This window comes from Hemicordylus capensis, chromosome 6 (genome assembly GCF_027244095.1).
Source record: "Hemicordylus capensis ecotype Gifberg chromosome 6, rHemCap1.1.pri, whole genome shotgun sequence".
NCBI classification, from domain to species: Eukaryota; Metazoa; Chordata; class Lepidosauria; order Squamata; family Cordylidae; genus Hemicordylus; species Hemicordylus capensis.
The window spans coordinates 150,619,017-150,691,105 of NC_069662.1; the positions used below are offsets into that span (position 1 = coordinate 150,619,017).

The following is a 72,089-nucleotide window of genomic DNA, read 5'->3' on the forward strand; positions in this document are numbered from 1 at the left end:
GATTGATTAAGAGCCATCAAGTCAATGTCAACTCTTAACGACCGCATAGATAGATTCTCTCCAGGATGATCTGTCTTCAACTTGGCCTTTAAGGTCTCAGTGGTGCATTCATTGTTGTCGTAATCAAGTCCATTACCTTGCTGCTGGTTGTCCTCTTCTTATCTTTCCTTCAACTTTTCCCAGCATTATAGACTTCTCAAGGGAGCTGGGTTTTCACATAATATGTCTGAAGTATGATAGTTTGAGCCTGGTCATTTGTGCCTCGAGTGAACGTTCTGGATTGGTTTGTTCTATGATCCATTTGTTTGTTTTCCTGGGTGTCCATGGTATCTTCAAAAGTCTTCTTCAGCACCAAAGTTCCAAAGCGTCAATGCTTTTTCAGTCTTGCTTCTTCAAAGCCCAGCTTTCGCATCCATTGAGTGTCATGGGAAAAACCATTGTCTGAATGATTCTAATATTTGTAGCTGCTTAGGCATTCTTTTATCTGAGGGTGAGGTATAAAGAGATCCTTCTGGGGACTCATACAGAAGGGTCCATAACAGTTTGGCAGGCAAATGTATTTTTCTCGTGATACACCTTTAAGGACTCTGTATCCTGTTCTCAGCTGAACTGGGGTCTCGGCCAAAAGTCAGGGTTCCAGGAGGGACATGGACATTGGATGGCTCTGAGGGGAGAGGGATCAGGATTCAGGGTTTGGGATGTGCATTAGCTGTTTGTGCCCTCCCTTGTGGGGCGGGGTGACTTTAACAAACAGGTAAGGAGCTCCATACCTGCTCGCCTCCTCCCCGCCTCTTTCCCTCTGCCGGTACTTCATTTAGAAACAGCCGTGCAGTGCTGCAACCTTCTTTCCTGCAGCTCCGATTGGCACCAGCATGCAAATGACCAGAGCGTGTGCTCCCCAGTCATTTGCATGCTGACACTTATCAGGGCTGCAGGAAGGAAGGCTACATCCCTGCATGGTTGTTTCTAAATGAAGAGCCAGCAGGAGAAAAGTGGTGGGGAGTGCGGCGAGCAGGTATGGAGCTCCTTACCTGTTTGTTAAAGGCCCCCACCACCCATTGAGCTGGCTCAAACGTCAGCGTTTGAACAGGTTCGGCACTCCTGGAAGGGAGCACCAAACTTGTTTGTACACATCCCTAATCAGGGTCGCTTCAAGCAGAAACCCACAGGAGCTGGGTCTAGCAATTTAGGAGAGATGTTGCTCCAGCGGCTGCTTGGAGCAGACCGCTGGTTTTTATGGCAGTTGCCCAGGCAGACTCTGATGGCCCTGTCCCTTCTCTAGGGAAGTCTCTGTTGCTAAAAGGGACCTCCTTGTACAGTTTTCTAAGCACTGACTCTTGTGGCATTGGGGGGGCCTCTGCTAAAGCTGGCAGGTCCTCAGGGGACTCCTCTGAGCCAGCAGATGAGGGCAGGGCTGTGTTTTTGGCTCATAGTGGACATGCTGGTTGGGATTCTCCTGGTGTGGAGGGTCCTGGCGGCCTGGATGGTAGCTTCAACAAGAAGGGAAAATACTGGGGCTTAAGAGAGGGAGCAGGGTGCTTTCCAGATAAGACACTGCAACAGCGTCATGATGTATCTGCAAAGTGTGCTTCCGCACTTCCTGTGTTGTGAAATCGCAGTCCCTACACTGTCAGCAGGGTGCCATTCACATTTGGGATGCTTTGTTTCAGATTTAATCGCTGCAATTTATTGCTATAATGTTGTATGTCCGGCGTTAAAAGGTTACTTTATTTTCTGGTTGTTAGTTTTCGCGAGACTGCTCCCCCTGCTGGGCACTTTGATATTTATGTTTTGAATGCGATTTCTCTGAACCGAAGCATTTTGCTGCAGTTGAGCGGGTAATCTGGAAAGCGGCCAGGAGGAGAATCTGTGAACCGTGCTGAGAAGTGCAAGATCAGCAGAACCTGGGAGAAAATTGCTGTTGTGGATGGGGAGTTGGCAGTTTCACCTTCTGCCGCAGATACCAGTTAGGTTTGGGCCAGGCCTGTTCCCTCTCAGACCTTTTCCTTTTGCTAACGTCTGTCTGGACTTCTCCCTCTTCCAGCCTTCTTTCTCATTAATTCCCATGGCCTTGCTGCCTTCTCAGGGAGGAGCCTTCTCCTTTCCAAGCTCTGTACTGCTATCACTGTCCTTAGACACGTCTACATGCCTCACCTTTTCCTAGGATCTGCCAGTGGTAGAAGCCCTTAGGATCAGCGCAGGTCAGCCAATGACAGCCAGATGCCCCTTTGCTTGCCCTAACCCTTCTGTAACATTAAGAGAACACAGTCAATCACAGTCAGAGATTTTCTGACTCTTCCTTCCCCTCCATCACAAAATCCCTTAGTCGTTTACAGTATAGATACTTCAATAGCTCCTTGTTTGTCTTTCCATAAATTCCTACAAGAACAATGACTACCTTGCAGGTGACTCCCTACAAGAATTAGCCACAGGTATATGAATTTGCACAGAACCATTCAGTACAGTTCTGACTTATTCCCAGTAGTTATGGGGACTCTTGTAGCTGGCTATCCTGTTATCAATCTAATTTCTCCTTTGTCTGTTTTCCTCTCCACTGTGGTCTCTTGTGGCTCTGCTAAGTATCTGTTAGTTAAATGAAGGCTGAAACCATCACTTTGAGTCTTTCCGGGGAAGAGCCTCCTTTAATAGTGTCTGAAAGATGCTGATATACTGTTCCCCCCCATTCATGTTCTCTTTCCCCTGAGGATGAAATTTCTAAGCCATTGCATTCCCTCAGCTATAGCCTGACCCCGATGCAAATGACCTCTTCCTCGGCGAATTTCGCAGCAATGATTACTTTCCCAATTCAAGTACAGGAATGTTTCCGCTATCAGGGCTTGAGTTCAGACCTGTTCAGTCAACAAAAGTCTTTCCCAGCTCAACGCGGAACGAGCATCTAGTTCAACTTAACTCATATCCTGGCTTTGTCACACTAAATTGTTTCCCTGGCCAATGCTCTAGAGAAAACACTTCATGTAATCCAAAGGAACAGGAGGGTATTACCTTTTAGGAGCAATAAGAAGGCACGAGACAGCTTTTGCGTTTCCTGAAAACTGCTTTTCAGACTAGATGTTAAGCAAGCTGCCCCACCCTTGCCAAACACACACATAACAAAGGGACAAAGAGAAAAAACGAGGCATAATGAGAAAGCACCAAACACTTAATCAGTACCTGGGTAGGAGAGGGGTCCTACCCAAGTATGGGAGCTGTGTGCACTTCTGTGGTTTGATCAACTGTGAGTGTAAACCAAGGTAGGAGGAGACCTACCCCAACTATGTAGAATAAACAAACACAACAGCAGCAACAACAACAACAACAATCCTTATATACCACTTTTCAACAAAAGTTTTCAAAGCGGTTTACATAGAGAAATAATAAATAAGATGAATCCCAAAGGATAATAAGATGGATCCCAAAGGGCTTACATTCTAAAAAGAAACATAAGAGACACCAGCAATGGGCACCAGCAACAGCCACTGGAGGGATGCTGTGCTGGGGATGGATAGGGCCAGTTGCTCTCCCCCTGCTAAATAAAGAGAATCACCTCGTTAAAAAGGTGCCTCTTTGCCCAGTTATCAGGGGCAAAGAGGTTATCAGGGCACACCCTACCCAAATTCTGTTCCTAGCTAAAGAATGAGGTAGGATGAAATAACATCCTATCCAGCTAGGGATTAGCAAGTGATCAAGCTTCCTGCCTTCTACCTTATTTTACACTCACAAGCTCGATTCAGACATTATGCTGTATGAGTGTGATTGATTGATTGATTGATGGAGTGCCATCAAGTCGGTGTCAACTCTTAGTGACCACATAACATAGGTAGATTCTCTCCAGGATGATCTGTCTTCAACTTGGCCATTAAGGTCTCTCAGTGGTGCACTAGGTGGCCAGATTTGGCTTTTAAAAAGCCAAATTCTGGCTTACGGCCCATTTGACCCACGAGTATACCCCTTAGGTTCTGGCAACCCTGGGCCACTGCATTCATTGTTGTCGTAATCGAGTCCATCCTCCTTGCTGCTGGTCATCCTCTTCTTCTCTTTCCTTCAAGTTTTCCCAGCATTATGAACGACTCAAGGGAGGTGGATTTTCACATAATGTATCCGAAGTATGATAGTTTGAGCCTGGTCACTTGTGCCTCGAGTGAAAATTCTGCATTGATTTGTTCTATGATCTATTAGTTTGTTTTCCTGGTTGTCCATGGTATCCTCAAAAGTCTTCTCCAGCACCAAAGTTCAAAAGCATCAATGCTTTTTTCTATCTTGCTTCTTCAAAGTCCAGCTTTTGCATGCGCTGTTGAGTCAGTGTCGACTCCTGGCAACCACAGAGCCCTGTGGTTGTCTTTGGTAGAATACAGGAGGGGTTTACCATTGCCTCCTCCCACGCAGTATGAGATGATGCCTTTCAGCATCTTCCTATATCGCTGAGGCCCAATATATGTACCAGCGGAGATTCGAATCAGCAACTTCTTGCTCCCTTGGCAAGTCACTTCCCCGCTGCGCTCACTAATAAATCAACGTAGTATTTAGATTGTACAACAATCTCCATGCGTGTTCTTTAAATAACCGCAACAACTTAACTCAGCACTGTACTCTGTAACTGAAGTGGGTAGCTTCTTTTGACGCTTGGCTAAATAATCACAACATAGGGAGACACCTTATACTGAGTCAGACCACTGGTCCATTTAGCTCAGTATTGTCTGCACTGACTGGCAGCAGCTCTCCAAGGTTTCAGGCAGGGGTCTCTCCCAGCCCTACCTGGAGATGCCAGGGATTGAATCTGGGACCTTCTTCATGCAAAGAAGATGCTTCACCCCTGCACTACGGCAAGAAGAATCAACTGTGGTGAATCTTGCTCTGAATCAGAGCAAAGATTCAACGGAAGTACTTTTTCACACGACGCATAATCCACTTGTGCAATTCTCTGCCACAAGATGTGGTGACAGCCAACAACCTGGATGGCTTTAAGAGTGGTTTGGATAACTTCATGGAGGAGAGGTCTATCATCGGCTACCAGTCGGAGGGCTATAGGCCACCTCCAGCCTCAAAGGCAGGATGCTTCTGAGTACCAGTTGCAGGGGAATAACAGCAGGAGAGAGGGCATGCCCTCAACTCCTGCCTGTGGCTTCCAGTGGCATCTGGTGGGCCACTATGTGAAACAGGATGCTGGACTAGATGGGCCTTGGGCCTGATCCAGCAGGGCTGTTCTTATATGCCTCCAAGAAGTCAAAAAACAAGGTGCTACAGCAATGGCCTTCTCAGTGATATGTCCCAGCAGCTGTTATTCAGAAACATCCTGCATCTAAATCTGGATGCTTCTTATAGTCATTGTGACTAATAGCCATGAGCAGGCCTGTGCAAGGAAATGCAGAAGCTGTTCTGCAGACCTACAGCCCAGGTTTGTAACGAAGGGAGAAATCATGCCTGAACTTTGTGGGTGGGGGTAGAAAGAGGTAGGGCTGGATCCAAAGGAACAACAATCAAATTCTAATTTAATTCAGACCCGGGCTTTCTTCAGTACCAATAACCATTCATAGTACAAATTGAGCTGCATTTATAGAATAAGTGACTACAAACACATTACCGCTCTGATCACATAGCTGTAATTCATTACAAATCAATAGGGTGCTAAATTAAAGCCTGTTCTTTTGTATCTTACAGATTACGCACGAGGAAAAGAGGCAATATTAGCCCCCGCTGGCTATAACAATCAACAACTGCTGATGCTTTTTGCTTTCCAGACCACAAATTGTGAATACAGAAACTGAAATTCCATTGAAACTATCCCATCGGTATCAGAGGAGGAAGACATTGCTAAATAAAGGTCACAATAATGTAATTAGTTAATGAATGTTAATCACGTATTTTCCTTCCAACCAAATGGAAGTTGAGGCAAGTTTCTGCAACCCAACTAAACTTGTTGAGGAGAGCTGGTCTGGTGGTAGCAAGCATGACTTGTCCCCTTAGCTAAGCAGGGTCTGCCCTGGTTGCATATGAAAGGGAGACTAGAAGTGTGAGCACTGGAAGATATTCCTCTCAGGGGGTGGCGGCACTCTGGGAAGAGAGCAGAAGCTCCCAAGTTCCCTCCCTGGCTTCTCCAAGATAGGGCTGAAAGAGACTCCTGCCTGGAACCTTGGAGAAGCCGCTGCCAGTCTGTGTAGACAATACTGAGCTAGATGGACCTATGGTCTGACTCAGTATATGGCAGCTTCCTATGTTCCTTTGTCCCTAAACAAGCCATCTCTATCAGAATGATCTCTCATCAGCTAGCCTTTCATTCCTTTAGCATGTCCTCCAACATTTCACACATGAAAATAGGGATACAGGAGTAGCTCGTTAATCGTGGGTCCAGCACTTGCAGTTTCGCATATTTGCGGTTGGGTAATAGGCACCCGACCTTGGTATATGTGAGGAAAAAAGGGGGGTGTATCTGCATATCTGTGGGTCCAGGTGGACAGAAATGACTGTGGAGGTCATTTCCAGCTGCCATTTGAGTTTGCCATAGATCGGGAGACATTTTATGGCTCATTTTTAAAAAACGCCAGAAAAACCACAATTTTCAGCTGATTTTTCCCCTCTTGGGGCATATTGCTGGAACATGGGGGACCCATGGAGCCCGGTAGGGCACTTTATTTTGCGTTTCATTGTTTTAAACACATTTTTAGCCCATTTCTCTGCCCTTTGGACCCTAGCCCCCGGATTCCTGTTGCCCCAATGCCTCGGTATTCGCGGTTCCAGTATCCACGGCACTAGCCAAGAATGGAACCCCCGCAAATACCAAGGTTTTCCTGTATAGGGCTGTGTGGTTGTGTCATTCCAACAGACATGTTGGACCTGATATGCTCTCTGTTGGGCACTATCGGAAGGAGTCCCTCAGTGACATCCGACAGTCGGACTCCAACAGAATTCCCTCCTGTCATTGTGGAACTCTGTCAGAGTTCCAACATGCCTGTTGTATCTCCCTCATAGTGCCCTCTCCCTTCACCTGCCCCACACTCTCCTTTTCCAAGCCCACATTCCCCTCCCTTCACCTGCCTTCCATTGTCCATTCCCTGACTCCCCCCAGTATTTATTCTTTGTGAGACAGGAGCCATGGGGGAGGAAGGGGTACAATCTGAATCTAGACCAGGGCTGCTCAAGTTTGGCCCTCCTGCACATGTTGGCCTACAACTCCCATAATCCCTGGCTATTGGCCACTTGCCTAGGAATTATGGGAGTTGTAGTCCAAAAATAGCTGGGTACCTGATCTAGACCATGACTTCAGGAAAAGGTTAAAGCCTCCATATACCCTGCCATAGTCCTGCTATTTTTGAATAAAAAATTAAATCCTTCAGTGTTAATGACAGGCTTAAAGTAACATGATTTGTCCATTTGTTCTAGGGGGTTCAAGCAACCCTTTGCCACTGAGATTCCTGAGAGGGCAACAACTGTGTCCTATAGGTCCTTAAGGCGCACCTTAGCAGTGACCTGGGGCAGGGCTTTTTCTGCAGTGGCCCCTAGGTTGGGGAAAACATGCTCCCTGGGAGCTTCTTGGTGGCCCTCTTTCACCAGCAAGTTAAAACATTTTTATTTAGGCCAGCATTTTCTTGCTGACGTTTCAGTGAGATGCTTCATACAGTTAGTGTGAAGCGCCGTAAGGGTTTGTCCGGGGAGAGCAGGAGTGCACAGGGCATCCTGGAGAGAAACCCCCTGGGAGGCTCCAACAAGCCTGGAACTTTGGAGCCATGACTGGAACTTTGCAGCAAAATGTCAGACAATACAGTCATAATATATTATGGCCCTATAGCTTGAATTAATTATTTTCAAAGGCCTCCATTGTTTTAAAATGCCTCATTCACTCACTACGGCAGGACAAGCAGAAGAAGCCAGTGCAGCCAGGATGGTAGGAGACTCCTCCAGCCTCCCAGGAGCCAGACCAACCCCTTCGCTCCCTTCCTGGCCAAGAACTAGGCTGGTGGAGAACGTGTGTGCAGTGGGATACATGATAATCTCTCCTTCAGGTTTCAGGCTCAGCTGCCCTGGTACTGACCTCTTCCCCCACCCCTGTCTTTCCTGCTATGTGGTCTTGGACAGAAAAAGAAAACTAACCTAGAAAGTGGACTGGAAGGTTTGGAAAAGAAGACAATAAGGTCCTGGGGGAAGGAGCCGACCTGGCTTGCCCAGACAACCAGAGCTCAATCAGTTGACTGGCATGGTGGTGAGACAAGAGGAGATTGAGAGGGGAAAGGCAGCCGGGACAGGTATCCCACAATGCACTGAGCCAGGTATCCCACAATGGCCTGCACGAGCAGTGCAATGCACTGGGAAAGCTTCGTGCTGCCTGACCGCTCCTCCCCCCCAGCTCTATGACCAAGATGGTTGTCAGCAGGAGTGGCTGTCAGCAGCGTGGAGCTCCAGAACACCGGCAAATGAGGTGGGAGGCATGCACGTGTCCTCCTACATCACTTTAAGCCTGGGCGATCAGGGCTACCCAGGGGAGGAGTGGCAGGATCTGGAGTTATCCCGAGGCTTTTCACGACCAGACCTACCTGAGCTTGCCCCATCCTACCCAGGTAGGGCTGGTTGTCAGAACGACCTTAGTATTTTCTAAGAGGAATCTTGCCCATTGCCCGAATAAGTTTGAAAATGTTAAGAAAGCTTTAATTAGGTAAATAAGCTAACAACATGAATGAGCTTACCTCTATACATATTTAATGTGCAGCAAAATCATTGCTTCCCTGGCAATGCCTTAATTGCCACCCCTTTGTGCCCCCAAACTAGTTCTTCTAGAGTCGCCCCAGCCTACCTTGCAACTAAAAACAAATTTTATGAACCATTTCACGGACAAATGGATATTAAAGAGAAAGGGGAAGTCAAGGGAAGGGATTTCCAGGTCATGAATAATAATTGCATTTTACAGCATTTTTACAAATCGGTCCTGCTGGCAATTAAGCCTTGGTTGGGAACTGATCTCGATATAATTGGGTGTCCTTTGCCTGGGCCTTGTTTCAAGGCAAACGGTGACACAACCTCAGAATTGCTGACCACAGAAAATCCGTCTGGAATTTGACCAGGGAAAAAGCATCCCCCGGTAAGGCTCCGATACATTAGTTTACGTCATTTCATTCAACAAAAGGCCTGGAGGAACTTTTCTCCCCCAAGCTTGCACAATTACAGATGACTTCATCTTTGGCCGCAGACCAGTTTAGAGATTAACTGGAGTTGAGCTTTGCTGCAGAAAGTTAGTTAGTTCCGCTGGCTGCAGATACATGGATGGCTTTTATAATGTGCTTGTCCTTGTCCAATGGGCAAGCTCTATACCAAATAAAGCAAAACCGGAGCCAAGGAAGGAGGTGGTTGTTATTCACCAAAGTAGGAGTCAGTCTGCAGAGGACAGGCATAGCAGGATGGGAAGCAAGAAAGGATTTTCCTTTTCCTTTTCTTTTTAGGGGGGAAGATTGCATGTAACCACATTTGTGGGCATCCACAGGGACTTCCCCTATCATTTGTGATGTTATCTCCATGGTGAAGGGGAGGGGTGCACCCAGTAAACATCTAAATCAGGCTTATGACTGGGAAACATCATGAGTAAATGAAAGGTTAGCAATTCACACTATCACTTTCACCAGGCTGTATGGAATTTCCCTTTCTTTTTCAGGGCAGTGGAAAATTTATTTATGATGTCTTTATTTCAGCTACTTCCAAGAAGCTCAGAGTGTGTGGCATGCATGTATGCCACCCTCAGTTTGATGCTCACAATAACTCTGTGAGGTAGGCACTGGCAGCCACAGGTAATCTGTGGCCCAAGGCTAAGCCCCACTGCTTGGTTGGTGACCTGGTGGAACTAAACACACAGGTAACGGCAGAATCAAAGAGTAATTATTTTACAAAAACAAAATCCCATATATTACACCTGAAAGCAATCTAGGTATTGCAGGTGATGAACGGACCGATAATAGGCTCATTCGCATGACCCGAAACAGGGTCAGAGGAAGCATCAGCCAGGGTCGGAGAGCTGTGTGCGCTCTCAATCTGTGGTTGTGTGACTTCAAACAGCAAGGTAGGAGGAGGGGAGAGTGATTTTGTGTAGGAGCCAGGAGCTAGGTAAGACGGCTTTTTGTCCATCCTTGGTAAAATGCTGGGGGTGGAATGTGGGTAAGGTGCACTTGCCCTACCCTACCCAGCTCCCACCTTCCACACGATCACTCCCTCTTCCTCCTACCTTGAGTTCACACAACTGCAGATCTGGAGAGCACACAGCTCTCCAACCAGGAGAGCTGGTCTTGTGGTGGCTAGCATGACTTGTCCCCTTAGCTAAGCAGGGTCCACCCTGGTTGCATATGAATGGGAGACTAGAAGAGTGAGCACTGTAAGATATTCCCCTCAGGGGATGGAGCCGCTCTGGGAAGAGTATCTAGGTTCCAAGTTCCCTCCCTGGAGTCTCCAAGATAGGACTGAGAGAAATTCCTGCCTGCAATCTTGGAGAAGCCACTGCCAGCCTGTGAAGACAATTACTGAGCTAGATAGACCAATGGTCTGACTCAGTATATGGCAGCTTCCTATATTCCTAACCCTGGCTGATAGCTCCTCTGACCCTGTTTCAGGTCTTGTGAATGATCCTATTGAATAAATGATCAGATGGTGAATACAACATATATTAAAGTTTATTACCATACCATGAGCAAATTAGAGATTTTTTCTCAATGGTGAACGTAGCTTCCCAATCTGAAAGTTCATCTTGCTATGCAAGAACATAGGAAGCTGCCTTATACTGAGTCAGACCATTGGTCTGTCTAGCTCAGTATGTCTACACAGACTGGCAGCAGCTTTTCTAAGGTTGTAGGCAGGAGTCTCTCTTAGCCCTATCTTGGAGATGCCAGGGAGCGAACTTGGAACCTTCTGCATGCAGATGCTCTTCCCAGAGCGGCCCCATCCTCTAAGGGGAATAACTTATAGTGTTCACACCTGTAGTCTCCCATTCAAATGCAAACTGGTGTGGGCCCTGCTTAGCAAAGGGGCTAATTTATGCTTGCTACCACAAGACCATTTCTCCTCCCACCTAAAGCATGCTGTTGCTAAATTCAGTAATAAGTTCTTGGAACTTTTAATCTTAAAAATCAGCCACACATTGCCAGCTTGGGCATAGATCGAGAAACTTCATCATCAGTGTGACCACATTTCCAGTGCAGCAGATTGTACGCTGTCAAAATCAGTAAAACCTGTTCTGGTTCACAGGAATGATTTCTGCAATGTTCTATATGTTTGTTCCCCTCCACCAAGTTAAACTAGAACTGAGGCAGTTGGATGGATCCCCTTATTACCTGGGGTCCTCGATGGTCTCCATCTATTCCTAAAATTACTTCTGGAGATAGACTAGACTGAGAGTGACTGACCTCAGGTTCAGTTTCTTGCCTGAGTGTACATTTGAATCTGGGTCTCCCCACTCCAAGTCTCTAACCACGGTACCATACAAGAACACAGAAACATAGGAAGCTGCTGTTTACTGAGCAAGGGCAGATGGGAAGAGGGGAGAAGTGCCCCTTTAGACAGGTAGTTTGTCCCCCCATCTGCCTCCCATTTCTGATTCAGAAATCTAATATGTGAAACACAGCTCGCCCGCCCCTAGATAACTTTATCTCTTTTGTGCCTCCTATTTTCCCCCCCTGGTACCACCACTACTACAGAGTTGGACCATTAGTTCATCAAGCTCAGTATTGTCTACTCTGACTGGCAGTAGCTGTCCAGTAGGGCTGTGCATGGAACTATACTTGTTTTACTACTGACTCCCCTCCTTCCCCTCTAGCCTGGGGAAGCCACCCTGCCTCTTTACTGGTAAAGGGGAATCCTCACTGGATTCCCCTTTACCAGTAGACCTCCCAACCGGTCCAGTTTGAACCGGGGCCAGTCCGGTTCGAACTGAGACTGGCCAAACTGTGCCTGTTAGAGTTGAACCGTGGTTTGAATTGAGCCAGATCGCACAACTCTACTCTCTCAAGCAGGGATTTTTCTCAGCCCTATCTGATGATGCTAGGGATTGAATCTGGGACCCCTGGATGCTAAGCAGATGCTCTACCATTAAGCAATGGCTCCATCCCCCAAATACTGGTACATACCAAAAACAAATTCCCCTGACATCAAGCTTAGAAATGCTGTTATTCTTATGAAAATTCCTTTCTGCCCTCCCCAGTCCTACAGAAACTTTCCAGTTTGCATCACATTTACTTTAGAGGAACAAATATTGACCCAATTAAAAAAAAAACATAAACAAGTATGACCTATAAAAAAACAAAAACTAGACATAAAAGTATGGACCCATAAAAAGGTTGTAGTATAGGGACTGTGGAAGAGGTTATATCTAATTGTGAATGTTGTGAGTTTATTTTGTGACTCTGTGTGTGTGTGCACGCACACATACATTGATCAACAGATTAATAGATTCAGTATGCAACTTTCCCCTCTGTTTTTCAAGAGAGTTCACACATATATAGTTTTTATTATGTTATGGATAGTTTTTATTATTTTATGGGGGGGGGGAGTTAATCCCATACATCAAGAGGTTAAATGTGTCAAACCCCTTTCCCCTCAGAAACATAAAGCTGTGAAGAAAACAAAAGAAAACAAAAGAATTTTACCCCCTTTCCCCCTCAGAAGCTAGGGTTGTGACTCTCTAAATGGAGTATCTTAAAGCTGATAAATTCCCTGCTCTTTTTGTTTGAGTGTTCCTCCTGCTGCTCACCAGAGTTCCATTAAGTCTGCCCACCTGTTTAACTGCACTCTGAGCCCACAAACATTCTGTCCCATTTACTAGCTTGGGGGCAGGTTTGGGGTTTTTTTGGGGGGGGGGCCTTAGATTCCACCCCCCTTCAGATTTTTGGAATGCTGACATACCTGCAGGTTGCCCTGAATGTGCCAGTACCTCTCACTTGTCCACAGACACTCTGGTTATGTCTCCATAAGGATCATAATATTTCCAGTTCGTTTGGAAACAGATTCAAGATTTGGTGGCAGCTCTAGGAAAAATAATAATTGGGGAAATCTGGACATCTAAGAATTTGCTATTTATAGTATTAGGAAACTGGCAATCACCGTATGCTGGTGCAGAGTAAGCTCTGGATATTGTGAAGTGTCTGCTACTTTAGAGTCTGGCCCATGCTTCTCAAGAGCACCTGGAGAGTTCACCTCATGTTCGTTCCCCATTTATTTCTGCCTCTCAGATGCCTTTCTTTTGAAACTGTTACTAACTGAATTAGTCCATTATTTCATCCTTGAAAATCAGTTTCCATTTCCCCAGTTCATCACTTCTTGAGACCACAGTAGCTCAAGATTGCCGGGGCCAGAGGGGAATTGTATTGTATGAGAAATATTTAATGGGCTGCACTAAATTACAAGGGTGGAATTGTGCAGAATTTAGGTTATAAATGAGGTGGAAGGGGATAATATTTCTGCACTTTGCTTTACTAATGATACAGTATTTTATTGCCTGTGGAGAAATGTATTTATCGTTGCAACGTTTAGCTGGGATGAGAATTCATAATTCAGACGGCTTGTTATACTGTATTTTGTGCATTCACATTTGTACCTGTACAGAATACCAAAGAGTTCTTTTTTTCCTTGCAGTCTTTTAGGTACAGCGGTGACTGCATGCATGGGTACAGTGTAAGGGTCTAGTTAGCCAATACAGCCATCTCTCGCCAACCACGGTTTTAAGTATCCACCAATAGGAAATTGTGACTGGACTTGCCAACCACGACCTGAGCATCCACGGTTGGCGAAGCATTTTAGTGATTTTGGAGGCATTTTAGTGATTTGGGGAAGTTCAGCAGTTCAATCTTCTCATTCCTTTTGGTGACTCTTGGTGATTTAACGTGCATTTGAGTGATGCTTGGGGATTCAAAAAAGTTTCCAGAGGTTCAATCTGCTCATTCTTTTTGGTGACTCTTGGTGATATTAAGGGGTTTGGGGTAACTTTGAGTGATTTTTGAGCATTTTCCCCTTTATTTTGAGGTGTCCTCTCTCTCTCTGCCTAACCTACCACACAGAGTTGTTTGTTTGTTTATCAAATTTGTATGCCACCCCAAACTTCCGTCTCTGGGAGGTTGTGAGGATAAACATAACCATGCCTCCCATTCTGGGCTCCTTGGAGGAAGAGCAGGATACATATTTGGGTAAACACACATAGAAGCCATTCTCACGCGCAGCGAAAACTGGGCTAGGGAAGCCCAGCCCGATTTTCAATGCACGTGAGAACCGCCAGGAGCTGCGTGGCTTCTGGCAATGGCAGTGACGCCCTCCTAAGTAGCCTGCTGTGGCGGACACACTCAGGGGGAGGGGGCTCCCAGTCCTGCACCAGTGCATTATTAGGGCTCCGAGGGAGGAGGGGGTTGTGCCGCGCGGTGGCGCTTCCCCGAGCCTGACCCCCAGAGCAGCTGAGTGAGGTGTGGGAGGCCCGCAGGAGAGACGCTGCTCGTCTGGGCAGGCGATCTGCCCACCCACCCAGGGAACTGCTTCTGATCATCTGCAGGGAAGGTAAGTAAAGCCCTCCTTCCCCATCGATGGCCCGCTAGCTTTTCACATGGATCATGTGAAGAGCTTCACTGGCGCTCTCTACAGAAGGTATGGTGAACGTATGGCGGTCAGGGCGGGTCCGGCCACTGCAATTTTGCTCCCTCTTCCGTGTGCTCATCATACTGTGTTTTCAGGTGTCATGCCTTGAAACTGATTGCCAGGAAATTTAGGACTGACAGTGCCTAATTAATTGATGGAATTAGATGCCATGATTCAGTGATGGCCACCAACTTGGATGGCTTTAAGCGGGGGTTTAGACACATTCATGGAGGACAGGTCTACCAACGGCGTCTAGTCCTGATGGCTACAGAGGCAGGATGTGTCTGAATACCAGCTGCAGGGAGCAAGAGTAGGAGAGGGGGCATGCCCTCACCTCTTGCTTGTGGGCTTCTCAGAGGGACTTGGTGGGCCATTGCGGGGGGATAAGATGCTGGACCAGAGAAGCCTGATCCATCAGGGCGGTTCTTTATGTTCTTATGATGACTAGTGCTGTGACTCAGCCAGATCCCTCGGTGTTTGGAGTAGAGGAGAGAGTCACTCACTATCCAAATAAAACCATTCTTGAACATTTTCTCAAGGGAAACCACACAGCCGAGGGAAAGAGTGGCCATTTGAGCATGGCCTTGCTATGCACAGATTCAGCTCTGATTTGGGCTGCACTCCTCCCTCACACAATGGAGCAGCTTCTCACCCCTGTAGATGGCACTGACGCCTTTGAAGATCACAAGGCTGTCCTGTCAAACTGATCTTTAACACACACATAGACATAGCCAGCCAAATGATAGAATCGGCTTGAGATAAGAGGCGAATTTATTACTTCTTTGATAAGAAAGATCCTAGAGTTTTAAAAAAGAGGTTAATGTTTCTCTGCAGGGCAAAGTCAACTGGGGGCAAATAAAAATACTTCACATGCCATCTCCCTAAATAGGGCCTACAGCTAAACACAGGGGACTGAGGTTTGCAAATAAGGGCTTCTGTAGGCCTGTTCCACTGCCTCACCCCTTCACCCAAACACAACAACTTCCTTGCACGGACACTGTTACTTTATTTAGCATTTAGCATGAAGGACAGGTCTATCAATGGCTACTAGTCTAGTGGCTATAGGCCACCTCCATCCCAGAGGCAAGATGTCTCTCAATACCAGTTGCAGAGGAGCAACAGCAACAGAGAGGGCATGCCCTCACCGCTTGCCTGTGGGCTTCTCGGAGGCATCTGGTGGGATACTTTGTGAAACAGGATTCTGGAATGGATAGGCCTCGGGCCTGATCCAGCAGAGCCAGTCTTTGGTTAGCATTCACTCTTGGATGGGTAAAGATGGGGAAAATTGAGGGAAGTCAAGAAAACTACCACTGCTTCTTTATAGTTTTTACGACGACATCGTTATTTGGTTGTGTGTGTTTCTTGTCTTGTCTTGTCTTTTCTGGAACCCAGTACACATCCTTTTCAACCTGCCCACTGTATTAAGGTAAATAACCATCATCCCCACCCAGCTTTCACAAAAGGCTAAGCACCATGAAAGGCAAAGAGTTCTATGAAGAAGATCCCAGGCTTTTGTTATCTCTTCCCCATTCGCTGTGATGTCATGGAGGGAGCATTTTCTCAAGCTGGTCAAGCAGCTTCAGGAAATGAAACCAATATTGTAGCTCAAACAGCCCTGCAGGGAAAGGGGTATCCCACTTGGGAGGCCCTCGGTTTGGCCAGCTTGTGAACTCAGCTTGCAAAGCGTTAATGCAAAGCCTTCCATCCGGTTTTCCCCTGTTTACCTTGTTTGGGAAACAGAGTTCACCTTTCTGTTTCTCTTTCTCTGCATAATCATTGATATTTCCGTAGATTCAGAGCAGGTGAAAGGCTGAGACAGGATCCTATTCTTTAGAAGCCGGTGCTTTCAGGTTTGGGTGAGGTCACCAAGGCAGAAAAGAAAGCCAGCAGGAATTCAGAGAAACATCAACAGCTGAAATATTTTGACCCCCTCAGGGGAATTGAACTCCTAACTGTTTACATGGCTTGAGAAGAGGTTATTTTTAATCCTGTAGCAATAGGACAAAGCTGTCATATACAGAGAGAAACAGGAAAGTATTGATTGCCTTGAGTGATTACTTTCAAATCTGGGGGGGGGGGAACCCAATACAGCTTGCCTTTTGAAGACCATGTGTTTTGAAGTCCAGTATTAAGCCATGTGAATCATCATCATCATCATCAATAACAACAACAGGTGATAGCAGAATAGAAGAAAAAGAAATAGAAAAAATAACAAAATACAAAGATCTACAAATTGAAATTGAAAGGCTGTGGCAGAAGAAGACCTAAATAATCCTAGTGGTATTTGGCGCCCTAACTGCAATTCCAAAAGATTTTGAAGAGCACCTCAACACCATAGGGGCCACAGAAATCACCATCAGCCAATTACAAAAAGCAACTTTACTGGGAACAGCCTATATTCTGTGACGATATCTATAATAATAACAGCAACAACACTGACAATAAAATTCAGCCATCCCAGGTCCTTGGGAAGGACTCGATTTATGGATAAAACAAACCAGTCAATAATACCTGTCTGACTGTGTAAACAACAATAATAATTATTATTTTTAAAAATAAAAAATAACCCATTTGTAAAAGCCCTGAATCAGATACAGCATCTGCAGTGGCCAAGCAGAGAGCTGAGTGTATATAGCAGGATTTTGAAGCTTGGGTCTACAGATATTGTTGGGCTACAACTCCCATCATCCCCAGTCAATGCCATCCATATTGTGGCTGGGGTTAATGGGAGCTGTAGTGCAACCACCAGTGGTGGCACCAGAAAAATACGAGGGGGCCCAGAAGGGGCAAAGTCCATTTATGTGGGGGCAAGCTGTGTCATTTCATACATGTCAGATTTCTAAAACAGAAATGGGGGGTGAGCCATTTTTCTGGAGGGCGCTTTCCCGCTTGGCCCCCTGGAGCCAGCCATGCCAACAACATCTGGGGGCCCAAAGTTGGGAACCCCCTGCCATATAGTGCTTTACAAAATAACACCAAGAAAAATGCAGAGGCTAGTGCAAGGGATGGAAAGGACGTGCAGCTGGGTTAGGAACATAGGAAGCTGCCATATACTGAATCAGGCCATTGGTCCATCTAGCTCAGTATTATCTTCACAGAATGGCAGAGGCTTCTTCAAGGTTGCAGGCAGGAATCCCTCTCAGCCCTATCTTAGAGATGCCAGGGAGGGAACTCGGAACCTAGATGCTCTTCCCAGAGCATCTTCATCCCCTGAGGGGAATATCTTGCAGTGCTCACACATCAAGTCTCCCATTCATATGCTACCACAAGACCAGCTCTCCTTGCCCTTGGTTCTTTCTATCTTTACTAGGATGTTGCCATGGAGTTCATTGTAGGGCCATGCTTCTACAATGCATGCATACATGTATTTATTTTTGCATTTGTATCTCACTCTTCCTCCAAGGAGCCCAGAGTGGTGTACATGGTTTTGTTTACCCCCACAACATATGAGTTAGTAGGCCCGGCTGAGAGATAACTGACTGACCCAAAGTCATCCAGTGAGTGTCATGGCTGGAACAGGGGCATAGAGACTATGGAGCAAGGGGGGATCATCCCCTGGCTGCTAGGGTCTGGGGGGTGCCCAGGCACCCCTTCGCTCTTGGCCAGGGTGCCCCCTTGCCCCCTCCCAAACCCAGCCAACGAATGAGCACAAGGCATGCCTCTCTCCTCCCCAGCCAGCATTTCAATGAAATGTTGACTGAGGAGGGATGGGAGAGCGTCCGAATGCGACCCTCTCTTGGGCAGAGACCCCCTGCCCCTGATGTAAGGGGGTGGGGCCAATGACAAGGATGGGGCCTATCAGCCCTGACAGAGCTTCCCTTCCCCAGCTAGGGAAAGGAGCTCCCAGTCAGGGATTCCATGAACCACCGACTGGAGAAGGGACGTTCTGCCGGGGCTGACAGGCCATGTCCTTGGCATTGGCCCCACCCCCTTGCATCTAAAGTGCGTGATTGTAAAGCCTAAGGGGGTGGGGGGGACCACGGGAGGACTTCATCCTCCGGCTGCAGCCAAGCTCCCTACACCTCTGGCTGAGAGGAATCTGAACTCCTTTTGAACCTCCAATTTTGCATCAGAGGTCAGTAAGGATTCTGCAGCTGGAGGGTTAAGTCAAAGCCTTCCTGGGAAAGGTGGCTTGTGGGGGGAGGGCTACAGGGTGTGTGAGGCAGTGTTGCATAGGTGTTCTGGGGATTCCAGAGGTCATGGCATGTGCAGTGCGGAAGCATATTCAGAACATAGGAAGCTGCCTTATACAAAATTGCCCCTTTGGTCCATCCAGCTCAGTATTGTCTGCACCGACTCACAGCAGTTCGCCAGGGTTTCTGCCAGGATTCTTGGTCAGCCCTACTTGGAGATGCCAGGGATTAAAGCTGGGACTCTCTGCATGCAGAAGCTGAGCTGCTATGCTCCAGTCCCTCCTCTAAGAGCAGATGTAAGTCTGCTGGTTCTTGTCCACGTTGTCTTTGGTATTCTTTCTCCTTTCAATGGTACTCATCTATGCACTTTTTAAAACATTGTCCACACCGCCTAACCAAAAGTGGTGGACAACCACCACCACCAAAGTGGTGGACGACACAAAAATAAGACGATGAACCAAACTAGTTTAGATCAACAAAAATCAGAATCAAAACCAAAACTCACAATGTACGTGTGTGTGTGTGTGTGTGTGTGTGTGTGTGTGTGTGTGTGTGAATACAGCAGTTTATCATGGCAGCAACTGGCACAAAAAGATAAGCCACGACCCTACACCAAACTTCAATGAAAAAGGCAGTTTAAATTACTTGTGAAAGGCAGGAAAGTACGGGAACAAACAAACTGTGGGCTCGTTCACATGCTCTTCCATTTTATGACCATGCTATCAGAAGAACAGAACAGCCCTGCTGGATCAGGCCCAAGGCCTCTCTAGTTCAGCATCCTGTTTCCCACAGCGGCCCACCAGATGCCTCTGAGAAGCCCACAGGGAGGAGCTGAGGGCACGCCCTCTCTCCTGCTGTTGCTCCCCTGTAACTGGTATTTAGAAGCCTCTGAGGCTGGAGGTGGCTTATAGGCACCAGACTAGTAGCCATTGATAGACCTGTCCTCCATGAATTTGTCTAAGCCCCCTTTAAAGCCATCCAAGCTAGTGGCCATCATCATGTCCTGTGGCAGAGAGTTCCATAGATTTTGTGCTCTTGCATGAGGGAAACATAAAGGTCAGAGGGGGAGGAAGGGGTCCCCCTGGGAAAGAGGAGCTGGGTTGGAGGTCACCTTCTTCCCCAGCTCCTGTACCCAGCACTTTACTGAGGTAGGTGGGAATTGCCATCTGACCCAGTTGTTCTCTCCCAAACAATCACTTCCTCCTCCTCTGCAGTTTCCCTCATGCACAGTCACAAAATGGGTGTGTGCCAGGTCCCAAACTAGGGTGGGCTGCTTGTCCTACCCTAATTATAATTGTGTGAACAAACCTAATAAATAGCTAAGCCCCGTTGAGCTTCGTGGTCCTACTCTCCAATTAGTGTGCACTGGAGCCTTTTTAAAACGTTCTTGATGTTTTCATTTCCTTGCAGAAAAGCCTCAAATCATTTGTGAGGGCATTTCAAAGACCACGACAATCATAGCTTAAGAGTGGCCTTGCCTAGGGTCCAGCATGAAGGACAAACAGGCTGGCTTCAGCAGTTCTGGTTGCTTGCAGTGCTAAAGGTATGGAGCTGTGCTTGTCTCCTCATTTGTGTGCAATCTATTTACCCAGCAGATAACATGATTTTAGAAACCAAATAAATGTTTGCCCATCTGTTGTGCAAGTGCTTATCAGACAGAGGATACGTGAAGCCAAGGCACTCATCATCGGTTGGCCTCAGATACTTGATATCAAACACTGAGCACATTTCAAACCAAAGGGGCTCTTGTTTTGGCTAGCTTCTGACATCACTGCCGTGCATTCCATGGTCAAGTAGTCGTCATTCTTAATTTCGTTTTTCCTAATTTAACTTAGGATTGTCAACTCCCCACCGCCACACTTGCTCTTGTGCCTTTTAACAGCAGCTTGCTCTGCAGCCTTTAGCAAGGATGTGCTTTTTAAAAAGGGCCCCCAGACAATCTTTATTGTCTCATTCAGAGCTCACCTTTCACATGCTATGTTTTCAAAACAGCAACTCTAGCCGGATTTTACAGAACTCCCTCCCATGCTGAGACTTTGAGGAGAGAGAGCAAGAGAAGGGAGGAGGAGAGGAAGCAACCCCTTGCCCCTGGAGTGTTTCTGTGTGGTGGGGGGGAGAGAGAGAGGGGGCGGCGGGTGGAAGCACCCCACACACATGGAAGCACCATGCCCAGCACAGCCAGGCCTTGCTCCACCCGCAAAGATGATATTGATTACCATACCATGAATAGCCTTTCTACACATCAGGTTGCATGAAAAGCAGAAGAACAAGGTTGGTGGGGTCAGTTGGCAACACTGCTAAAAGTAGGACCAAGATGTATATGGCAGTACTTAAACAAAACAAAACAAAAATACCAGTTACTTTTTGAAGATCTTCTAGGTGCTGGTGAGAATCAGACTTGTGAAGCCCAGATCATGTGATGTCTGCTGTATGTTTAAGAGTTGCATTGAAGAGATAATTTCTGCAGTTATTGTTGAGAGGTGTGAGGGGAAAACCTTGAAATACACTTCAAATAGTCCACTGTCTTGCAAAGTCCCTTTCATAAGTAGCTCAGCTTTATCAGTGATAAAAACAGTGTTTGCCTTTGAATTTCACCTTATAACCTTTCTCTGTAATATATGTAACCAACATCAGAATGGACTCAAGTCTGATGCACAAGTAATACATCTTCAGTAATCAGTAGGGATGTGCCTGAATAGTTTTAGTGCCTCAATAAAGACAATTAATAAGTAATTCCGGGCTGTCACCGCCAAAATGTTTTGGTGGGGGGCAGTAGCTTTAAAAGGAGGCATGGGGATCCTTACTTGCTCCCCCGCTGCCCCAGCATGGCACTGTCCATTCTCTCCATTCTAAAAAGCCCTGTGCTGCACAGCTGCTTCCCTGTTCCCAGCAGCGCATGCCCGGTGTTGGCACACACATGACATCCGCGCATGTACAGGCACCATGTGCATGGTCAGCAACATCATGCTAACCACACAATGGTGTCCGTGCATGTGAGGACACCATGTACATGCTGACACCAGTGTGCTAGGAACAGGGAGGCAGCCGCAAGGCACAGCACTTTTTAGAACAGGGAGAGTGGACAGTGCTGCAGTGGGGTGGCAGGGGGTAGCGGAGGAGCAGATAGGGACCTGAATACCTCCTTTTAAAGCTACCACTCACCTTCTCCCGGGGGATGCAGGAAACACTTTCATGCACATCCCTAATAATCAGTTTGAATGTTGCTTCTTTTTGCAGTTTGCAGTGTAGCCTTGCATAACCTCTGCCTTCAGCAAACATCTGCTTCCCATCCACTAGAAAAATGGGAACCTAATGGTTTGTGCCCAACTCAGTAAATCTTCTTTATTTTTAATAAAATTGCTGGTCGCACCTGGATCAATACAAATTCCAGCATTACATTTTGTAGAACTATCTCTTAAATTCTTCTCTGTATTAGCAACATATGTTTTATATTTGTCAGACTTATTCTCTCCTTACTTCCATGCATTTTTCAATATACGCTTAGGTTTCACCTCCTTTTTAGTTGCAAAATCTTTGTTTTGAGGACATTGAGCTTTCATATATTGGGACTCCCGTAGACAGAATAATTTTTGTTCTTTTGATAATTTTAAAAAGCATTTTCTTCACTTGACTTTAGTTGCTGCCCATTGCCTCTGCACAAATTGAAGTATTCCAAGTAGTTTACTCCAAACTCCAAACTTAAATCATCTTTGGCTTCCAAGTTCCAATACATTTGCAATAGGCTCAAAATACTCAGGAAGGCTGTTCAATAAGTCTCTGAAGACTGTTCAATCCAATCTGAATGGTATCGGGCAAAATTACTCCCTGTGCTTCCAGCTGCCATGAAGTCTCCAGCATCTCAATTACATGCTTAGACAGATCCTCTCCCTCCTTTAGTTTCTTACTGCACATCTTTATAACCTGATGCACCTTGGAGACAGCTGATATTCATACAGTTTCTTCCATGTCACCCACGTGTCCTTCGTGAATGCACCAATATAGAGCCACTCACCAATAAGCAAATTATCATGGTGTCATTATCATCCACACAGTCCCAAGCTTGTCTTTCTTCTCCTTCTCTGGCAGGGCACTCTGTGTGTAAGACCTGGATGATTCTGTGGCTTTTTAGGAGCATCTCCATTTTGAAAGATCACAGACCTTGTAAAGGCTCAAAATCTTGACCTTGTAACTTCTCAATCCTCTGTAGCATTTGTCCTGTCTCCATCTTTGAGAAAACCTTGTTTTCTTATTCAGTCTTATTACTTTCTTCACTAGTCTCAGAGCTCTGGGCCCATAACCCTGTTGAGGGGTATGAGGAGAAACATTAAAGTCCTCACACAGCAGAGTATGCTCTGGTGGTAAAGAAATTCAGTCCAAGTGATTATCTGGAGACATTAGGTTGAGTTCAAAAGACAAATACAGATTTATTAAGAAAATAAACATCACATTCTAAGAGATATAGAACAACATAGGCACTAGCTCTCAATGACTGATTAATTCTAACTGACTCTAGCTGCCTTTTGAGCCCTATTAAAATAACTCCTCATGCCTACTGGCCAGAAGAGGTTACTGCAGAGCTAAGAGTCAGTGCTGTAGAATTCTCACTCTAACCGTTACATCTTCTCCTATCACTACAGCAGAAAGTGCCCTGACCCAATTTTCTTTGGCATCATATGATACTAGTTCTGATAAGATCCTGGGAATACATATGAAGCTACCTTCTACTAAGTTGGACCGTTGGTCCATCTTGCCGCATAGTGTCTGTTCTGGCTGGCAGTGGCTCTCCAGGATCTTTAACAGAAGTCTTTCTCATCATTTGCTACCTGACCCTTGGAGATGGGGACATAAGAAGTTACCTTATACTGAGTCAGACCGTTGGTCCATCTAGCTCAGTATTGTCTACTACACAGAATGGCAGAGGCTTCTCCAGATATGCAGGCAGGAGTCTCTCTCAGCCCAATCTGTAGATGCCAGGGAGGGAACTTGGAATCTGCTGCATGCAAGCATGCAGGTGCTCTTCCCAAAGTGGCCCCATCCCATAAAATGACAATGACTGGATAATTATATACTGCTTTTCAACAAATGTTCCCAAATCCATTTACATAGAGAAATAAAAAATAAACAAAGATGGCTCCCTGTTTCCAAAGGGCTCACAATCTAAAAAGAAACATAAGATAGACACCAACAACAGCCACTGGAGGGATGCTGGGCTGGGGCTGGAGAGGGCCAGTTGCTCTCCCACTGCTCAGTAAAGAGAATCACCACTTTTTTGCACCTTTTTGCTCAGTTAGCAGGGAAAACGATATTCCCTAAGGGGAATATTTTACAGTGCTCACATATATCACAAATGCAAATCAGGATGGAACCTTCTTAGCAAAGGGGACAATTCATGCTTGTTACCACAATACCAGCTCTCCTCTCTTGCCAGGGGGAAGGACAGGGGCAGCCCTTCCATGAGGCGTGGATGCATGAACCTCCCTGCTGCCACCACCCTTCCTCACCCCATTGGAGCATGTTCTTCATTTTCCTCTCTTCACTCCATGCAGGTATAACTCTTCTTTCCCCTCTCCCCACTGTTAGGAAATGCCTCTGCCTCCACTGCCTGGCTTGGTGCCATGGTCTGAGACTTCCCACATGCCACCATTGCTGTCTTGGCAGCATAGCCTGAGAATGCGGAACATCCACCCATGGGTGGGGGGTGGGGATCATATTGTCCTTCACCTCAGGCAGCAAAAATGGCCAGGGAGTGTACCGGGGACCTTCTGTGTGCAAAATCCATACTCTGGCACTGAGCACAGAGTATCCTCCCCAAGCCAGATATCACATTATATTCAGTTTCAGTCTTGAAAAGGACGGATGCATTCCGGCTCCAAGGAGTGCTAAGTGACTAACGGCAATGCACAGCCACGGATGTCTCATCACATCATGATCTAATCAGGCCATAAATGAGACATGTCCCGGTTCCAGCCGGAACATGAGGCAAACTATCTCATCAGCATCTCTGTCTATATATTTAGAAGACTTCAGGATCTGGGGTGGGGTTAAATCCTCTACAGCACAATGTTAAAACATGAAACTCCATTACCTCTCAGCCGCTATGGAAATGAACAGAATATACTGAATGTACAGACACTACACAGCAAGACTAGTTCCCAGCCACCCCCGCCCGCAAAAAAAAAACATTTTTGGATATCAGAAATCAGGAGGTCATCTTAAATTCAGTCCTGTTTCTTTGGAGTAAATGCACGGATAACCTGTATTTAATCTCTACTTTTTAAGGGGGTTATCTTAAACCCCAGTCATGTTCAGTTTGGGTAAATACGGTGATTGATTGATGATTGATTAAAGTGCCATCAAGCTGGTGTTGACTCTTAGTGACCACATAGATAGATTCTCTCCAGGATGATCTGTCTTCAACTCGGTGGTGCGTTCATTGCTGTCGTAACTGAGTCCATCCACTTTGCTGCTGATCGTCCTCTTCTTCTCTTTCCTTTAACTTTCCCTAACATTATGGACTTCTCAAGGGAGCTGGATCTTCGCATAATGTATCCAGAGTATGATAGTTTGAGCCTGGTCATTTGTGCCTCGAGTGAAAATTCTGGATTGATTTGTTCTATACGGTAGTGAATGTGTAATGCTTAGGTCTTCCATATTTTAGGGATTGCTTCCTTGAAGGTATCATATACCCCCTTCCTGTTCCAAAGGAGAGGTTGCACTGGCATGGTTAAAAACAGGTCCATTGAGAACTGCTTGCAACAAATAGCTTCTTCTATAGAGCAGCTTACATATAGAGGTGCCACCTTCTGTGTTCATAAGGTCTGGCAACTTGAGCTGAGTGCTTGGGAGCAAATTGGGGGGGGGGGCTGCAATTCTTGCCACTACTTTGCAAAGAAGAGTAAGGTTGTGTTTTGTGATGTTTTTATTTTTTTTGAAAACAGACTTAAAGAGACTGTTCTCATGATCGAAATCCGGGTAGCAGATGCACCCAGCCAGGGTAGGAGAGCTGGGTGCGCACCTGATCGGCAGTCGTGTAAACTCCAAGATCAAGGCAGATGGATGGAAGCCTGATTATGTAGGAGGCGGGAGCTGGGTAAGACAGGTGCCTGCTACCCAGATTCTCTCCCTAGCATTTTATCAAGAATGGATGAAAAGCATTTTTTCACTTGTTCAATAACGCATATGTTATGTCCCACCATGTGTGTAACATTGTGCATTATGCCAGGCACTTCATCCTATGTCAGTGTAATAGTCCCAAATACTGATCCTTGGGTTCTATTTTAAATTTAAGTCCCCGGCTAACTGAGCAAAGAGGCACCTTTTAAAAGTGGTGATTCTCTTTATTTAGCAGGGAGAGAACAACTATCCATCCCCAGCAAAGGATCTCTCCAGTGCCTGTTGCTGGTGTCTATTTATGTTACTTTTAAAGATTGTGAACCCTCTGGGGACAGGGAGCTATTTTATTTATATCTATCTATCTATCACCTATCTACACCACTTTGGGGAACTTTTGTTGAAAAGTGGTGTATAAATATTTGTCATATTGTCGTAAGTGGTTCCCATAAGTGGCTGGAGATGATGGGGGTCGTGGTGGACAGCTCGTTGAAAGTGTCGACACAGTGTGTGGCAGCTGTGAAAAAGGCCAATTCCATGCTAGGGATTATTAGGAAGGGGATTGAAAATAAAACAGCTAATATTATAATGGCCTTATACAAAACTATGGTGCGTCCACACTTGAAGTACTACGTTCAATTCTGGCCACCACATCTAAAAAAGGACATTGTAGAACTGGAAAAGGTGCAGAAGAGGGCAGCCAAGATGATCAGGGGCCTAGAGCACCTTTCTTATAAGGCAAGGCTACAACACCTGGGGCTTTTTAGTTTAGAAAAAAGATGACTGCGGGGAGACATGATAGAGGTCTATAAAATCATGCATGGTGTGGAGAAGTGGATAGAGAGAAATTCTTCTCTCTCACACATAACAATAGAACCAGGGGTCATCCCATGAAATTGATTGCTGGGGAATCTAGGATCAACAAACGGAAGTACTTTTTCACACAACGCATAATCAACTTGTGTAATTCTCTGCCACAAGATGTGGTGACAGCCAACAACCTGGATGGCTTTAAGAAGGGTTTGGATAACTTCATGGAGGAGAGGTCTATCAATGGCTACTAGTCGGAGGGCTAAAGGCCATCTCCAGCCTCAAAGGCAGGATGCCTCTGAGTACAGTTGCAGGGCAGTAACAGCAGGAGAGAGGGCATGCCCTCAACTCCTGCCTGTGGCTTCCAGCGGCAACTGGTGGGCCACTGTGCGAAACAGGATGCTGGACTAGATGGGCCTTGGACCTGATCCAGCAGGGCTGTTCTTATGGGAGTTATAGTTCAGCAACTAGTGGTCTGGAGGACCACAGGCTGAGAACCACTGTTTTAAATTATTTGTTTTACTACCTGGAACAAAAAGGATCAATTGCTTAATTTCAAATACTGAACCATACAATTGCCACTGTCCCACACCTCACAAAAGGGCCCTGCTCACAGGCTTCCCAATACCATGATTTCTATGCTCAGCTTGGTAACCAAGATGATTTGAACCTTGTTTTAAGGAGAGAATGAGGCTGTTCTCATGAGCAGCCCTACCTGGGTTTGTGTAGCCCTACCGGGGTAGAGCTGCACATGTGAAGCTCTGGGATCATGGACGATCCTGGCTCTGACTCACCAGGTAGCCCAGGGTTTCTACCCAGGCTTTTACCTGGGTAAAAGGATGTGAGCGTGCCTTTCTGCCCAGGTCCTCGCTTGTGTGTCTGCTCAGGCTGTCTAGAGTGCCCGGCTAAAGGGGAATCGCTTAATGCACTGCACTCCTCGCAGGATTCATTGAGGGATATCTAAAGGTGGGTTGCATTTTCCTGGCCTCCAGAACACTGCTCTGCCATATCCCTCAATGCAGCACGGATCATGTTGGCACATGAGCTGCACAGCCCACAACAAAAAGAAGATAGTTTGGGGGAAAGGCAGGAGCGGTTCTGGAGAGGTGTGCATGGAACTGGTTTAGTCCAGCCCAGTTCAGGCACCAGGCCTGGTTCAGGCCCGGTTCAGCCACCAGTTCAGCTGGCTAATATCCGGCGAAAGTTCCCCTTTACAAGTAAGGCGGCATTCCTTATACTAAGGTGGTGGGGGGAGAGAAAGGGTACTTAATGCCTTGTCCTTACAAGTGGCGGTGGAGACATCTCAAACACACACACACCGCCAGCCTCCTGAAGAACAACCCAGTTCGCCTCCAGGCATGCACGGAGGTCATGAAAATAGCCTCCATGTGTGTACGGAGTCCCAAACTGGGCCACAGCTGGCCAAGGGTGTTCTTCAGGAGGCCCACAGCAGGGCTGGAGGAGCCGCTGTCCCCACCGTTGACTCCACTGCCTGCAAGGACAAGGTACTAAGTCCATTTTCTCCCCCCACACACACACATAGTATAGGGAATGCCCCTTTACTTGTAAAGGGGAATTCTCACTGGATTCCCCTTTACAATTATATCCCCCGAACTGGTTTGGACCACTTCTTTTAGAACTGGCGCTGTTCATAGTCGGACCGACACCCCCCTTTGGGGGGGCCAATCTGAGTCAAACTCGGATGGGCTGAACTGGTCCATTTTGATTCAAACCGCAGTCCAAATCAAACCAGTTTGCACATCCCTATGTTCTTGCCTCCCCCACCCCAGCCCTCACTCCCCAGCCAAAAAAGTCATTTGAATGACCTTAATGAGTCAGTAAAACCTTGGCTGCCATAGTGAACACATTGCATATTTAGCAATTCAATGATTCTGTATAAATGAGTAAAGGAGACATTCCCTGCTTCTGGGAGTGGTAGTGACCTTAGATTACCATTTGGGAGTGTTGGATGGAGACAACATCCCTGTGAACCCCCTAACCTTTCCAATGTACTTTCACCAAATAAATTTATCCTAACTGTATACAACCTCTTTCCTCGCCTATAAATAACATTTGTGATGTTTCTTGTTGTTGATATCATTGCCACCCATTCTTAACATAAATATAATGTACAATATGATGGCATTTCATACTGTGTGGCTGTTTATTACTCTTGGCTTCCAACACTTTCACCTTTGACTCAAAAGCTTTGCATTTTTACCGGATGTAGAGTTTACAGTTTAACTTCAGTGCTGACTAAACCAGAGGAACAGGTGAGCACAACAAAATGCATCCTGGATGATACCACCAGTCTCTGCGTACATTCACTGTCATTATTACTCATGTGGTGCTAATTCACTAAGTGATTTAAATAAGATTACATCTAGTGGACAAAGGGGCAGTTGTGTCAGGAAAACAAACTTGTTGCTAGGTAAAATCTTAGAGGAAATGGTGGGAGGCTTGAGAACTGGCAGTAAATCAACTGAGATTTACTCTTTCTCCGACAGAAAAAGGGCGGTTCTATCATAAGGCCATGTGAAATGGCAGCCTCAGGTGGCAAGTGTGCCATGGAGCAATGAGTGAGAGCCCCCTGGTCGCCCATGGGCATCACCCATCTCCCTGAGATCAATGGCCTGTCAGTGGGTCACAGGCGCGGGCCGTGAATGTGCCTCCGGGGGGGGGGCGGCGGCTTCTTTAAGTGTAAATGGAGCCGGTGCTCCGTGCCGCCCAGCAGCCCCTGTGGCAGGGAATTGCCTCCACCACTCACCTGGCTCCCATGGAGGCGAGCCCCCGCCAGCAGCCAGGTGAGTGGCAGAGGCGATTCCCCGCCGCAGGGGCTGCTGGGCAGCATGGAGTACACTTAGAGAAGCCGCCCGCCGTCCCCCCCTGCCCCCGGAGGCATGTTCATGGCCCGTTCCTGGTGGGTCGGTGGTGGCCGGTGTGGGTGCCACCAGTAGGGGGCAGTGGGAGGCACTGTAAATTAGTAGGTGTTTACCTCTCCTCCCGCCACACCTGAAAGCTGTTCAGAGCAGCAGCGTGGCACCCAGCATCCACTGTGGCGGAGGAGCGGCTCTGCCACTTAGTTGGCAGAAGCTATTTGTGTGTCCAGCAAATCGCCTCCACGCATGTGCAGAGACCAACTGAATGGCAGAGCTGCTCCTCCACCTCAGCGGGTGCTGGGCGGTGAGCCACAGTGCGGCGGGAGGAGAGGTAAGCACCTACCAATTTACAGTTAAAGGTGCCTCCCTCTGAGCTCCGGCGGCACTCACATCAGCCGCCACTGCAGTGGGTGTTTGTGGCAGAATAATGTTTTAACAGTTGCACAGTTGCTGTGAAGGAACCCCTGGAGTGGGGAAGGAGTGCTGGGAGGATCGGGCCACAGCCTGTGCCAGGAAGCGCCTCACCACTGCGAGGGGCAGCGTCAGCGACACACCCACCCATTCTGTATAGAGCTGGACCTTGCAGGGAGACAACGAGAATGACCCAGTTGCTGGCGAGGGCTCATGAGACCTCGGGAGCATCTCGTGAGGATTCGGAGAGGTCCCACAACATTTCACGGGAAAGCCACGAGTGTCAGGGGCATTATAAAGACCCGCAGGCCAGTAATAAGGAGCCAGACCTCGAGGTGGGCTCAGACTGGCAGGAGTTTTATGAACCGGGCTGGAGCCCTGGGCCACCACTTCTAAAAGGGCTTGTAAAAGAAACAAGCCCTTGTCATAGGAAGGAGGCCCTGCCCTGAACCAACTCTGAGGCCCGGCCAGTCAATCAAAACCCCTCCCTGAGTGTGGGCCACAAGGGGAGGCTCAACAATTGCCTACAATTGCCTTTGGCACCTCCCACAATTAGTTTATCAGTGTTGCCAAGATGTGTTGCTTGTGCAGGATTGCAGGACCTAGTAGTGTAACAGGTCCTACCCCGGCTCCCAGGCTTTCCCAGCAGTGCCCATGAAAGGGGCCTAGAACTACCTCTCAGTAATTTGCTGCCTAGCTGCCACGTGCTGACCTGTTCTGGGATCCTGCTGAGTCTCACAGCCCTTCTGCAGATTCACTGCAGATAATATCCCCAACAGATACTGACAGTGAGCCAGCAAGCTCAGTTCATGAACTCTCACAGGCCTTCTGCAGCTTCACTGCAGAGACTGCGCTCAACAAACCGTGAGCCAGCAAGCTCAGCTTGGTGCCCCTTTGACATAGGCACCCTGGGTAACTGTGGAGCTCGCCCACTCCTCAACCAGTCCTGTCTGTAAATAAAACGAATCTTAGAAGGCCACCATTACGTCTCTCTCTCATTCAAAGGAAACAAAACCTTTTAGCCCTGCCCCCAAACAACTCATCACTCAGGGAAATGAAGAGCACATAGCAATCTCCTTGAACAATTGGTGGAAGCTTCACGTTATTTACTTCTGAGTAATCTCCCTGATCACAATCCAATTTGGAAAGGGATTGTTGTGTTGCCAGCTATGAGTACGCAAATCTCTGTGAGGACTCACATAATAAGCCTTGTTTAAATATTACACACACATTGGCCATATTGACCACTCAATTCAAAGAGCTATAAATGCCTATAATCTGACACAAATAAGGGGGGGGGGGCAGGAGAAGAAATTGATTGGATCTCTGTCCTTGGGGTGGGGGCTCATATCAGATTAACAGATCTCATGGGGGAGAAGGTTTGCTTGGAATTATGAAATGCAATTGCTGATTGGTGTATTCTTTTTTAAAGGTTTTCTGTATTAGTCAGTATTTCAGTTATGCCTTTCAAGCACTCTTCACAGACATGAGGCAGGGTGGGGGGGAGAAAGAGAGCAGGGAAACCACTTCAGATTTCTCATGATGTTATCGTGCATCTTGTGATTTATATTTTGAGTTACAAGAGAAACCATCAAAATCATGAGACACGAGGAAAATCACAAGACTCGGCAGTTCAGCCTTTGGAACATGTTCTTCAGAAGTTCCAAACAGCGACGCATGTTAGCAAAAGGCAGCAACGGCTCAAAGGGCTCCAGCAGACCACAAATCTGCTGGCATTGTGGTCTCCCGGCCCCTTCAAACCTGACCAACCCCAGGCACTCGCATATTCATTTGGACATAGGAAGCTGCCTTATACAGAGTCAGACCATTGGTCCATCAAGCTCAGTACTGTCTACACTTACTGGCAGTGGCTTCTGCCAGGTTGCAGGCAGGAGTCTCTCTCAGCACTATCTGGAAATGCCAGATGCTCTTCCCAGAGTGGACCCCATCCCCTAAGGGGGACTATCTTATAGTGCTCACATGTAGTCTCCCATTCAAATGCAAACCTGCTTAGCAAAGGGGACAATTCATACTCACTACCACAAAACCAGCTCTCCTCCCTTTATAAGAACAGCCCTGCTGGATCAGGCCCAAGGCCCATCTAGTCCAGCCTTCTGTTTCACACAGTGGCCCACCAGATGCCCCTGGGAAGCCCACAGGCAGGAGTTGAGGACATGCTCTCTCTCCTGCTGTTACTCCCCTTTGATTGCTGTCAATTCCCATTGATTGCACAGCGGACTCTGGCATGGCAGTGAACTGGCGAAGATGTACCAGGGCTGAGATATCCTCTGGGCAGACCAAGGTGGTTGTCTAGGACACCAATTCGGGGGGGGGGGGGGTTGCTAGAGGCCTCCCTTTCCCTTTCCAAGCAACTACTAGCATGTCTGACTTGCTAGGAGTGCCCATTTGCTATCCAACCCAGAGGGGGAATGGGTGGGGGGTCCAGTGGGGGCGGGGAGGAAGAGCGAGTGAGCAAAGCCAAACTTACCTTGCCTGGCCCAGTCCTTTCCCCCATCCCAGATGCTCTCCCTTCCCAGTGAATGAGCAGTCAGCTTAAAGCTGGGGCTCCTCGCTTCTCGCTTGAGGGGGGCACCAAAGTCAAACTTCACCTAGGGCACCAAATACCCTATGGCCAGCCCAGCATACCAAGGAAGGCCATTGGGTCCATCTAGCCTGGTACTGTCTGCTTTGACTAGCAGCAGCTATCCGAGATCTTAAGTATTTCCCAGCCCTGCGACTAGAGATCCTTTTAACTGGAGCAATGGGATTCAGACATAGGACTTTATGCATGCAAAACATAGCATCACAGAATGAGCGGGGTGGAAGGGGCACTGGAGTTCTTCCAGTCCAACCCCCTGCTAGGTGCAGGAATCTGCTGCAGCATCTCTGCCAGGTGGCTGTCTAGCTGCTGTTTGGAGACTTCCAGCCAAGGACAGCCTACCACTACTGCTGGAAGCAACTCCTCCACTATCAAACAGCTTCCTAACTGTAAGAGCTGAAGACAGCTATATTTCCCCTTAGTCTTCTCTCCTGCAGGACACACATACCCAGCTCCTTCAATGATTCCTCATAGGACTTATTTTCCAGACTCCTCATTGGCTGCATTGAGGGGCCAATGGAGTCGTGAGTCCAATGGACACACGGTTTCACTCCCTTCCTACCCCTCTCCTCCGGCTCTCCTAACTGTCTTCAGATGAAACGAAGAGCATCCTCTCTGGCATCACCAAGACTGCAGAGAGGAGGGGGAACTGGCTGAGTGGGCTTCTTTCTTGCTTGAAGGCAGAGGTGCACCTAGGTAATTTTGGATCCTGCACCTAAAGGCCTTTGGAGCCCCTCCCCACACAAATTAAGCATCATCATGCTTGGTCGGGTGACCACATCACCTGGGACAGACTAAAGAGGATTCGGGTGGTGGAGGCCCTGGATTTTGCCCCCAAAGTCCAGGGGTATGAGCACCTCTGCTTAAAGGACAGCCTTCACAGCCACTCACACACAGAGAGAGGGAGGAGCTTCCTCCCTCAACTCCGATCCGACCGAATGCAGCCTCCAGTGTTGCATTTGGACATATTGAAGGCACAATGGAACCCCAGTTTTGAGCAGTGAAACTCATTACAAATTGAGAGTACAAATTGGAGACTCCAGAGCGAAACCTCAGGTCACTGAAGGAACGGGACTGGAGTTACATGAATTCGGATGTAAAAGTAGGAAAACCTCTGGTCTCTGCAACTCTGGTTCCCCGTTATGTGTGTATGCAGCCATTGTCTTGTGTTGCCTTCCTCTGAACCCATTCCAGTTTATCAATGTACTCTTTAAAATGCAGGGCCCGGAACTGGACACAGTGGCTAACATGACACAGAGCATTATGGTAACTAGGGGTGTGAATTATTTTAGGGTAAAAAGGCATACTGGGTCAGTGTGTTGCTAATCATGCCACAACCCCGCTGCAAACACACTGACCATGCAAATGGCCTCCGTGCATGCACAGGGGGCAATTTGCGTGCCACCATCACTGAGAGAGTGGCGGGGGGAGCGCCATTCAATCCTGCCAGTAAGCATCTTCTCTTTCAGTTTTAAAGAGTTCTCTCTCACCACTGCTCCCCTGCCACCTTTTATTACCTTAGGAAGCAAAGGAGAATCCACACCTGATTCCCTTTTACAGGCGCTTGAACTGGTGAACTGGTCCACGGATGAACCAGATTTGGTCCAGTTCGATTGCGGACTAGTCCCCTTTTGCCAGTCCGGTTCATGATCGAACCGGTCGAACCGGCCCGATTTGCTGCAGACCGGTTCAGCACAACCCTAGTGGTAACTTTCCTGATTTTCCGTCTACTATCATGAAAACAGGCTTAGTGTTTCCACACTGAAAGGGGAGAAAAAACCTTCCATTATTTAACAATGTTTTAATATCTGCCAGCATGACAGATGATGCCCCATTTTGCAACTCTCTCCCGGTGGCCCCCAGGGCCATTGCCTCACTGCCAACACCTACATTAGTGTAGCTGAGTTCAAAATACAAAATATGAATTGCTCCTCTAAACAGTATCCAGAACGCATCTTCTTTCCAGGTGGGAGTGAACATACTTGGAGGTGGCTGCATTGCCCTTAATTCCTCCCTTCCCAGTGCATCTTCACATTTTCTTGTCAACTCTCCCACACACTTGCTTGTTTCAGTTAATATTTGCACGTCTGCTTAATATGTCTCTGCCCACTGCTAAGTGCTGAGCTTTGGTAGATGCACCCCTTGCCTACCAGGAAGAGCTGAATGAGTGCTTCTCTCCCCCCCCAACATGCCTTTTGTTTGCATTTTAATTAGTATACAATTGTCCTAGATGATTGCAATGCAAATAGAGAGGAAAGAAGGGGGGGGGAGAAGAGAAACAGAGGATGGAACTGCCTTTGTCCCAGAAACTCAGGAAAGGAGCCTTCTCCCCCCCACCACCCTTTTTCCAGTCCTGAGAGTACCCTGGAGAACTTTGAAACACATTGACTCCTTTCAAAAGCAATATCTGTGCCATGACATCATCTTCCCACTCCCTGTAACTAAGTACTCACCGTTCCCTGAACTAAAGTCAGAAGGTTTTAGTGCCAAAGGTCTAAGAATGCAGCTTCGCTCCTGGCTCATATAGTGAGAGAGAGAAGGGGGGGGTAATCAAGCTCTATTGAACCAGTGGGACACAGTGCCAAACTAGGACATAGGAAGCATCCTTGTACTGAATCAGACCATTGGCCCATCTAGCTCCGTATTGTCTTCACAGACTGGCAGCGGCCTCTCCAAGGTTGCAGGCAGGAATTTCTCTTGGTCCTGTCCTGTCTTGGAGATGCTAGGGAGAGAACTTGGAACCTTCTGCATGCAAGCATGCAGGTGCTCTTCCTAGAGCGGCTCCATCCTCTGAGGGGAAGATCTTACAGTGCTCATGTGTGCAGTCTCCCATTCAAATGCAAACCAGGGCACTCTGCTTAGCGAACAGGACAATTCCTCACACACTTTTCCTTTCCTCAGTCCCTTCCTGAATCCTGACTTCCTTTTTCACAGCAAACCATAGTTTGCTAAACCATCTAAACTGGGCAAACTATGGTATGCACATCTCTTAGTTTGCACAAAAACCAGAACGGGAAATTAGGGGTTCCTGTTTTGGATACAGGCTTACTGGGATTTGCCAGTTTGGATATAATGAAAACCTAGACTATGCTACATAGAAGAGTGGCAGAGAGGGAACTGAAGCAGGGAGCAGGGAGGGAAGAGGACGCATGTATGCCCAAGAGTCACTCGCATCATGCCAAGTGTTACATCAGAACGTTGTAGGGAAGGGATTTCAAATGTCCTAATGATAACAGAGCAAGCATATATGAGAAGAACCAAGCGCATTAAAAGTTTCTTGAGACAGACATTCAAGGTCCAAAAGCTTGTAAAAGTTTATTTAGGAAGTTATATACTTAGGTAGAAAGTCTGTGTCCCTGATCTGTCTATGTCTTCATAGTGCAAGAGCAGGACATAGGAAGCTGCCATATAGTGAGTCAGACCATTGGTCCATCTCGCTCAGTATTGTCTACACAGAATGGCAGCAGCTTCTCCAAGGTTGCAGGCGGGAATCTCTCTCAGCCCTATTTTGGAGATGCCAGGGAAACAAGATGCTCTTCCCAGAGCGGCTCCATCCCCTAAGGGGAGTATCTTACAGCAGGGTTTCTTAACCTTGGGCCCCCCAGATGTTGTTGGACTACAACTCCCAAAATCCCCAGACATGGTCTTTGTGGCTGGGGATTCTGGGAGTTGTAGTCCAACAACATCTGGGGGCCCAAGTTTAAGAAACCCTGTCTTACAGTGCTCACACTTCTAGTCTCCCTTTCATATACAACCAGGGCAGACTCTGCTTAGCTAAAGGGACAAGTCATGCTTGCTACAAGACCAGCTCTCTTCCTGGAAGGTGAAAAACTGCAACAAGCAGATAGGAAGAGGCAGGAGAGTCCTGAGAGTATCGGTCTACCAGTCAGAAGCCAGAGCAGAGAGGAGACGACAAGAGTGGGGAAGCCAAGAGGTGGACCCTTGCTATCTCTATTCGCAATGCCCCAGTGGTCAATAGGATAGAAGGTGTAAAGAGTCAATGCTGTTGGAGCTGCATCTCTAATGCAAAACTGGGTCATTGCTGCCAACTGCCTCTCCTTTCCATGATCTGAAAGGGGAGTTGGCGTTGGGGAAATTATAGAGCACATCTTTCCTGTACCCCACACCTTGTCTCAAGGTTCAGAGGTGGGGTAGCAGAACTGGACTCTTCCCCCATTGAGGGTCTTCTGAAGTCGCTTGGTGTCTCTTGCATTCAGGTGCTTGTACTACCTCTTGGGTTTGGCCAGTCCTGGAGTTGTCTGTGGCTGTCTGTTTTCATGCAGCACAATCTGTTCGTGCAGGGCTTCACAACTGTAGGTGCTCAGATGTAGTCCACCCTGATGTAAGATGGAGAGGAAGGCAGAGGATAAGATGTCCCAGTAAGACGTCCCAGCTTGCTCTGCTCCTCAGCTGGCCAGTGTGCTTGTGTGGCACCCATTTGAGGGATCAGCAAGGTAATTTTCACTGTGCTGACCCCTATGGTTGCTGCACATGCACATCAGCCAGCTGAGTGTAAGTAAGTAACTAAAACTTTATTTCGGTCGTTGACCAGCAATACAACAATATAAAACAAATAAGAGAATAGTAATAATAATCATCAGATAATCATATAAAATCCGACTACATTTATACGCATTTGGCATATTATCTAACAATATTTGGCCACAATATGAATAACATCCAAATTAAGATTAGTGAGCAAATAGTTTAAATATAAAGCATCTCCAAGACCTGGAAAATTAATCAAAAGTGGGGCAATTAGTTGGCGTCTTATGTCTCTGTAATAATCACAATACAGAAGAACATGAGCAGTTGTTTCAGCGTTACCAGATCCACAATGGCATAATCTTGATGCATATGATATACCCTGGAATCTCCCATGGAGCAAAGTTGTTGGGAGAGCATATACACAGGCAAGTGTTAGAGCTCGTCTAAACTTTGGAATTAGGATGCTGCTTAAATATGTAGCAGGCTTGAGCTCAGTGCTCTGACTTCCTATGTAAATGTTACTCAATAACTTTGCATGTTCCATCTGCAACTCCACGTCATGGATACGTTGCACAATTGTTCTTCTAGCCTGGTTGAAACCTAATCTAATAAGATCATCCTGAGAGAATCCGTATAGTAATAATTTTTAAAAAAATTTCCAATTCCCATTTGGCTTTAAAAGTGTCTTCCAAACTTAAGTGTACTAAGCCGACTTTTGTGAATACCAATTTTAACCCGTAAGCCCGCTGAGTGGTGAGGGTGGGTATGATGACCACGCAGGCTTTTGGGCAACAGTGGGAGAGCTTTCACTGGGAGTTAAAGGTACGACTATGACGATGATGAATATTTATATACCGCTTTTCAACAAAAGTTCCCAAAGCGGCTTACATAGATATACATAAATAAATAAAATGGCTCCTGTTCCCAATGGGCTCACAATCTTAAAGGGATACTCGCCCTGACCCCAGCTTCCTCCAGCCACCACTGGTCTCATCAACCACAGCCTTTGTGGTTTGGAATGATGGGAGTTATAGTCCCATCAACTGGAAACCCAAGGCTGAGAACTCCTGTTCCTGGCTTTCTGCTTAGTGGTACAGAAGGTTTTCCTTGTATCAGAACTGACAAATTTACTTTAAGATGTCCCCAAGAGGCTGGAATATAGATGTCACTGCTCCAGCGATGGGCGACCTTTTGAAAAATGCATGAGGTTTTCTAATGCCCTATTGAAATTTAAGGCGCAATTATATCTGCAGATACACACTGTTGGCACTGGAGCTACTGGGGAGCGAAAGGAAATATTGTTAGGTATAATGAACACTCTGCCCATAGCCAAATGCTCAATGCATGGAGCAGGCAGCATAACCTCGTGAGCAAATAAATGTGCCTTTTGACAGCAACGATAGCCCAGCTTTTTATTTCTGTGAAATAACGCTGCGGGTGGAAAGGATCTGTAGCAAGTACAAGGCCTTTGCATTTAAATGGCCTGGAAAACTACCTATGCAAGTTTATGGCCGACATTTGTTTTGCTTTAGCGTGAGGTGAGTTAAATAACTGACAGTATTTTTCCGTTCCTTCCAGTAATAATGGAAGAATACACCAAGGATTCCACGCAGTGACTGATTTCAGGCAGGGATCTCCACAGCTGCTTATAAAGCAGCCCGCGGTATTTACAACTTTTTAATGACAGAAACCCAAATACACCCCATATAGTTGGCTTTCAGGGGCTAAGCAGGCTAATCAGTGGCTTTCGTCCAGAGCTGCAAAACTGTCTCACCATCAGCCAGAGCTTAAAACCCCAGCAGCACAGACATGCAAAAGCACCGTATTGTCATCTCCCATGCCCTAAAACATAGCAGCAGAGTAAATTGGGTGGTCTCACTGTCTTCATGAAATATCCACATAATCCTTGGTTGGCAGGGTGGCATTGTCAATCTAGGCTGCCATAAATAAGCTGCTTGCCCCTACTGCATTGTGGGTAAATTGCAGGATGAAGGCTAAGGAAATCCATCCAGTCACATCGTTCAGCCAAATCTACCTCACAGAGTTGTTGTGAGGATAAAGATATCCATGCAAAGTGCTCTGGGCTCCTTTGAGGAAGAGTGGGATATAAATGTACACTAGAGCTGTACAATTTTGGCCCTCCAGCTGATTTTGGAGTACAGCTCCCATTTTCCCCATCCACAGTGATCAACAGTCAAGGGATATGGGATTTGTAGTCCAATATCTTTGGGAGTGTTGATGTTGTACAGCCCTGATGTAAATAAGTAAATAATATGAGTGGGGCCCCTTAGATGATACGGGGACAGACCAGATAACCTCTTGCAAATCCATGTAGCTAAGGGCTCCTTTGCAAATGCACGCTCATCAGCTGATGGCTGACACATGAGCCCTCCTCAGACGCTATTCTGAGAAATGCTGTACTCAGGTACGGTGTTTCCAATGGGGCCGGACGTTTCACCCCAGGTCCATCACTCACCTCCTCAGCCTGTCACTCACGCTTATGCAGCATTCATCTGAAGAGGCAAACGCCCCTTCCATGATTGCGGGCACTTCTGTGATCAAAAGGCTGAGGACACCTGATCCTGCTTTAGATGCTGTACATGAGTCTTTTCAATCACGTCTGAACTAATGCCCTCCATTGCACACTTTGAGAACAATCTGTTAAACTGAGAACAATTTTAATAATAACGTTTATCATCATCATCATCATCATCACATTCAGTCATCAGGCCAGTTCACAATAACACTGGCCCTCATTGCCCCGAGACACAGGAACATTGGGCCACTGGCACAAATGTACCCACCCCAACATCACTCAAGGATGTGCCAATGCAATCATGGCACATCCCTTAATAGCCTGTTAAGGGTGATCATCCGAATTGCCCCTCTATAGGCACTAGGAAACCCTATTTAAACAGAGAGGGGCAATTTGGATGATCACCCTCACCCATCATTAAAGGACATATTGAGATTGTGTCAGCACATCCTTGAGTGATGTCAGGGTGGCCAGCATCCCGATGTCATCATAATTATTTTATGCTATATATTTATCCATGGCAACAGTCTAAAGTTTTAATTTTGTTTGGCTTATGGCAGTAAATAAAATGATTGATTGACTGATGTCAGGGTGGCCAGCACCCCGATGTTATCATGTGTAGAGGTCATATGGGCCAGCAGTGGTGTGAACCATCCCATTATCTTAGCTCTATGAAGACATCAGGTTGTACCTGCGTTCAGATGTCTGTACACGCCTACATGTTTTCATGTGAATGACTGTACCTGCATGCACTTTAAAGTCTCCCAGTCTCCTGGATTCAGGTGTGGACGGCATCGAGGAGAGCTGGTCTTGTGATAGCAAGCATGCATGCCCCCTTTGCTAAGCAGGATCTGCCCTGGTTTTCATTTGAATGGGAGACTACATGCAAACACAGTAAGATCTTCCCCTTAGGGGACGTTAAGATTTCTCCTAACACACCAAAATAAGTGCGTGGATAAACCAGAGTGTTACATTATTAGCCATGTGTACTATGTATTAGGTGATTCGTTTTAGAGTGGATTGGGTTATTGGTATACAGTATGTGGTTGTTTTATTGTGTGCCAATTTAACATTTGAATGGACTTTGCTGGTCATGGACCAAAATAAAGAACTACTCTGTCTGTGTGTGTTTGTGTGTGTGCGTGTGGAAATTAGAGCGTCTAACAAACAAGTAGTTTCTGGATCCTAGACAGATGCAGATAATAATAATAACAATCTTTATTGATAGTGGGCAGCTTTCAATAGCTTTCAATGATCACCGCATCATACAAAGGTTGAGGGGAACTGTTTGGGACCTAGGAACTGAGAGTGTGGACTCCCAATGGGCGCCTTGTATGAACTAGCCTAAGTCCAGTTTCCAAGACATCCTCCTGACCAGCGTTCCCTCTAACAGGCATTCCCAGATGTTGTTAACTACAACTCCCAGAATCCCCAGCTGCAGTGGATTTTGCTTGGGGATTCTGGGAGTTGTAGTCAACAACATCTGTGAATCCCTGTTAGAGGGAACACTGCTCCTGACATTCTACCAACATTCTCCACTCAGCTTCACATCTTGGTTCCTAGAGGACGGAGAATGTCCTTGATCCCAGTTCATGTCCATAACATTTTCCCGGGAATCAGACTCCTTCAGGGTGACTGTGCAAAACATTTTGGCTTCTGCCTTCCTCGGTTGCTCTGATAAGAGGGTAATGAAATATACTGAAAAGATGCATATAAAGATTGAAAGTAAGAGCGGAGAGTATGCCTGGCAGCCTGAAGCCGAGTTTCTCTCACTGTACAAATTAAAAACTGAGATTGGGGTGTGGGGAAGAGCTGTCAGGTCAGGTAGGGAAAGCATTTGCCCAGAAGGCCAAAAGAGGACAGTGTGCTCCCACCTCCACTATCTCAAAAATAAACTTTTTGACAATACGCACAAACTAAACTCTCTCAGTACCAGATAAAACCATAACTTGGCCTGGAGAGCTTTTAGCTGATGACAGTCTTGTTACTGTGAGAGGAAATGACTCAGCCTTGGTAACAACAGATCAGATACTTTATCCAGCAACATTAGGTGGTCATTTTTTCCTCCCACCGCCCCCGGCCACTAAAAACAAACAAACAAAAAGCTGTTTCACAAGGCAAAGCGTTTCGTTTAGGAAAATAAAACTATTTTTAAACAGACAGCAAGCAGGAGACAGGAGGAATTACTAGCTACGAAGGCACCCTTCCTTAATAATCACATATGTTTATTCAGAGCGTGTGGGAATCCTTTGCCCTGCCTGGCTGTATTGGAGCTTGTAAAAATTCCAGGGCTGGGAGCAAGAAAAATCCCCTTCCTTCCCACTTCACTTCACTTCACCCCTTCCCTCCTGCATGCAGGGGGAGTGTGATCGGCCAGTTTCATTTTCTCCTCCTCATCACCATCATCTTAATGGTAAAGGTGAATAAATAAGGCTTTGCATGCATAGGAGAACTCTCCCTGATGGTAGGAGAGTGATGTCAATCAGTATTCAAGAACTTACAGCGGCTTACTTCATCCAGTCCTGTAAACAGCTCTGCCTCTTCCTAAACTGTAACTGGATCCGTTATTTTAAAATAGTAGCACACAGATCTGTCATCGAGCTTTTTATAAAGCTGGCAGAATCAACTTGTTAATATTTAGTACTTATTTATTTAAAGGGTTTCTATCCTGCCTGCCCCCTGCCACCCATACAAGTAACTCCTCGGGGTGGCTCACAAGAATGGAAAAACAATAAAACAGATTTTAAAAATGTAATATTGTAAAAGGTTAGCTACAAACAAGGCCCAATTAAAACACTCCCTTAAAAGCTTAAAATCAGAATTTAAAAACTGACCAGGCACACACTGCAGTTTAAAACACTTTAAAAAACCTCTCTAAAAAGATGGGTCTTCAAATTCTCTCTCTCCATGGCTAATTTGGAGTGAGCTTTTTTTTTTTTTTTTTTTTTTTTTGCACAATCACAACATGCAGACAAATCCAAGGGGCAAGAAGGGGGGAGGGGGAAAAAAGAGAAAAATGACAAATTTTAAACATCTGCCGCCACCAGAGCAGCCTGTCATGGGAATTTGTATAAAGGACCTGCCATTTATGCATTATGTTACCATCAGGATGTTGACAATGTTCCTTCAGATTCATCTTTTGACAGAAGACAAGAACGCTCTATAGGGCACACACTGCAAATCTAGTCTTCTTCAGAAGAGTCATGTTCAAACGTAAAGGCATAAAGCAAATGTTGGGTCTCTTGGAGACAAGGGGCTGCCTCAGTCTCACAATCTCAAAGTCCAAGAACCTGAAGGTATGGAACAGTGAAACACTGTCATCTCTATTCTTGTGGAAGCAAATGAAGACGTGGTCAACTTGGAGCTCTTCGTCAGCAAATTTGAAGAGAACTGCAAAACTGTCTTTACTCCCTTCAGGCAGGGTGCCACTGGGCATTTTGACATACAGTTTGTTGTTGGTCAACACAGTACTCCAACTGAAGCGCTTGGCCTCCATCAGCCCAAATTCAGGATTCTCATCCTGTTTCATTTACTTCCTCTGCGTCTGTAGCAAATTAAAGCCTTTGTCTCACAGCTAGCTCATGTGAGGGAAAGAAAATGCCGAGCCATCTCTGCTGAGCTCCTTCCACATGTATGCCTACATGGGATGAGGGAAAAAAAACACCTGATAGCTGCTGAATGCTTGAGGACGCTTTTGCACTAGAGAAATGCCCCTTCCGCCCCATCCTTCCTGAGTTAAAAACCCAATTCTGAGAGGCTTGTAAAAAGAAAAGAACAAAAAAAACCCCAGTTTTATTCAATTACTACAGACTGCTTCCATCTGAGGCTTCTAGCTTTGTTAGATACACTCAAAAGTACTTAGTAGATTACAAAAATAGGTTGTCTTAGGCACACTTAAATGTTTATAATCTTTTGCAATGTCCTAGGTAGGGTGGGTGTAGGCTAGTGTTCCTTATTTTAATTATGTTACAGGTAAACAATAATAAAACAGTATCAGGAATATGCAAAAAACACACATACAGAAATAAAAGTTTATAATGCAAAATCTGACTAACAAACTGTTCCCTATGCTGAATTCCCTTTTCTTTGAACTCACCCCATTCCTGATGAGAATCAAGCTTCCTGCAATCCTTTCTTTAAGGATCTACAGAGTTATTCCATGAGAGAAACCTCCATGCTGGCTTCAACCATGAGGGAGCAAAACTCCATTGCCCCTCACTAAGCCTTTCCGCATGTGCTTCTCTCCAACAAAAACCACCATACTTGTTCCCAGAATTCCCAGCAGCTGCTCTCTAGGACCCACCCACCTGGTGTAGTGGTTGGTTGCCCTGGAGTTCACTAGCCTGTCAGTCAAGACAAGGGTTCACTCCCTGTTAACTCTTTAGAGGGAGGAATGACAATTGATCTGCTGCAGGGAGGATTTTACCATCAAGGCTGCCCCCTAGTCACCAAAACCCCGGCCAGGTCTTCACCCCTACTAACCCCCTTCTGCTCATGGCTACTGCTCCTTCTCCTTCCCCTCGGTCCACAAAGTGGCCCCTCACCCCCAAAAATGGCCATCTTCAAATGCTTTTGGAAGACCTGGTAGAAGGGAGCAAAGTGAAACTCATCCAGGAGGGCATTTCAAAGCTGAGAGGCCACAACCCAAAAGGCCTTGTCTCTAGTCCCCACCAACCAAATTTCAATCAGTGGCATGGCCACGAGCAGGGCTCAAGATGCTGAATGAAGGGCCCTGGCAGATTCATATGGGCAAATGTAGACCATTTTATTATTATTAATAATAATAATAATAATAATAATAATTTACACAGTCAGACAGATGATATTGACTGGTTGCTTTATCCAGACATCAAGTTCTTCCCAAGGACCTGGGATGGCTGAATTTTATTATCAATGTTGTTGCTGTTATGATAGATATAGTCACAGAATATAAGCTGTTCCCAGTAAAGTTGCTTTTTGTAATTGGCTGATGGTGATTTCTGTGGCCCTTATTTCTTGTTTACACAATCAGACAGGTGTTATTAACTGGTTTGTTTTATCCAGACATTGAGTCCTTCCCAAGGACCTGGGATGCCAGAATTTTATTGTCAATTGTTATAGATATCATCGCAGAATATAGGCTGTTCCCAGTATAGCTGCTTTTTGTAATTGGCTGATGGTGATTCCTGTGACCCCTATGGTGTTGAGGTGCTCTTCAAGGTATTTTGGAACTGCACCCAGGGTGCCAATGACCACTGGGATTATTTTGGTCTTTTTCTGCCACCGCCTTTCAATTTCAATTTGTAGATCTTTGTATTTGGTGATTTTTTTTTTCTAATTTTTTTCTTTCTTCTATTCTGCTATCCCCTGGTATTGCTATGTCGATTATTTTAACTTGTTTTTCTTTCTTCTAGACTACAGTTATATCTGGTGTATTGTGTGGCAGATGTTTGTCTGTTTGTAGTCGGAAGTCCCATAATATTTTTACATCTTCATTTTCTTCAACTTTTTCAATTTTATGGTCCCACCAATGTTTGGCTACAGGTAGCTTGTATTTTTTGCAGATGTTCCAGTGTATCATCCCTGCTACCTTGTCATGCCTTTGTTTGTAGTCAGTCTGTGCGATCTTTTTACAACAGCTGATTAGGTGGTCCACGGTTTTATCTGCTTCTTTTCAAAGGTGGCACTTGCTGTTTGTGGTGGATTTTTCAACTTTTGCTCTTATTGCATTTGTTCTTAATGCCTGTTCTTGTGCAGCCAGTATTAAACCCTCTGTTTCTTTCTTCAAGTTGCCATTCTTAAGCCATTGCCATGTCTTGCTGATGTCTGATTTTCCACTTATATTGTGCAAATATTGACCATGCAGGGGCTTGTTTTTCCGTTTTTCTGCTCAGTTCGTGACTTGTTCTTTCTTGTAGGCCTGCTTTGTTTCATTGGTGTTGAATAGTTTCTCATTATTGACCATTTGAAGTGCATCTTCTTCACTGTCCTTGATATATTCTTCAAGGCTTCTTTTCTCCTCCTCTACTGCTTGATGGACTTGTAGCATTCCTCTTCCACCTGAGCTGCGAGGGAGGTATAGCCTATCGACATCACTGCGGGGGTGCAGAGCATGACTGATGGTCATGATTTTCCTGGTCTTACGATCTAGCGTCTCTAGCTCTGCCTGGGTCCAGTCTATTATTCCTGCACTGTATCTGATAACAGGTATAGCCCGGGTGTTTATGGCTTGTATGGTGTTCCCACCATTAAGTGTGGACTTTAGGATTTTTCTAACTCTCCTGATGTATTCACTTCCCATTTTTCTTTTAACTTCAGTGTGTAATGTTATCAGCCTGGAGAATGCACAAGTATATGTAATGTTCTTTCTCTTCCAGGTTCTTGATGTTGCTTCCATTGGGCAGTTCTATTCCTTCTGTTTTTTGTTATTTTTCCTCTGTTCTTTATTAATGCAGCACACTTGTCTAGTCCAAACTCCATTGCTATATCACTACTGAATATACAGACAGTGTTTAGCAGTGATTCGATTTCTGACTGGGATTTTCCATACAACTTCAGATCGTCCATGTACAGCAGATGGTTTATTTTACTTGATTTTTTTAAATGTTTAGTATCCAAGGCCTGTTTTGTTTAGTATTTGTGAAAGTAGAGTCATGGCGATTACAAACAACTTATTGTTACTATTGTTTACACAGTCAGACAGGTGTTATTGACTGGTTTGTTTTATCCAGACATCGAGTCCTTCCCAAGGACCTGGGATGGCTGAATTTTATTTTCAATGTTGTTGCTGTTATTATTATCGATATCGTCGTAGAATATAGGCTGTTCCCAGTAAAGTTGCTTTTTGTAATTGGCTGATGGTGATTTCTGTGGCCACTATTATTTCCATCTTATATTGCATTGTGCTTATGACAGTGGAGCATTATATGGGACATGAAAGGGGAGAAGAGAGAGACAGAGATGTACCAGAGAGAAAGAGATGATGAAAGGATATGGGGAAGAGAGATTGCAATGGAAAGAAAGATCTGGTACACGTGACAGAGAAAGAGGCAGGAGGTGGGAGAGAAAGAAAGGGAGGTTTTCCTGGTTGCCTAATTGTTTGGCTATATTGGGGAAGGGGTGGTCTATGATAAAAAGAGTGATGTTTTCTTGGTTCTCTAATTCTTGGTTCCCTAATTGTTTGGCTAATTAGAGGAAGGAGGTAGTCTGTGTGCATTGGAATTTAGCCAAGATGTGGCTGCAAGCTGGTATTTATTATAGCATAAGCATTTTAAGTAACTACATGCATTTGGTTTGGGATAAGAGAAACTAAAATTAATTTCTTAAAAACTGTTTCAAAAGCCACTCCATCTTAATCCTTCCAGCACCATATCTCTAGGCAATGAATGTTGGATCAGCCCTGATGGGACAAGCAGGACACCAGTTGCAGGGGAGCAACAGCAGAAGAGAGGGCATGCCCTCACCTCTTGCCTGTGGGCTTCAGAGAGGCATCTGGTGGGCCACTGTGGGAACAGGATGCTGGACTAAATGGGCCTTGGGCCTGATCCAGAAAGGCTGTTCTTATGAGCATGTTTAAAATGTCCATTCAGTGAGTAAATCTAGAGGCCCCTGTCCAGCTTGGGGCAGCTAGTCACATGTATAGATCCAAGCAACAGAAGACAGAGAGCCTTAGCCATCTGCCAGGGGTTCTCAAACTTGAGTCCCCAGACGTTGGACTGCAACTCCCATCATCCTCTGCCTTAAGCAATTGTAGCTAGGGATGATGGAAGTTGTAGTCCAACAATATCTGAGGATGCGAGGTTGAGAATCCCTGACAGATGCAATAGTGCTTGGAGTGTTGAACTAGGACTGGGGAAACTCAAGTTCAAATTCCCATTCAGCCATGAAACTGACTGGGTGACACTGGGCCAGTCTCTTCCCAGAAGTGCTGGTCTTGTGGTAACAAGGATAAATTGTCCCTTTTGCTAAGCAGGGTCCACCCTGGTTTACATTTGAATGGGAGTATATTCTCCTTAGTGGATGGGGCCGCTCTGGAAAGGTTCCAAGTTCCCTCCCTGGCAACTCCAAGATAGGGCCAAGAGAGACACCTACCTGAAACCTTGAAGAAGTCGATGCCAGGCTGTGAAGACAATACTGATAGACCAATGATCTGACTCAGTATATGACAGCTTCCTATGTTCCTACTTCTCTCTCTGCCTAACCAACCTCACAGGGTTGTTGTGAGGATATACATAACCATGTACACTTCTCTGGGCTCCTTGGATGAAGAATGGGATAGAAATGTAAATGAATAAGCCAATAAAAGCTGAAGGGAGAGAAAACAATGTGAAGGCCAAATATCAGCATACTTCAGTGCACAGTGAGCACATTGAGGTAATGTGAAACAACTGTAAAATGATGGTGTTTTAAGAAAGGTCTTTTAAAAAATTAAGCCAGCAGAAAGGAATGTTGCAATTCACAGGGCACAGATGTAGATGTTGCAGTTTTAACAAGGAAGGAAGTGAAAGAGACTAGGGGGAGGGATGAAAGGAGATATTGCAGATGAAATCCAGGACGAAGGTTTTTGTGACAAATTAATGTACCAGAGAACAACTGATCAACCAGCTGACGGACACATTTCCCCAACATGATTCAAGCATAAAGGTGCTTCTTTAAGGGAAACAACCCAATACAGAAATGAAGAAATTAATATTCTGATGGAATTCTATCTCTAAAATGAAATTACTGCAAAGGAAAAATACAAACGGGTTTTGTCAACAGTTGTAATGAAAACAACATTCCATTCAAGTTTACTAGTCATACAAACGCGTCTGTCTCCATATTTGGCTCGTGAAGGGAGCTGGCTGGTTACAACACTGATGATGCAATGACAATTATGTGACACCGTGATAGTCTTCTATGCTGCATCCATTTCAATGGAAAAGCATTCCACCTATGTCAAAGGGCTGCTTTTATTTGCATTGATGAAGTGAGACTTAATTAGAACGAGTGGGCGAGGCCCATCGTTAAGGCCCAGTTTTGTATAGATTGCACTGATTAGGAAGTTCAAGAAATTAAATTTATGTAATATATATATTTTTATTAATGTGCTTGCAAAAGGGAAGTAAGAGAACAGATTGACATTTGTAGGATTTCAACTTCAAACTTTATTCATTGTATTGTATGAATGAATATATATGGTAGATTTGAAATTTGAATCTGAGTAAGATCTGCTTTTCTTGGGTAATATGTTGTTTTGCAATTATTGATCTCATGATTGAGTGTTAAAAGTCTGTTGAGAATATTGTGATATTCAGATTCCCCCCCCAAAAAAAGACCCCTACCCCAAAATATTTACATTTACACAAAGCATATTCCGGGGTAAAAAGTAGTGAATTGATCTGATTTCAGTGGCAGGGCTGTGTATGCAAAATTTGGTGCCTATAGGTAATTTGGGGGAGAATGATATTCAGAATTTCTTCAAAAAACCCCTATCTAAAATTATTATTAAAATTTTCACCAAACATATTCTGATGTAAAAAGGAATTAGCATATTCAGCTAATTTCAGTGGCAGGATTGTTCATACAAAATTTCATATCTGTAGGTCATTGGGAAGTATTACTTCATTTCACACAAACATTCAAATAAAAGCAAATTCTTCAAAATATATAATAGTTTAAGGAAATCCAGTGGATCAGTACTGGATTTGAACAGCAGAGAATCAGGTTAGAATGAATGGATGTGGTTTAATGTCTGAATGGGGCTGTAGAGACTGTTGATTAGGAGGTATACCTGTAGAAGTGTGGTGAATGAATGCATGATGAATAAAATAAACAAATACCTTTCTACTTCTCTGCTGTATTGGTTGTCAACATTCAATACTGGCAATTCATCATATGCATTTGGGTATATATTTTGTTTACATGTGTGAAAAAACAGTTCTTGTGAAAACGGTCCAGACAACTGGAATTCAGCATCCTGTTTCTAAGCCAGTTTAGATGTAACGCTTGTTCAAGAAAAATGGATAATAAACAATAGAAGAAGAATAAAATAGCATAAGCTTTTCTTTAAAAAAATTAAACGTTTTGCCTTGCATGCTGGCAAAAACAAGAACAAAACATTTACAGAGAAACTTTGAGAAAACTCTATAGTCACACTTTAGCTTCTATTTGCATGCTGTGCACAAAACCTCATTTTAAGGAATTAAATAATAATAATTACACTTTGGGCAAAATTCCACAATGGCATTTGCAAGGATATAATGAGACCCCAGGCACCCTTCCTCAGCATCAAACCAAATTATTTCTTTTTCAAATGTGTGGAAAGAAATCTAGTCTCTTGAAAACTACTTCAGTCAGTAGAAATTTAAAACCCTGTATTCAATTAAAATCAAAACAAAACAGGAAAATGCACTGCCCTAAATGATAGCTTTGTTGTCTTCTCTCTGACATGTGAAATGTTTCATACATCCAGCTACAAGAGAAGGTTTCATGAATTTGGTTTCCTCCGCTCTAACATAACACTTTACCTTATGAAGTGCCACATGGATTTTTTTTTTAAATGTCTGATTCTTCCATCTATTCAAGACATCTCAACTAGATATTGCTTTTATAATTTCACATTTCGGCAGATGAAGAAGTCTGTTATACATCTTGAAAATATAAGTATTATCTTGCTTGATCAGGCCAGTAGACTGTTGAGTCCAACGTTCTGTGGCAGAAAGGATTCTGGGCCATATCCAGCTGTTTGCCCTAGTATATGTTCTTCAAAGATATACTGTCCCTGAGTGTGGAGGCTCCATGTAGCTGTTATAGCCAAGTCGCTGATAGCCCTGTTTTCTATGAATTTGTATATAAGAGACAGTCAAACTTATTTCCTGATACAGTAAAAATATTAGGAATTTTAGGGTGGAGAACTGGCTTTGTGGTATCGAGCATGAATTGCCCCCTTTGCTACGCAGAGTTTGCCTTGGTTTGCCTTTGGATAGGTGATTACATGTGAGCAGTGTCTACAGTAAAATATTCCCCTTAGGGGAGGGGACTGTAGTTCAGTAGCAGAACATCTGCTTGCAAGCAGAAGTGCCGCTACCTCTGGCATACTGGAATTCCTCAGTATTCATCTAGATCAGGCCTGCTCAACTTCGGCCCTCCTGCAGATACTGGCCTACAGCTCCCATAATCCCTGGCTATTGGCCACTGTAGCTGGGGATTATGGGAGTTGTAGGCCAAAAACAGCTGGGCGGGGCAAAGTTGGGCAGGCCTGATTAGATGAACCAATGGTCTGAGTCAGTATAAAGCAGTTTCCTATGTTCCAGAAGTAGGGGTGAAAAATTATTATTTATTTATTTTATTTTATTATTTTATTACATTTATATCCCGCTCTTCCTCTAAGGAGCCCAGAGCGGTGTACTACATACTTGAGTTTCTCCTCACAACAACCCTGTGAAGTAGGTTAGGCTGAGAGAGAAGTGACTGGCCCAGAGTCACCCAGCTAGTATCATGGCTGAATGGGGATTTGAACTCGGGTCTCCCCGGTCCTAGTCCAGCACTCTAACCACTACACCAGCCTGGCTTTTTTTTTACCCCTCAAGTTGCATAAGAACAGCCCAGCTGGATCAGACCCAAGGCCTATCTAGTCCAGCATCCTGTTTCACACAGTGGCCCACCAGATGCCTCTGGGAAGCCCACAGGCAAGAAGTGAGGGCATGCCCCCTCAACAACAAAAGACAATTATTTATATACCGCTTTTCAACAAAAGTTTCCAAAGCAGTTTACAGAGAGAAATAATAAATAAATAAGATGGCTCCCTGTCCGCAAAAGGCTCACAATCTAAAAAAAAAAGTAAGATAGACACCAACAACAGTCACTGGAGGTACTGTGCTGGGGGTGGATAAAGCCAATTACTCTCCCCCTGCTCAATAAAGAGAATCACCACGTTAAAAAGGTGCCTCTTTGCCCAGTTATCAGGGGTATGACAGATTCACAGAGATCAGCACATACCCACTGGGATCTCAGGGAAAGCACAGGGAACATCAAGGATGTGTAGTGTATTCATTAGGGTGATACAACACCCAGCTTATGTCATATTTGACCTAATTAGTCTGGGGAGATGAATAGCTTATTGTCCGTATGGAAATGGAACACAGAAGGGGGTGTTTGGTTGAGGTTCAGTGCAAAAAAGATGGACCTAGGCAGGGGTTGCCTACCTAGGTCCCCCAGATGTTGAACTACAACTCCCATCACCACCAGCCACACTGGCCATTGTGGCTGGGGTTGATGGGAGTTGTAGTCCAACAATATCGGGAGATACTGGACTAAGGTAATGCTTAAAGGATGGACAATCGTTTAAGGATATCAGCAAACATCTCAGGAGCAATATAATCAGCATTCGACACACAGAGCTAAAAGTGTGAAGAATTCTTAAAGTGTGTCGATGAAAGGGTTTCTACTTTAGCTCTACTTTGGGAAGCAACTGAATGATTATGTTTCCTCAAATGGGGAACCAAGTTATTGGGGACCAAATGTCTTTGTTTCTTAGCTTTTGTCCCTTTGCAAGGCTGCAGGAATTCAGCTGCTGCAGCTTTCCATGTCATGTAGGTGCCATCATGGGGGAGCTTCACCTGTTGAATGTTGCAACAGTTGTGTTTTTACAAGACACAGAAGCCTTGTTCTTTTAAAAAATTGCAACATTGAGTTAAGATCTTTGGTCTTGTCGTGGATTGAACCTGGAAAGGTGGGCACATGGCTCAGTGGCAGAGCATCTGCTTTGCATGCGGAAGGTCCCAGGTTCAATCCCTGGCAGCATTTCCAGGTAGGGCTGGGAAAGACTCCTGCCTGAAACCCTGGAGAGCCACTGCCAGTCAGAGTAGACAATACTGAGCTAGATAGACGGATGGTCTGACTCGGTAGAAGGAAGCTTCTTATACGGCTTCCTGGCAGCATCTGATAGTCCACTGAATCACAACTTGAGCTGCTTCTAGTGTTAATGCTGATCAGCAAAAATATTTGATGTTTCTCCAGATTTAGTCTATTAATGTCGTAGTCTGGTGCCAAGACCAAAACGTCTTAGCTCAGTGTTGTCACATAGAGAAGGCTGAACACTTCCCAAAGGACATCAGTAGTTACCGTCAGACACACTGAGATTGCTATTTTAGCTCAGTTCTACAAGCACATGGCTCTTGAGTGAACAGCAATGCCTGGCCTAGACCAGTGATGTCATCATCCATGCCCTCTGAGCACTGCTCTCCACTCAGCAAATGTCCACCTGCACAGTATTCAAGTAGCAACCCTGGTGGTAATGGGGCTGTAGCTCAGTGATAGAGGATCTTCTGCTTTGCACGCAGATGGTTCCAGGATCAATCCCTGATGTCTCTAGGTAGTTCTTGGAAAGATGCCTGTCTGAAACCTTAGAGAGATGCTGCCAATCAGTGTAGACAGTACTGAGCTAGATCGACCAATGGTCTGACTTGGTATAAGGCAGCTTCCTATGTTCCTCGTCTGTACACTCTCCATTATGGATGCCATAACCCTCCACTCCTGTTTACATAGTTCAGCAACAGAAGCTGGTAGCCCACCAGCAAAATGTTGCACAAACCACCAGTTAGTAATGAATCTATATGCATCAGATAATGAAGAATTCTTAAAGCCATATGTCTTGAAGGTGTTTTGTGTTTTGGTTTTTTTTCCTTTTCATCAGATGAAGCTGTAGACAGCAAGGCAGACAGGACTTAAGGTTTTTGGCACCTTAGGTGTTTTTGGGTGTGTGTTGTTGTTGTTGTTTTTTAAGGTTGTTAAAATGCTTTGTATTGTATATTGTATTTTCTTTAAAAAATTGTGTTGTAATTTGTTTGTTGCATTTTATGTGTTTTTATTGGATTTAATGTTAAGAACATAAGAACAGCCCTGCTGGCTCAGGCCCAAGGCTCATCCAGCCCAGCATTCTGTTTCACAGTGGCCCACCAGATGCCTCTGAGAAGCCCACAGGCAAGAGGTGAGAGCATGCCCTCTTGTTGCTCGCAAGCAACTGGTATTTAGAAGCATCTTGCCTCTGAGGCTGAAGGTGGCCTAGAGCCACCAGAATGGTAGCCATTGATAGCCTATCCTACATGAAATGGTCTAAGCCCCTTTTAAAGCCACGCAAGCTAGTGGCCATCACCACATCCTGTGGCAGAGAATTCCTTGATTATGTGCTTCGTGAAAAAGTTCTTCCTTTTGTCGGCCCTAAATTTCCCGCCCTTCAGTTTCATGGGATGACCCCTAGTTCTAGTGCTGTGAGAGAGGGATAAAAATTTCTCTCTGTCCACTCTACTCCATGCATAATTGTATGCACCTCGATCATGTCAGTCACCTCTTTTGCAAGGTAAAGAGCCCCAGATGCTGTAGCCTTGCCTAATAAGGCAGGTGCTATAGGCCCCTGATCATCTTGGTTGCCCTCTTCTGCACCTTTTCCAGTCCTACAATATCATTCTTAAGAAACAGTGTGCCAGAACCTCTTAAGATACGGTGACAAGAACTGCAAGCGGTACTCCAAATGTGGCTGCACCATACATTTGTATAAGGGCATTATTATATTCATAATATTCATTCATTCATTTGATTTCTATACCAGGGATCCTCAACGTTGGGCCCCCAGATGTTATTGGACTTCAACTCCCATAATCCCCAACCAAAGGCCACTGGGGCTTGGGATTATGGGAGTTGAAGTCCACTAACATCTGGGGGCCCAATATTGAGGATCCCTGTTTATACCGCCCTTCCAAAAATGGCTCAGGGCGGTTTACACAGAGAAATAACAAACAAATAAGATGGATCCCTGTCCCCAAAGGGCTCACAGTCTAAAAAGAAACATAAGGTAGACACCAGCAACAGTCACCGGAGGTACTGTGCTGGGGGTGGATAGGGGGGCCAGTTACTCTCCCCCTGCTAAATAAAGAGAATCACCACGTAATATTAGCATAATATTAGCATTTTTATTTTCAACACCCCTTCCTAATGATTCCTAGCATGGAATTTGCCTTTTTCATTTCCAATGAGTTGTCTACCACAACACCAAGATCTCTCTCCTGGTCAGTCATTGACAGCTCAGACCCCATCAGTGTAAACTACATGTGAAGTTGGGTGGGGGGATTGGTCCCAATATGCATCACTTTACACTTGCTTACACTGAACCGCATTTGCCATTGGGTCACCCACTCACCCAGTATGAAAATATCCTTTTCAAGCCACCCTGTGGCAGGGGCACAGGTTAAGCTAGTTATTGTTGCTGTTGTTAGGTGAAGTATGACTTTCTCCCCGCCCCAACCCCTCCGCTCAAGCACATGCACAGTGGCCATTTGAGGGGTCAGCCTAGCAAAGCTTTTACCAGGCTTAAACCGCAAATGGCTGCCATGCAGGCAGCGGCAGACTTAACAATTTTAAAAGGTATAAACTGCTTTTCTCTTTGCCTCTCTGCCTCAGCTACCATGCAGAGGGATAGCTATTGACTGCCGGGGGGGGCGTGCCCTCCCCCATGTCACACTCCTCAATAATTGCCTCTCTAGTCTCGGCCACAAGGAGAAATATATTTGGATGTGCTGGCTCTCTGCAACCAGGGCTACATGCACCCTTAAAAGTAACTTCTATCGCAATGCATTTACACTCTCCACGGCCTGTTTTGCACAACTTAGATTTTTCAAATAATTTGAGGAAGGGAGGGGAAGAACACAAATATCAGACCATAAGCATGAAGGCTAAAAATAAGCGTGGCTTGTAAAATGAAGAGGAGATATTTTCAGAATGTCAGATTTTGCAGAAGACCCAGGTGGAAATGCAGAATATTTATAACTTTATTATAAATAGCTGAGGTTCTAGCTACTAAAGGAATGGTCTCATCCTCATGTGATACTAATGCAATTCTGTCAACTAGTTCCCCCATATTATAAAAACCAAAGCAGCTGCTGACACAGAGACTGCTAAAACTCTCTCTCACATAAGGCCTAGGAAAACATTAGAATGCTAATTATTGTTTCAGTAGGTTGAAAAACACCCCTCTTTTTAGGACACACCCCCCCCCCCCAGTTTTTCCTCTGTAACGGTCCCTGGAGGAGATCGTAACTATGCATAACTGTATACTGGAAGTTTTTGGAGGTGGTTAGCAGTGCCTGGTGTCGGCATGGCTGATGATATCACTGATCTGTGCCAGGAGCTGGTATTAGCTCAGGAGATTTGGGCCTATTGCACTAAAATAGCAGCCCTAGTTTTTCCAAGACTGCCTCCCGATGCCCTTTAGTAATCTCTGAATGATTTTAATTGTTTTAAATTGCTGTCTTAATAGTTTGTTTTATTTTGTCTTTATTGTGTTTATTTTTGTGAACTGCCTAGAGCCTTTGGAGTCAGGTGGAATATAAATTTATTAAAAATAACAATAACAATTCAGCTTCAGTTTCTTTATTATTTATTTATTTGATTTGTATACTGCCTTTCCAAAATGGCTCAGGCTCTTATCCCTCATCCAGCCCATTACTGCCTGTAGGCAGGCATTTAAGGAGCTAATGCCATTTCCTGATATTGATGACAAGGAGAAATATATTTGGGTGTCATCAGCATAACACCAGCACCAAATCCCCTGATGACCTCACCCAGAGGTTTCATGTAGCTGTTGAAAAACGTTGGTGAGCAAATGGAGCCTTGAGGGACTCCATATAGTGGCACCTGTGTTGAAGAGGAACTGTCACCAAGCTCCACTATCTAAAATCTATCCGAGACATAGGAACGGAACCACTGTCAAACAGTGCCTTCTATTCCAGACTATCCAGAAAGATACCATGGTAGATGGCATCAAAAGCGGCTGAGAGATCCAAAAGAACAGTCACACATGGTCAGTTCCCTGGCAAAGGTCATATATCAGGGTGACCAAGACCCTCTCAGCCCCATAGCCTGCCCTAAAGCCAGTTTGAAATGGGTCTAGATCAGTCCTCCTCAACCTAGCCCCCCTCCCCAGCTGTTTTTGGACTACAACTCCCATAATTCCCAGCCACAGTGTCCAACAACCAGGGATTATAGGAGTTGTAGGCCAACATCTGCAGGAGGTCATAAACTGAGCAGCCCAGGTCTAGAGATAATCCGTTTCCTCCAAGCCTGCTTGGAGCTGGTTGGCCACCACCTTCTCAATCATCTTACCTAACGATGGTAGGCTTGAGACTAGTGGCCTATAATTATCTATCACCAGGGGATCCAGACAGCACTCTTGCAAAACAGTATTATATTCAATGGTGATGTTTCTGTGGGGTGTAGCAGTGAAATATATGGGAAGTGTCTGGGGCAGGGGGGAGGAGAAATGAGTCTGCTTGATCAGGGTCTGAGTTCTAATGGAGCCTGGACCACTCCCTTTACTCTTCTCATTTTATCAGTCACTTTTTACATCTCACAGTGGCTCCACTGGGGGTATATTAAGGCTTGTAAGGGGTACTCAGAGAGCCCCCCGCAGAACTGACTAGTGATTAGGATGTGGCTCCGTTGCCTCCTGATCAGAGGACTTGGAGATTGCAGTCACTGGCTTACAGCCAGATTGTTACTCTTGAGTAGTACTATTGAAATTAGAGGGCCAAATTCATTTGTGTTGTTGATTTCAACAAGTGTACTCATGAGTAACTTAGTCTGCAATAAAAGCCAGTGACTGTAATCATTTGTCTCATAACGGTAACATTTAAGTGTGTGTGTACACATTAAAACTCCCTATTGGGTACTTGAGCTGAAGGTTCAGGTTATTTTTAAAAGGTTGAAACCCCTGATCTAACACGTCTTGAATTGTTGAACTGCATATGTATTCTTTTAAAACTGTCTCTCTCTTTTTGGGGAAGAACTGCTCAATCAATCAATCAATCAATCAATCAATCGTCTTTATTGGTCAAAGACCAGCACAGGATATAGTACGGATACAATGAAATAAACTTCATTAAAATTATTATAAACCCGATAGATAGATTTTAGATAGATACGAACAATGTGAATCCATAGCTATAATTAGCCTATAAAATTGTGATTATGATTATTATGACTATATTATGATTATGGTTAGTGAAATACAACTCTAAAAACCGTGGGGTGATTAATAAAATAAGATAAAACATGGGTAAAATTATCCTTATTAAGATACAATAAGACAAGGGTAAATATACAGCTATCTTTAAAAGTAGGGCATCTAAAAATATAAAATAGTTAAGATAACATATAAAAGCTAACATGTGAAGTAGAGGAGCAAATTAAAATGAAACAACCAGGTAAAATGATCAGTAGTTAAAAATCTGCTGCAAGGGGAATTGACTGGCGATCAGGACCTGGTAGATCTTGCAGGCTGCCCCGCAGAACCTAGCAGCATTGTATGTGAAGGTCCGATTGTCATCTGAAGGAAGAACTGCATATTTTGTGTCTGGTTGCACATTTAAAAACTCCGACTTTTAAGCACAGTAGCCACCTAATGGCGCAGTGGGGAAATGACTTGACTAGCATGCCAGAGGTTGCTGGTTCGAATCCCTGCTGGTATGCTTCCCAGACGATGGAGAAACACCTATATCGGGCAGCAGCAATATAGGAAGATGCTGAAAGGCATCATCTCATACTGTGTGGGAGATGGCACTGGTAAACCTCTCCTGTATTCTACCAAAGACAACCACAGGGCTCTGTGGTCGCTAGGAGTCGACACCAACTCGACGGCACACTTTATTTTACTTTCAAGCACACATGGTTGCCATTCACCCCTATGGGAAAAGGCAGTGTGCTGTATTTGAGAGCTACATTGTAGGAGGGCCAGGACTGCCCCCCATCTGGGTCCAGAATCCTTGATTCTGCTGGGCCCTGGATTCCTCTGGGTACTCCTGCAATATACAGGCCATCCCTCTTACAGGTATTGCCTGTAATGACATTTTGCTAATGAATAATAATCCCCACCTCTTCACACAGATCTGTTGTATGGATAAATGAGGGCAGGACCGGCAAGCACTTTTTCCAGGGCTCAGCAATGAATAAACATCACCATGAAAACATTCTGTCCCAGTCTGGACAATGGAAGCGTGTACACATTTGCATCAATGAAGGGACACACCTCACAGGTGTAAAGTTACTCCTCCTGCGTGGGAGACGGTCTGCTGACTTGGCAACTGGCCCTCTTTCCCTATGTGAAATGTTTTGGATCAGATAATTTCACCGTTAACGTTGATGGATTGTGTTCTCAGGCACAAAATGTGCAAGGAGGATAGGGACATCCTTAAAAACAAAGATCTTGTTTGCCTGAAAAATGTTCCCAGTCATTTAAAAATGTACTGAAATATGCAGAGCAGCAAATCCGTATAAAGAGAATGGGCTCAGAAGAGCATGCTTGCTTGCTTGCTTGCTTTCTTGCTTGCTTTCTGAAGTCTTTAGGAACAGACATATGATTTAGCCACTGTATCATGATATCTGCTATCACATGATAGCAGAAAAACATCAGCTGGTTAAAGCAGATGAGGCCATAGCTCAGGGGTAGAACATCTGCCTTGCATGCAGAAGGTCCCAGGTTCAAGCCTTGGCATCTCCCAATGGGGCTGGAAAAGACTCCCAGGGCTGTCCTTAGAGAGCCCTGGTGGGGTGCTGGGCTTGGGGCAAATCAGCCAGTGTGGGGGCCTCTTCCAGTTAATTGTAATGGGGTTTAAAAGAGTGAGGCGTGGGGAGATCAGTTTGCTTGCCCTGCCCGAAGGACAGCCTGACTCCTGCCTGAAATCTAGGAGGGCTGCTGCCAGTCAGTGTAGGCAATACTGAGCATTATGGTCTGACTCAGTACAAGACAGCTATGCAAGCATTTCTCCTCAAGCCAAAGCAGAAAGGTTCAGTGCTCATTAAAGCATCCGCTCTATCTTTTTTTCCATGATGCCTCTCAACATTAAGACCAGCTCTCTCTATTTATCTGAATCACATCAAGGACGACTCAAGCATCCCAATCTGAATACTGAGTTAATTCTTTGCCTCTTGGAAAAAACAGCAATTTCTCCTGAAGGCGTGCGTGTGTGTGTGTGTGTGTGTGTGTGTGTGTGTGTGTGTGTGTGTGTGTGTTGATGCTCAACAAACACCAACCATGAATTTCCACCTGTCACAACCAAGCCGTCTACACATTTTCTTCAAAGAAAGGAAGAAAGAGAGAGAGAAAGAAAAGACCCATATCTAGTGAAGACAGGTGACAGCTGAAAGTGGGCAGGAAAAACTGACATGTAAAGTTATTCTCTGCTCATAGATGGTTTTCAGCAGCAGGTAAAGATCACACACCATCTGACTCAGAAGAGCGGTGGTAGAAAAACTCTCCTGAAGGGATAGAATGTACAGCTGCAATGAAAATTTTAAAAAGGATAATATTACTGCTGTTGTATTGCTTTAGAGAAAGGGCCATCGCTCAGTGGTCTAGCAAATGTCTTGCATGCAAGTTCAATGCCTCGTAGTATTTCCATCTTTTAAAAAAGAGCAGGTAGCAAAGACCTCTGACAGATATCTAGAGCAATGGAGCAAGGAAACAAGGCAGGTGGCAACCTCACAGCTGGAATTTCATCTCTGGAGCCAGAAACTTCCTTAGTGCAGTTGTGCCCACACAAGGGGAGTGATTTTGGGGCAATCTCTGCCTCTGGGGAAAAAAAACCCTAGCTTCTGAAAATATGTCCTTGATGGTTCTGCAGCCCTCAGAGACATAATTTTGGAAGGCACCCGAAACCATTCCACCTCTCTGCATGGGCACAGTGGCACTATAGAAGTGTCCATCTGAATTAAGAGCAGGCTCCAGTTGTGAAGATGTAGCTAGCACCCCTTTGCATCCTCCCTCGGCTGCTCTCTGAATGTCAGCCCCTGAGAGCTGAGAGCTGCTGTCAGTCAGAGAATACAATACTGGACTAGCCGGACCAACAGTCTGTCTCAGTAGAAAGCAGCTTTCTTTGTTCAGGTGCTCAAAATATTAGACAATGACTCCAACTCCCATTTTTAATGCTTTAATGGTAGATATCTCTTTCACTCCCCATTACCTGTTTTTGGCTGCAATCTTAAATCACACTTACTAGAGAATTAGCCCCATTGAACTTTGTTTACTTCTGAGTAAAAATGCTTAGGATTGCACGGAACCTTTCCCTTCCACTCTTTTAATTAAGAGTTTTTTCATAAGTGACTTGCGGAAGTTGTGTAACCATTTTATCAATTATTGTATTGTTTTCTAATTCCTTAAATGATTGTTTTGCAGTTCAGATTTTTTTCCCCAGAGACTTATAATGCTGTATGGTTGGAGGTCAGTGTTCTTGAAGGACCTCCTCCTGCAACCTGAACCTGTCCATCTCTTGAGAAATTGGAGAGGCCCTCTTTCTTGTTCCTTCTCCTTCAAATGTACAGTTGAGTTCCAAGCGTGAACCTTTTGATGGTGGCTTCTACTCTGTGGAGCTCCCTCCACCAGGATATCCAGCTGGCTTTTAATTGGCTTAAGGGTGTGAACGAACCATTCGACCCTGAACCAGTTTGCCTCGAACTGGTGCGGTTCGATGGTTCAATCACGAACCAGATTGGAGGCAGTTTGGGATCAAGGAGCCAGTTTGGGATCAAAGGGCTATGCTAATGTAGAGGGGAATATGGTGAGGATTCCCCTTTACAAGCAAGTGTGTGTACACACACACACACACACACACACACATATCCCCACCACAACAGCTTTTTACATCCACAGTTTACGATTGTCTGGAAAGGCCCTGAGAGAGTTGTTGCCAATCAGGGCAGACAATACTGAGCAAGATGGACCAATTATCTGATGCCATATAAGGAACTTTTCTTATTGATTGATTGATTACATTTCTGTCCTGTCTTACACAAGAGATAATAAAAACAGCAGTTAAAATCAAACAATTAAAACGTAATCTAGACAGCTAAAACACAGATGAAATTAAATCTATGATCCTGTTGATAGGAAGCCTCTGGTTTTGAAGAAAACTCATTTTCCACTCATCGTGCCAAACTGAAATTCCACATTTAAAAAAACCCCAAATCAGCGTACAGTCCAGGGAGATCACAGTGATACATTGTGCACAGCTGGTCCCAACGAAAAGCCCAAGTCTGTATCAGTGGAGCACCTCAAGTCTGAACCTGAGTTTGAGTCCACAGAGATTCCACGGAGAGCTACCCAAACTGCTTTGAATCAGTTCCTATAGGAATAGTTGCAGCTTTCGGCATACTTTCCTGCTTCCCTATCTAGTCTTGCCTGGATTACTTTCCAGTAATGGTGATTTCACAACCACTCTGAGCAAATCATTCCATTGTCTCATTGGCGTCATTAGCAGGAACTACATCACCGACCTTCTCCATGGAGTGAACAAGTTCATCATCTCATTTAAAGGGCTTTTCCCTCTAACTTTCCAACAGGCACAGCACATTGCAATTATCAATCCACCTGTCATTGTATGAGTTTCCTCAGCAACCTTACTGGTCCTCACACAAGTGCCAGAATGAAGTGCCAGCTTCTGCTTTGCTTTCAGAAGGTCATGCTAGATCATCTATTTATTAATTATCATCATCACTATCATCATTGTTGTTAATATGCATATATTGCTTTCCAACAAGAGTTCTCGAAGTCTTTACATAGCAAAATATATAAGAAAATGGTCCCCCATCCCCAAAAGACTGAAGAACAGAAAGGACATACCAGCAAGAGCTACCAGAAAGATGGTATACTGGGCTGAACAGACAGCTGCTGTCCCTCTGCTAAGTGGGTACTTCAGAACATAACATAAGAAGTCTTGCTGGATCAGGCCCAAGGCCTTTAGTATCTTGTTCCCACAGGGGCCCACCAGATGCTTCTCCTGCAGGTGTGTCCCTACATCTTGCCTCTGAACCTGGAGGTAGTCATCAAGACGAGTGGCCATTGATAGACTTGTCCAGTTAGCCTTAAATCGTCTTTAAGATATTTCTTCTCATGTCTCTGAAGTGCTCTTGGAAGTTTATCTTGCTAACTCTAATGCAAGACCTTTGGAATAATGGATCACCCTGAGCAAATATCGAAGCCAAATTTCAGCACAATTTAAAGTCTAAGAAATGTCCCACATCTGAAATATCAGAAGCCGACATTCAGATTAACAAAGCACTGATCCTGTGACACTGCAGACATGCTGCAGGAGAGGTACAATTTTCATCTATCTTCCCTTACCTCTGACTCCAACTGGGACCTGGTTGTACAGACCTTGGGGACATATTTTGGGGGAATCACAATGGGCTTCAGAGGGAAGGGGAGACTGATCAGAATTGCCCCCCCCTCCAGGATCGCTACAGTGCTCGAGCACTGAATTAGTCCAGATGTTGTCCAGAACATGTAGCAAAATTCTGGCCTGCCATTTGTGTTTTGGCCTCAGCAAAATGTCATGCTTTTTGAATGCTTACATTTCCTTTCCTTTCCATGTTCATCACTGTAAATTTAGCTTGTGTACAAAACCAAGAGCAAATATGGTTTGTTGCGTACACTTGTGTTTTAAGTATATGTCTTCACTTAAACAGTTGCTTCTCGTGTATGCCTGGTACCAAGCAGGAATTCTTAACCTTTTTGCTTCTAAGGGGTTTCCAGATCCCTAAGTATTGGGGCTTCCAGATCCCCATGGACACCCACTTAATTTATATAACATATTTCCATACGGTCTAAGTAAAAAATAGAGGGGGGGGGAGAAGTACTAGGGAATCGTTATTTTCAAGAATTTGTTTCCGGGCCTCTAGGAATTTTATTCTGGGCAAATTAAATTCAGTGCAGCAAATATTTTCCATTGCCAACCTGGATCTACCTCATGGACCTCCAAGAGGGCCCCTGGACCCCAGCTTAAGAAACCATGGCATAAAGGGAATCTGAGTATTATACTACAATGTAACACTGTAAAAAGGAGAACACATTACAGAATGATTTAAGGATATATTTTTTTCTACATACGTATCAGCAAACACATCCAGACTGACAAGGTGCATGTACAGTCCTCCCTCGCCAAACGTGAGGGTTCCATTCCGGGAAAACCTCTCAGTTGCCGAATTTGTGGTTGCAGAGCAATAGAAATGCATTGGGAAAGAGGGTTAGGGGAATTGTGGTCGGGAAAAGACCAAAAGATAAAGAAAAAAGACTAAAAATCCCAACCCCAAAACACCCAGAATCAGCCATAATTTGCAAGAGGAGTGATGGGGGGATACCCCAAAATCACCCTAGAACCCCCCTCCAAAAATCACCCCTAACCCCCCAAAATAACAAACCCCCCAATTGCCAAAAAAAATCTCACCAAACCGCGGATACACAGGTTGTGGTTAGCGAGACTGCCCACAATTTCCCAGTCACAGATACTTAAAAAACCATGATTGGGAAACCCACGATTGGCGAGATATGACTGTATAGTGATGCTAATTGTGCACTACGAGAGAGGGCCAATTTTCGCTGACCTCTCAAAAACATGTCCCCTTGGGTCCCCAAATAGCTCAGTATTGTCCACTACACTGACTGGCCGTGTCTCTCCAAAGTTTCAAGGAGAAGTCTCTCCCAGTCCTACCTGGAGAAGCCAGGGATTGAACCTGGGACCTTCTACATGCAAAGCAAATTCTCTTCCACTGAGCTAAAGCCCCATCCCCTAAAGGAAATATCTTACAGTGCACATGTAGTCTCTCATCCAAATGTAGATCAAGGTGGACCCTGCTTAGCAAAGGGGACCATTCATGCTTGCTACCACCAGACCAGCTCTCCTCCCCACCTCTTATCTTCTTCCAATATCAATTTGAACACACTGGTTTAATTCATGCCCCAAACAATTCTTTTCTTCTCCTTCCTCATTATGCTTTCAGCAAATACTCTTCTACTATTACTATCTATAATGGTTGACAGAAAGAGGTACAAACACAAAATATATAATGGGAAACAAGCTCATCTTAAAGACTTTTAACTTTTATTTTAAGAGCAATTAAAATGGCACCATAAAACCAGTTATTTGTTGGAGGATAAATGTACACTTGTTTTTAATACGGTTTCTTTGTCGCTAACATCCGTGGATGTTTGCTTATTTATTTACTGATAAAAACATGATCTCTTAGAGCCTTTATTTCAAGACCAGACTTGGAGAGGACTTCCAGACTATGATCAAACAGTTTTACAAGGAAGATTAAGGCAGGGGGAGGGAAAGAAAAGACCCCTTAAAGGCAACCACAATATATGGTAATTTCATCGTGAATTTCCTGTTAGTTGTATAAAGCCTCTAGCTAAAAGGCTTGTGTGTGAATCTTCAGCTGCTTCATGTAGAAATCCAAAATGTTGCAGATCATGACACACATGTGTGACCTCAGGGACATTTAGGTTGTCATCCTGTACGCATTAGGCAAGAAAGTCTCATTGCAATCCACCGGACTTCCTTCCTTCCTGCTTATGATAGGGGTGTTAAAGTCAAGTCATTCCAAGGTTGCAACGTCCCAGGTACTCATTTACTCTTAACCACCTCTCTTAACATATTCATGTTCTTTCAATGGAGCTATGTCACTACAATGGCTGCCATGCAAAACAGTGAGCACTGAATTATGGCAATTAATCTGTTTCCCCAGTATGGTCCTAGAGCACGATCTGAGGGTGTACTATCACCTTGTGGAAGCTAAGCAGATCTATATTCAGGCATGGATGGGTGATGGCCTGGGAATCTCAGGAATGTTCTTTGAGTTCCATGACAGAAAAGTGGAGGGATTTAAAATAAGTATAAAATTGTCACATGGGGCCAAAACTCAGTGGGGGCTGTAGGAGGTGAGGATGGGCCCCATAGCTCAGTGGCAAAGCACCTAACTTTGCATACAGAAGTTCCCAGGTGCAATCCCTGGCATTTCCAGGTAGGGCTGGGACTCATCTGAAACCTTGGAGAACCACTACCACTATTGCATAAATCAGAGATTCTCAATGTTGAGTCCCCAGATGTTACTGGACTTCAACGCCCATAATCCCCAGACCCAGTGGCCTTTGGTTGGGGATTATGGGAGTTGAAGTCCAATAACATCTGGGGATCCAACGTTGAGAATCCCTGGCATAAACCATACTACTACTACTACTACACCACTTTTCACCATCATCATCAACAATAACAACAAAGCCCAATGTTGAGTTTATAATAATGGATGGATGGATAAATAAAATAAAATAAAATAAAAAAGACTACTGAGCTAGATGGTCTAGCTCAGTGTGAGGCACACCAAGCTTTTAGTTTGCATCTCCTCCGGAATGGAGGGTTGCATTCACATATTGGCCAAATTTACCCCGAAGTCCCTGAGAACTATCAGGGAGCATTTCGCACACAATTCGGGTTTTTCATTATGCATTAGAATATAGCCCGATTTATATTGGGGTTAAAAAAAATCCACTTTTTGCATCGGTTTTGGGGGTTATCTTCGAACTCACAGTAAAGCCTCGCAGTAAATCTAGGGCAAAGCTGGGGAAAGTTCCTGTTGAAGAAAGGGTGTGAACTCAGGTAGAGGAGAATATTAGCTTTGCTATGTAAATCTTCAGTTGACTCCTTGTCTCCTCTGATCACTTATGAGTTCAAAAACAAAGTTTTGAGGGGTCAGGAAAGGAATTTTGTTTTTTTGTTTTTTAGGGTCACGTTACCCAGAAGCCATGGGGGACTGCAATAACGTTGGCTGCAGCATATGACATTGCTTGGGCTATGGCTTTACACCCATGCATGTCAAGAACTCTGGCCTCTTGTTCTCTGCTGTCCTCTGCTCATTGCACCCTACACACTTGATGGCACATGGGTCATCTACAAGGGGCTTAACCTACAGGGCAAGATTGGTTGACATCATGCCTATGGCTGGTGAAAAGCCCCAGGCGGGGGGCGGGATGACATCATGCCTACTGCAGAGCAGTATTATTTTAAAATATTATTCCATACTAGCTGGGCCGAGCGCAGAACATTTGCGCCTCTAGTTTTCCCCCTTCCTTCCCGCCCACTGCCATTTCCTCCCCCCCCCCACACACACACCCCAGCCACTGTTTTCTTTCCCACTACGCCCACAATCCTGTCCGCTGGCACCGGTGCTTTCCTCTCCCCCTGCCGGCAGCAAACTCTCACAAGAGCTGCCACACATGGGATTAGTGACAGGTACACCTGAGAGAGAGAGAGAGAGAGAGAGAGAGAGAGAGAGAGAGAGAGAGAGAGAGAGAGAGAGAGATTGGCAAATGGAACCAAGGGCCGTTCATTGCCAGCAGCATACATGCTTTTAATTCTGTGCTACAGAGCAACCTAACTGAACGCCTTTTTCTGCACGATCCCGACTCTCATTAAGGTCATCTCAAGAGGCCTTAACAATGCATATATTTTTAGTTGTTTTTCAGTTGTAAATCGCCTAAGACAGTTTTATTTTATTTTGTGGTATAAAAATCTGAGAGAGAGAGAGAGAGAGAGAGAGAGAGAATGAACGCACGCTCTGGGAGCATGGCCTAGGGCTGTCTAGTGAGTTCATGGCAGAGGAAAGTAAACTGGGGAAGTTTTGATTCATAGCCCATTGTCTTAATGACTAGATTACATCCGCTCTCAAATTCTAAAGATGTTATTTATCCAAACCTCATATCATAGCCCTTATTTTAAAGAATGAAGAAGTTATATTCCAGTTTTCCTCAAAAGAACTCAGGGCCATTTACATGGTCCCTCCCCTCCAATTTTCTCCACACAACAATTCTGCAAGGCGGACTAGATTACGAGGCAGTAACAGTTGCTGGTACCCAGTAAGCTCAATGACTATGCGGGGATTTGAATGCAGGTCTCCCCAGTCTTGTACCACATCTGCTCATTTCTTGCTGCTGCTGCTGCTCTTCTTCTTCTTCCTCTTCCTCCGAATATCACATCCCTATTATACCTAATATTCATTCCAAGCTTCAGAGTCTAACTCTCCTATAGAATTTGATGCTCCAGCATCTTCAGACCTCACATCCCTGCCTTAATGCACTCTGATAAACTCAAACGTCCTTAATGTACTCCGATGGTAGTGATAAACTATGATGTCACTTCACTGGTGTATCTTCTTCCATGAGTGCTGAGTACCAAGTGGCAATATTCCAGTGATAATTATGTTATGCAAACACCTTTGTTGGAAGTTGTTACAGCTGTCGTGGTGTACAGGAAGACATTTCCATAACCAAATACGCCTATAAACCAGGAGCAGTTTGCCTTTGAAGGCCACTGAGATGGAAGCTGTTGCAGACCAGCAGCTTCTAGCCCTGTTCAGACATTATGTTGCACATGTGAAGTGTACAGGTGTCTGTAAACATGCAGTTTTATGTGAATGATTGTACATGTGTTCACAACGTGAACCTGGGTACAGACTCTCTTTAATGCAGAATTCCAAAAGGAAGTGTAGTAGAGTTGATTGACTGATTGATTAAGTGCTGTCAAGTCGGTCTCGATGCTTAGTGACCACATAGATAGATTCTTTCCAGGGTACTAATGTACGTGTGCTGAAATGTGAATAACTGTGTGTACAAATGTACACCAGTGTTCCTTCCAAGGTATGTGCACATGCCTGCACTCACAAGTTTTTTTATGTCCACTCAGTTAATTTTAGATCCCGCTCAGGTTTTAGATCCCGCTCAGGAAGGCCCCCTTCTGAATGCATGTGCGCACACACTGCCTTGATACTCCTGCCCAGAACAAAACTCATTCCACACACAGATGAAAAAAATGAGAGAACACTGCAGTACACAGAAACTATGCATGTTATGTTCAAACATACAAATCTGTACACATGTATAATTATTAAACTACTAGTATTTTGAAGCCCGTTATAATAACGGGCGCTAGCCTTTTCCTCTCCCCTTTATTTATTTATTTTTTTTAAGTACTGCCGCCGCCGTTGCCGCTGACGTCCCACCCTCCCTCCCTCCCAACTTCCGAAACCACCTTACCCCGGCCCGTGACAGTTGAGGAAAGGAAGAGCTCAATTGAAGAGGGAAAGAGGAGCTCGCAAGCAGTGCTCCTCCCTCTGCAAAGCCTCTTTCCGAACTGGTGCTTGGGGCGGAAAGGACGCCTCTTGCGTCCTTTCCGCCTAAAGCACCAGTTTGGGCAGAGCCTTTGTAGAGGGAGGAGCACTGCTTGCGAGCTCCTCTTTCCCTCTTCAATTGAGCTCTTCCTTTCCTCAACTGTCACGGGCCGGGGTAAGGTGGTTTCGGAAGTTGGGAGGGAGGGAGGGTGGGACTTCGGCGGCAACGGCGGCGGCAGCATTTTCGTCTCCCTGGGCCGGTCTGGAGCCCCGCCGCCATTCCCCCTCCCGCCACCCACCACGGCCCGCGTCTCCGGCCGGGCCGGCCACCCAGGGCTCCAGCGGGCCCGCCACCTGCCGCGACCCGCAGCTCCGGCCGGGCCCTCCGCTGCCCGGGCCCATTCCTGGCTTCCTGGGGCGGCTCTTTCTGGCCACCCAAGATGTTTGGCGGCTCCTGGCGCTCGGTCCTTTGCCGCCGCTAATGGCCGAGGCGGCGGCTCTGCCACCGCCTCAGCCAGTCTCTTCCTCCTCCACAGTCCTGGCTTCTTCGGGGCGGCCGTTTGTGGCCGCTCAACGTGGCCGCCGGGTGCTGGCGGTCGTGTCTCTCTTGGACTGTTCTGAGCATGCGCTCCGCGCATGCTCAGAACAGTCGAGGCACGAACGCACGCTTGGTGTCCGTCCACGGACGGACACCAAGCGTTTTATTAGAGAGGATTATGTTCAACATACATATAGCAGTACACTTCCTATCTGTATGCTGCGCTTGAAAGTCTATAACCACGCTCATTTTGAAAAGAAGCACATGTACATTCACACTAAAACATGCACATATGAACAGACACCTCTACACAGATTCATTCATTCATTCCACTTTTATACCACACCAAACTCATGTCTCTGGGCGGCTCACAATGATAAAACAGTTAAAAACACATATAAAAACACATAAAAACAATTAAAAACTAACAATTTAAAAATCAATCACAGGATCAAAAACCTATGCATTATCAAGAAACTGAAAAAGTCTGAATAGACTAGACTGTATGTATGTTGAACAAAGTGTCAATAGGGCTTCTGTCACAAGGGAAATAGACCACCAGAAAACATGCCTCTTGGCACAATTCACGGTGCTAGTCCTTATGACCTGTGAAGTTCTGGGGTGCTATACTTCGGAGACCTCCATCTTCTCTGCCTTATCCCAATCAAAAAGATGGATTTGAGAATGACCTCTTAGCATAGTGGTTAGTGTCAGACTAGATGCAGGTTCAAATCCTCACGCAGCCATCAAGCTTGCAGGGTGACTTTGGGCCAGTCTCACACTTTCAGACTAACCTACCTCCCAAGTCTGTTGTGAGGATAAAATCTGTGTGTCTATTTGTGGGAGGATTATGTATATACTTCCGGAGTTCCTTAAGAGAAAGGGAGACAGATAAGTTATGCTCACCTGTAGGTCTATAAAAATAGAGAATTTAAATGTGTGTGCACCAAAATTAACCATCAAGGATGTACAAAGTACATTTGCCAATGCAACCCAGAAAACCCTGCTGTACCTTTTCGTTCTCCAGCACAAGGGCAGCCATGGTTCCTCTCCCTCACACCGCCTCTCCAATGCACCTGCCTGGTCTCCAGCTATATCAAGGAACTTGAAGAGCACAACACAGGCTCCAAGATGGCAACCTACTACAAAGGCATTATGGGTAGTTCCTCCAAATGTTATGTAATTTCCTTTGGCTGGGGGGGGGGCGCTCTCCAAAGTTATAGGAAGCAGCACCAATATCAAACACAGCATGTTTTATTTTGTTTTGCTTTGCTTTTTCCTGTTTAGACAGCCATTTGATGGCTAAGTTATGCAAGCAGAGAAGTAAACATTTTATTTTAAGTATTCAGCTGGTCTTTTAAAATATTTTGGCCTTAAAAATATATATGCTATTTTCCAAGAAACTCCAGAATAGAGAAGGCTAGAAGTTCAAACAGCCAACTAGGAATAAATAGCTAAAACAAACAAACACATGCATAACCAAAGGAATTTTATTCAACAGTGGGGTTAAAATAAAATAAAAACTCGTTATGTGCCTAACAAATGAGAGCAAAACTAAAGGAACGCAACTAATTTCAAGTTCTAGGACTGTTAAGATAAAATTGGCAAAGAAGAAAAAGAGATCTGTAAACTAGAATTTAAAATCCCAATCTTTTCCTAAACATAGCAATATGCGAGATGTTTAGAAAAAGATCACCCAACGAGACACAGGACTCAAACGCGGCGTGCATTTACTTGCGAGCAAGCACCTTTGAGTCCAGTGGGGCTTACTCCCGAGTAAACATGAGATTTCCTTTTTTTAACCCACTGTACCAGGGAGAAAGAAATTGAGCCGGCTTGGAGAAGAGGAAGAAGGGACAGCATGACGAGAAGGCAACAGTTAAGAAGCGTGCGGGTTGTTTTTCTGCCTCTTCCTTGGAATTTCAGCTACATGCTTGAAGGTCAGGTGCACAATCGGGATTCGGGAAACGCACGCGAAGAGACACACGTAAAGAAAAGCTCCTGCTTTCCCTACCCACACGTGTAGCGAGCCTCCCACCGCTTGCTAAGGGAATCTTGCAGCAGCCAAGAGATCGCTTAGCACCAGCCGCTCTCCCCGGGCGCCCCGGCGCTGCGCAGCTCAGCAGCGCCCTCCAAGCTGCTTCCCCGCATTGCAAGCCATCCCCCTCCTCCTTCCCCGGGCTTCTAGCAACCGCAAACAACAAGCTCCCTCTTTAGCCCTTCTCTAAAACAGGCAGCTTCCAGCCTTATATACCCTGCTAAAAATAGCCTGCTGCGCGCCCGGCCAATCAGGAGAGCTCGAATTTCGAATCGGGCCAATCGGGCTAGGCGTCACGGAGAGGCTCGGTCACGCCAGGAGGGGCCGAGATGCGCCGCGCGCGGCCATTGGGCGTCTCTGACATCATTGCAACGCGCTGTAACGAGTTTGTTTGTTGGAGATTGGGCAGCGTTCGGAGCCGGCGTAATGGGATCACGAGGTGGCGGGGGGTGGTGAAGGGGAGGGGAAGGAGCAAAGGGGGCGGAGCGAGCTTGGCCAGTGAGCTGAAGGGAGGGGGGCAGAAAGAGGAGGAGGAAGAGGAGGTTGTGGCCAAGGAGAGAGAGAGAGAGAGAGAGAGCGCTTTGAATAGGGAAGTTTTGCAGGGGGTTACATTCGCAGTCATCTCAGTGTTTGCAAATATTGGGTCGGCTCCTGAAGCAAGTTATCTTCTGGAGAGAGCCCTAGGAGTAGAAAGCAGGACCGGCAGCGTCGGGAAGACTTTGCCAAAGCAAAATATATACATATATCTCTCTCTTATCTTCTATATTGCTGTGCAATTAAACTTTGCATGAAACTTCGCTTTAAAAACCAAGGAAAAGAAATTCCCTCTTCATCTTGACTATCGAACCGGAATTTAATATATAGACCTAAATAGATATTATTATTTTTTTCTATTATTATTTTTTCTTTTTTTTTGGTGGTCGTCTTCTTCTCTGGTGGAGGAAGTGTGGAGCCTTGTAAATAGCTGGCTGTATCTGTTATCATCACCTGCCACCACGGCTACCGGCAGCAGCAGTGGCAGCTAAAGAC

At 45.4% G+C, this 72,089-nt stretch overlaps 1 protein-coding gene across 1 annotated transcript in view; it reads left to right on the plus strand.

Annotated features, from left to right (window-relative positions):
* Window positions 1-71,585: 71,585 nt before the first annotated feature.
* Window positions 71,586-72,089, plus strand: part of KLF6 (KLF transcription factor 6) — a 10,598-nt gene continuing 10,094 nt past the window's right edge. The window contains exon 1 of the mRNA XM_053263934.1: window positions 71,586-72,089. This exon is cut by the window's right edge and continues 211 nt beyond it. The gene's annotated coding sequence lies outside the window, so the exon portion shown is untranslated.